General features: G+C 43.3%; 2 protein-coding genes across 3 annotated transcripts; both read right to left on the bottom strand.

Moving 5' to 3' along the window:
* Positions 1–32,632: 32,632 nt before the first annotated feature.
* LOC123180587 (uncharacterized) lies at positions 32,633–33,549 on the bottom strand. The gene has a single exon (XM_044592662.1). It carries the CDS (start codon positions 33,482–33,484, stop codon positions 32,924–32,926), a length of 561 nt encoding a protein of 186 aa, XP_044448597.1. The 5' UTR covers positions 33,485–33,549; the 3' UTR covers positions 32,633–32,923.
* Positions 33,550–38,856: 5,307 nt separating this feature from the next.
* Positions 38,857–41,492, bottom strand: LOC123166313 (DNA-directed RNA polymerase V subunit 7). Of its 2 annotated transcripts, XM_044584106.1 has the most exons (3): positions 41,377–41,492; positions 39,039–39,589; positions 38,857–38,952 (listed from the first exon to the last, which is right to left on the bottom strand). In XM_044584106.1, exon 2 carries the CDS (start codon positions 39,577–39,579, stop codon positions 39,052–39,054), a length of 528 nt encoding a protein of 175 aa, XP_044440041.1. In that variant the 5' UTR covers positions 39,580–39,589; positions 41,377–41,492; the 3' UTR covers positions 38,857–38,952; positions 39,039–39,051. The 2 variants fall into 2 exon arrangements, with proteins under 2 accessions (XP_044440041.1, XP_044440033.1); XM_044584098.1 differs by having other exon boundaries at positions 38,857–39,589.
* Positions 41,493–72,089: the final 30,597 nt, after the last annotated feature.

Below are 72,089 nucleotides of genomic sequence, written 5' to 3'. Positions count from 1 at the left end.
CCCTTGAAGAGGAAAGGGTGATGCAGTAAAGTAGCGTAAGTATTTCCCTCAGTTTTTGAGAACCAAGGTATCAATCCAGTAGGAGACCACGCGCGAGTCCCAGGCACCTACACAAACAAATAAGAACCTCGCAACCAACATGATAAAGGGGTTGTCAATCCCTTCACGGTCACTTACGAGAGTGAGATCTGATAGATATGATAAGATAATATTTTTGGTATTTTTATGATAAAGAGTAAAAGTAAAGGTTGCAAAAATAAACGGTGCCAGAAATAACTAAGTGTTGGAAGATTAATATGATGGAAAATAGACCCGGGGGGCATAGGTTTCACTAGTGGCTTCTCTCAAGAGCATAAGTATTATGGTGGGTAAACGAATTACTGTCGAGCAATTGATAGAATTGAGCATAGTTATGAGAATATCTAGGTAGGATCATGTATATAGGCATCACGTCCGCGACAAGTAGATCAAAACAATTCTGCATCTACTACTATTACTCCACACATCGACCGCTATCTAGCATGCATCTAGAGTATTAAGTTCATAAGAATAGAGTAATGCTTTAAGTAAGATGACATGATGTAGAGGGATAAACTCATGCAATATGATATAAACCCCATATTTTTATCCTCGATGGCAACAATACAATACGTGCCTTGCTGCCCCTGCTGTCACTGGGAAAGGACACCGCAAGATTGAACCCAAAGCTAAGCACTTCTCCCATTGCAAGAAAGATAAATCTAGTAGGCCAAACCAAACTGATAATTCGAAGAGACTTGCAAAGATAACCAATCATACATAAAAGAATTCAGAGGAGATTCAAATATTGTTCATAGATAAACTTGATCATAAACCCACAATTCATCGGATCTCGACAAACACACCGCAAAAGAAGATTACATCAAATAGATCTCGAAGAAGATCGAGGAGAACTTTGTATTGAGATCTAAAGAGAGAGAAGAAGCCATCTAGCTAATAACTATGGACCCGAAGTCTAAGGTAAACTACTCACACATCATCGGAGAGGCTATGGTGTTGATGTAGAAGCCCTCCGTGATCAATGCCCCCTCCGACGGAGCGCCGGAAAAGGCCCCAAGATGGGATCTCACGGGTACAGAAGGCTGCGGCGGTGGAAATAGGGTTTTGGCTCCGTATATGATGTTTCCAGGGTACATGGGTATATATAGGAGGAAGAAGTACGTCGGTGGAGCAACGAGGGGACCACGAGGGTGGAGGGCACGCCTGGGGGGGTAGGCGCGCCCCCTGCCTCGTGCCTTCCTCGTTGATTACTTTACGTAGACTCCAAGTCCTCTGGATCACGTTTGTTCCGAAAATCACGTTCCCGAAGGTTTCATTCCGTTTGGACTCCGTTTGATATCCTTTTCCTTCGAAACACTGAAATAGGCAAAAAACAGCAATTTGGGTTGGGCCTCCGGTTAATAGGTTAGTCCCAAAAATAATATAAAAGTGTATAACAAAGCCCAACAAACATCTAAAATAGAATATAATATAGCATGGAACAATCAAAAATTATAGATACGTTGGAGACGTATCACACCCTGATATTTTCCTCGCCCTTGCTTCTACCACGGTTTTTTTCGTCATGGACGGCCCAAAGAATGTCATGCAGCTGCGTCTCCGGCCCGCCCAGGACGAAAAGCCCATTTTCTGTCATGATTTTTTGTCATAGAAGTAGGACCCCACCACATCTATGATGATACTGGGTTTTGTCACAATTATCGTCATAGAAGTGTCATAAGTATGACAGGAAAAAAATTTCGTTCGGCCCAAAATGTCACGGATGTGTCTTTTTTTGTAGTGACTATTAGCAACGTTTATTGCAGCTAAATGCTCATCGGGAAAACTATCATCAATAGGAAGTGGGTCATCAAGCACGTTTTCAAGCCTAGACAAGTTATCAGCTACGGGGTTCTCAACTCCTTTTCTATCAATAATATGCAAATCAAATTCTTGTAGCAAGAGAACCCAACGAATAAGTCTAGGTTTAGCATCTTTCTTTTCCATAAGATATTTAATAGCAGCATGGTCTATGTGAACAGTACTTTGGAATCAACAATATAAGGTCCAAACTTATCACAAGAAAACACTACTGGTAAGAATTCCTTTTCAGTAGTGGCATAATTTCTTTGAGCACTATCTAGAGTTTTACTAGCATAATGGATACCATTCAATTTCTTATCAACTCTTTGTCCTAGAACAGCACCCACAACATAATCACTAGCATCACACATAATTTCAAAAGGCAAGTTCCAATCAGGTGGTTGGACAATAGGTGCAGTAGTTAAGGCTTTATTGAGTGTTTCAAAGGCTTCTAAACAATCATCATAAAAAAAGGAATATCCTTTTGCAAAAGATTAGTGAGAGGCCTAGAAATTTTAGAGAAGTCTTTAATAAACCTCCTATAGAAACCAGCATGGCCTAGGAAACTATGAATACCTTTGATGTCCTTGGGACATGCCATCTTCTCAATAGCATCAACCTTATCTTGGTCCACTTCAATACCCTTTTCAGAAGTTTTATGACCCAAGACAATGCCTTCATTAACCATAAAGTGGCACTTCTCCCAATTCAAGACAAGATTTGTTTGTTCACATCTCTGCAAAACTTGATCAAGATTTCTTAAACAATCATCAAAAGACTTCCCATAAACATAAAAGTCATCCATGAAAACCTCAACAATCTTTTCATAGAAGTCAGAGAATATAGCCATCATGCATCTTTGAAAGGTAGCAGGTGCATTACATAAACCAAAAGGCATACGTCTATAAGCATAAGTTCCAAAAGGACAAGTAAAAGTAGTCTTTTCTTGATCAGGTTGAGATACAGGTATTTGTGAAAAGCCAGAATATCCATCAAGGAAGCAAAAGTGTGCGTGATAATCTTTCAAGCATTTGATCAATAAAAGGCAAAGGGTAATGATCTTTTCTAGTAGCTTTATTCAATTTTCTGAAATCAATTACCATTATATAGCCTGTAACAATTCTTTGTGAAATAAGCTCATTCTTATCATTAGGAACAACAGTTATACCTCCCTTCTTAGGGACACAATGAACAGGACTTACCCATCGACTATCAGCTATAGGATAGATTATACCTGCTTCCAGAAGTTTTAATATTTCCGTTCTTACCACCTCTTTCATCTTCGGATTTAACCGACGTTGGTGATCAACAACTGGTTTAGCATCAGGTTCCGTATTAATTTTGTGCTGACATAGAGTGGGACTAATGCCCTTTAAATCATCAGGAGTATATCCAATAGCAGCTCGATGATTCCTTAGAACTTTCAATAATCTTTCTTCTTCATGCTCTGAAAGGTTAGCACTGATAATAACAAGATATATTTTATTTTCATCAAGATAAGCATATTTCAAAGTGTCTGGCAATTGTTTCAATTCAAACACAGGATCACCTTTAGGTGGAGGAGGGACTCCTAGAGTTTCAATAGGCAAATTGTGTTTAATCTCTAATAAAATTTTCTTACTTATATTTTTCCTTATGTGGTGCTATCGCCTACCATAGGATTAGTATATGATCTTATTGATTTATTTCCTTTCTTTTGTTTGCTTTCTTTCTCTTTTTCTATTCTTTATCTGCAACACGGAAGTAAAGAAAGTAAAAACTTGAACTAACTTTATTATGTAACTTGCACATGATAATAGTGATAGATCACTAAGCAAACTCTCAAAGAAGAAAAGATAGAACTAAACTTTATTCATCTAAGCAAAAGATTGAACTAAGATAAGTAAAAGAAAAAAGATAGTGGGATGATACGATACCGGGCACCTCCCCCAAGCTTGGCGGAAGCCAAGGGGAGTGCCCATACCCGATACTCAATTCCCCTTTGGTGGTGTCTGTAGGCTCCTCCCGCATCGTCTCGATCTTCGTCAGCCAAACATCTTCTTCCATGTGGTTGGAGGAGCAGGAAGCCATGATGCCTAGCTCGATAAACCTGACCAGAAATAGCAAGAAAAGAGAACAGAGGATCTCTTCGTGGTACGGTGGTTAACAGGTTAGGGAAGTATATATAGAATTTTTTGAACTTGGAGGACAATCATGAAAAACGGAGTACGAGAGGTGTCCCAGGTGGGCATAACCCACCTGGGCGCGCCAGGGGGGCCTGGCGCGCCCTGGTGTATTGTGCCCACCAGGGAACGCTTCCTGGAGGTTTCTTTATTCCCAAATTCTAAATTATTCCAAAACTGACAAAAAATATTTTTGCAAATTTTTCAGAGTCTATTTACTTACCGTACTACGTACCTCCTTATTTTGACAATTCTGGAGTGTTCCGAAAGTACTCTTTTATGTGTTCTTCTGGTGTCACAGTCTGGATAATATTGCTTTCAACATTAATAGGCGTACCTGAGATATAACGCTTATTCGTTGCCCGTTGACAACCTTCGGGTTAGTGCCTTCGAAAATATTTATTTTGATGGCTCCAGACCGGCAAACCTCCTCGATGACATAGGGGCCTTCCCATTTTGAGAGGAGTTTGCCTGCAAAGAATCTGAAATGAGAATTGTACAAAAGAATATTCTCCAACTTTAAACTCACGTTTTTGAATTCTTTTGTCATGCCATCTTCTAACCTTTTCTTTGAATAACTTTGCATTTTCATAAGCTTGGGTTCTCCATTCATCTAATGAGCTTATATCAAATAACCTCTTTTCACCAGCAAGTTTGAAATCATAGTTGAGTTCCTTAACTGCCAAATATGCTTTATGTTCTAACTCAAGAGGTAAATGACAAGCTTTTCCATAAACCATTTTATAAGGAGACATACCCATAGGATTTTATATGATGTCCTATAAGCCCAAAGTGCATCATCTAATTTCTTAGACCAATTCTTCCTGGACCTATTGACAGTCTTTTGCAAAATTAATTTTATTTCTCTATTGCTAAGCTCAACTTGACCACTAGACTGAGGATGATAAGGTGACGCAATTTCTATGGTTAACATCATACTTAGCAAGAATCTTACAAAAAGCACCATGAATAAAGTGTGAACCACCATCAGTCATTAAATATCTAGGGACTCCAAACCTTGGGAAAATAACTTCCTTAAGCATTTTAATAGAGGTGTTGTGATCAGCACTACTGGTTGGAATAGCTTCTACCCATTTAGTAACATAATCAATAGCAACCAAAATATGTGTATTCCCATTAGAGGAAGGAAAAGGTCTCATGTAATCAAATCCCCAAACATCAAATGGTTCAACAGCAAATGAATAATTCATAGGCATTTCTTGACGCTTACCGATATTACCTATTCTTTGGCATTCATCACAAGATGAGACATACTTACGAGCATCCTTAAAGAGAGTAGGCCAATAAAATCCAGATTGCAATGCCTTATGAGCAGTTCTATCTCCAGCATGATGCCCTCCATAAGCTTCGGAGTGACATTTCCGTACGATTTTTCCATGTTCATGCTCAGGTACACAACATCTAATAATACCATCTACTCCTTCTTTATAAAGATGTGGGTCATCCCAAAAGTAATGTCTTAAATCATAGAAGAATTTTTTCTTTTGTTGGTAAGTAAGGCCAGGTGGTAAATATTTAGCAACAATGTAATTAGCATAGTCAGCATACCAAGGAGTACTATTAGCAACATTTATTGCAGCTAGCTGCTCATCAGGAAAACTATCATCAATAGGTAGTGGGTCATCAAGCACATTTTCAAGCCTAGGCAAGTTATCAGCTATGGGGTTCTCAGCTCCTTTTCTATCAATGATATGTAAATCAAATTCTTGTAACAAGAGAACCCAACGAATAAGTCTAGGTTTAGCATCTTTCTTCTCCATAAGATATTTAATAGCACCATGGTGTGTGTGAACAGTCACTTTAGAATCAACAATATAAGGTCTAAACTTATCACAAGCAAACACCACTGCTAAGAATTCTTTTTCAGTGGTAGCATAATTTCTTTGAGCACTGTCTAGAGTTTTACTAGCATAATGAATAACATTCAATTTCTTATCAACTCTTTGTCCTACAACAGCACCAACAACATAATCACTAGCATCACACATAATCTCACAAGGCAAGTTCCAGTCAGGTGGTTGAAAAATAGGTGCAGTAATTAAAGCTTTCTTGAGTGTTTTAAAGGCTTCTAAATAATCATCATCAAAAACCAAAGGAATATCCTTTTGCAAAAGATTAGTGAGAGGCCTAGAAATTTTAGAGAAGTCTTTAATAAACCTCCTATAGAAACCAACATGGCCTAGGAAACTACGAATACCTTTGATGTCCTTGGGACATGGCATTTTCTCAATAGCATCAACCTTAGCTTGGTCCACTTCAATACCTTTTCAGAAATTTTATGACCCAAGACAATGCCTTCATTGACCATAAAGTGGCACCTCTCCCAATTCAAAACAAGATTTGTTTGTTCACATCTCTGCAAAACTCGATCAAGATTGCTTAAACAATCATCAAAAGACTTCCCATAAATAGAGAAGTCATCCATGAAAACCTCAACAATCTTTTCACAGAAGTCAGAGAATATAGCCATCATGCATCTTTGAAAGGTAGCAGGTGCATTACATAAACCAAAAGGCATACGTCTATAAGCATAGGTTCCAAAAGGACAAGTAAAAGTGGTCTTTTCTTGATCAGGTTGAGAAACAGGTATTTGTGAAAAGCCAGAGTATCCATCAAGGAAGAAAAAGTGTGTGTGCTTAGATAATCTTTCAAGCATTTGATAAATAAAAGGCAAAGGGTAATTATCTTTTCTAGTAGCTTTGTTTAATTTTCTGAAATCAATTACCATTCTATAGCCTGTAACAATTCTTTATGGAATAAGTTCATTCTTATCATTAGGAACAACAGAAATACCTCCTTTCTTAGGGACACAATGAACAGGACTTACCCATCTACTATCAGCTATAGGATAGATTATACCTCCTTCCAGAAGTTTTAATATTTCCGTTCTTACCACCTCTTTCATCTTCGGATTTTAACCGACGTTGGTGATCTACTACTGGTTTAGCACCAGGTTCCATATTAATTTTGTGCTGACATAGAGTGGGACTAATGCCCTTTAAATCATCAAGAGTATATGCAATAGCAGCCCGGTGCTTCCTTAATACTTTCAATAATCTTTCTTCTTCATGTTCTGAAAGGTTAGCACTGGTAATAACATGATATATCTTCTTTTCATCAAGATAAGCATATTTCAAAGTGTCTGGCAATTGTTTTAATTCAAACACAGGATCACCTTTAGGTGGAGGAGGACCCCCTAGAGTTTCAATAGGCAAATTGTGTTTAAGCAGAGGGCGTTGTTCAAAGAAAATCTTATCTATTTCATTTCTTTCATGCATATGTAAATCATTTTCATGGTCCAGCAAGTATTGTTCTAAAGGATCAGTAGGTGGTACAGCAATAAAAGCAAGACCAATTAATTCATATTTACTAGGCAATTCTTCTTCATGATGATTTCTACTAAACTTGGAAAAATTAAACTCATGAGACTCATCACCAAAGCTAACACCCATAGTTTGTTTCTGGCAATCTATCCTAGCATTAACTGTGTTCAAGAAAGGTCTGCCAAAGATAATGGGACAGAAGTCATCTTGTGGGGAACCAAGGAGAAGAAAATCAGTAGGGTATTTTACCTTCCGACACAAGACTTCAACATCTCTAACAATCCCAACTGGTGATATAGTGTCTCTATTTGCAAGTTTAATAGTAACATCTATGTCTTCTATCTCAACAGGTGCTATGTCTTCCCTAATTTCTTGATATAAGGAGTGAGGAATAGCAGTCACACTAGCACCCATGTCACATAAACCATGATAACAGTGATCTCCTATTTTGACTGAGATGATAGGCAGGCCAACTACTGGTCTATTTTTACCCCCTTTTCAGGTTTGGCAATTCTAGCAGCTTCTTCACAGAAGTAGATAACATGCCCATCCACATCTTCTTCTAAGAGATCTTTAACCATAGCAATATTAGGTTCAACTCTAATTTGTTCATCTGGTTTAGGTGTTCTAACATAGCTTTTGTTAACCACATTTGAAACTTTAGCATGTTCCTTTGTCCTAACAGGAAAAGGGGGTTTCTCAATATAAGCAGTAGGAACAACTGGATCAACATTATAAAGTATTGTTTCTTCTTTAATGGGTACTGGTTCTTTAATTTCATCTTTAATAGGTGGGTGATATTTAAGCCACTTCTCTTTAGGGAGTTCAACATGAGTAGCAAATGCTTCACAGAAGGAGGCTACTATCTCAGAGTCAAGTCCATATTTAGTGCAAAACTTTTGAAAAGCATTGGTATCCATAAAAGATTTAACACAATCATACTTAAGCTTTATACCTGACTCTTTACCTTCATCGAGTTCCCAATCTTCACATTTGCATTTAATTCTTTCTAAGAGCTCCCACCGGAATTCAATAGTTTTCTTCATAAAAGAACCAGCACAAGAAGTATCCAACATGGTTTGATCATTACGAGAAAGTCGAGCATAATAATTCTGAATAATAATTTCTCTTGAGAGCTCATGATTGGGACATGAATATAACATTGACTTAAGCCTCCCCCAAGCTAGAGCGATACTTTCTCCCTCACGAGGCCAAAAATTATATATATAATTCCGATCACGATGAACTAGATGCATAGGATATTTTTTTTTGGTGAAACTCCAATTTTAAACGATTCCATTTCCATGATCCAATATCATCACATAGCCTATACCATGCCAATGCTTTTCCCTTCAAAGATAAAGGGAAAACTTTTTTGATCACCTCATCTCCGGGTAAACCTGCAAGCTTGAACAGTCCACAAATTTGTTCTACATGTATCAAGTGCATATCAGGATGTTCGGTTCCATCTCCTGCATAAGGATTAGCTAGCAGTTGATCTATCATACCCGAAGGAATTTCATACTCAATATTTTCAGTAGGTGCAGTTGGTTGAGGGGAAATTAATTGTGGTTCCGGACGAGGTGAAGATACCCCGAACAAACCCCTCAAAGGATTGTTTTCCATAGTAACAAGTGACAGTAAATTTCAGCACACTATATAAATGTTTCCTTACCGAATTCCACTTACCAAAGGCGCTTCACTCCCCAGCAACGGCGCCAGAAAATAGCCTTGATGACCCACAAGTATAGGGGATCAATTGTAGCTCTTTTCGATAAGTAAGAGTGTCGAACCCAACGAGGAGCAGAAGGAAATGACAAGTAGTTTTCAGTAAGGTAATGTCTACAAGTGCTGAAACTGTAAGTAGCAAGTAGTTTGATAGCAAGATAATTTGTAACGAGCAAGTAACGATAGTAACAATAAGTATGCAGCGAGGTAGCCCAATCCTTTTGAGGCAAAGGACAGGCCAAAACGGTCTCTTATGATAAGCAAAGCATTCTTGAGGGTACACGGGAATTTCATCTAGTCACTTTCATCATGTTGGTTTGATTTGTGTTTGCTACTTTGATAATTTGATATGTGGGTGGACCGGTGCTTAGGTGCTGTTCTTACTTGAACAAACCTCCTACTTATGATTAACCCTCCTGCAAACATCCACAACTACGAGAAAAGTATTAAGGATAAATCCTAACCATAGCATTAAACTCTAGGATCCAATCGGTCCCTTACGGAATAGTGCATAAACTGGGGTTTAAGTTTCTGTCACTCTCGCAACCCACCATCTATTTACTACTCCACAATGCATTCCCTTAGTCCCAAAGATGGTGAAGTGTCATGTAGTCGACGTTCACATGACACCACTAAGGGAATCACAACATACATACTATCAAAATATCGAACACATATCAAGTTCACATGATTACTTGCAACATGATTTATCCCGTGACCTCAAGAACAAAAGTTACTACTCACAACTCATCAACATGCTCATGATCAAAGGGGTATTAATATGCATAATGGATCTGAACATATAATCTTCCACCAAATAAACCATATAGTAATCAACTATAAGATGTAATCAACACTACTAGTCACCCCTAGCAACAATCTATAGTTCCAGCAACAAGATTGAATACAAGAGATGAACTAGGGTTTGACATGAGATGGTGCTGGTGAAGATGTTGATGGAGATTGCCCTCCCCAAGATGGGAGAGTTGTTGGTGATGATGATGACGATGATTTCCCCCTCCGGGAGGGAAGTTCCCCCGACAAAATTGCTCCGCTGGAGGGCAAAAGTGCTCCTGCCCAAGTTCCGCCTCGAGACGGCGGCGCTCCGCCCCGAAAGTATTATTCTAATTATTTCTAGGTCAAAAGCACTTATATACCAGAAGATGGGCACCGGAGGTGGGCCGAGGAGGGCACAATACACCAGGGCGCTAGGGGGGCTGGCACGCCCAGGTGGGTTGTGCCCACATGGTGGCCCCCCTCTGGTAGTTATTGGCTCCAATATTCCTTAAATATTCCATAAAAAATCTCCGTGAAGTTTCAGCTCATTTGGAGTTGTGCAGAATAGGTAGCCTGACGTAGCTTTTTCAGGTCCAGATTTCCAGCTGCCAGAATTCTCCCTCTTGGTGTGTACCTTGCAAATTATGAGAGAAAAGGCATTAGAATTACTGCAAAAAGCATTATTATAGATGAAAACATTGTAAATAATAGTAGGAAAACATGATGCAAAATGGACATATCAAAAATGCAGATGCAAAGGAAGACAACACTTTCCCAAATTTCACCTTAGCGATACCAAGGTAACGAAATCTGGATGATCGACCGAGAGACATTTAGCACTCCGCTTCTAATGTTCTCCTTGATGTACCAGCTTAACCCAATACCATTCGGTATCCGGAACATCAAGTAAAGGTCTGACTTCGGGAGAACAAAGGATCCATAAGGAACAACTTCTAAAATAAGTCGCACAACATCCTCATGGAGAAGATGGTCAAATTGCTCAGTCAAGATGCTACAATAATAGATCTTCCGGCTAGGTGTGTCGGCCAAAATATCAACTTATCGGGACCTACATCATAGATCTTGGAAAAGTTCCAACCATCATATCTGCCTGAGATTCAGATCTGGTTGGTAACAGGATATTTCAGACTTCATGCCTAGAAAAGAAAGTTTGCAACACAACCCGACGAGATGATGTTGCGAGATTCTCGAGAAATGAACTACGGTAGTAAGCTCCAAAACATGAGCTGGTTCTTCTACACACATGTGAACACGCTGTCCAAGACAAGCATGACCACGTAGAAGTCTTACGATAAAACACTACTGGGTTCAGGTGGGGAACCATCATCGAGGATAACAAAGTCCTAACATAAGTCATGATTCTTAAGAAGGAACTTCTTCTCCTTGAACAAATCAATCAGTGGCTTGGTGTGCTAGGGATACATATAGAATGAAGGTTGCAAGTCTCCAAACCACAGAATACTTCGCACGTAAGCATGACTGACTTGGGATGATCCCAGAGGAAGCAAAAACAAGCTTTCTCAAAATTCACGGCGGCAACTTGCAGCAAATGCACGTGAACTTAGAGGAAGTCACTTCTTTCACCAAAAGATATGATGGTGCATACTCGAGGGGTCAACCACGAGTAAAACAACATTATGAATATCATTGGTTCTGAGTTGATTTGACAATGACCCACACTCAAATCAAAGTTTGGACAAGACAATAGATCCGGCATTTGGTCACGGAGATCAATCGCTGAAGATACCATCTTTCTTCAACACACGTATACAAAGAGATATCCCTTTGAAATGAACTAAGTCGGATAAAGCATTTATCTTCCAACTCTCCAAGTTGTTGTTTAGCTTAACCAACTAGCTCAGGGATATCCAACACAGATTCTTGGAGAAGGGGTGGTTTACAAGAAACCAACTTGATCACGAGCTCAACATAGCGGTCAGGGGACAACCTGATAATACTTCCGAGAAGATATTCGGAAAATCACGAACCACCGATATGTTATTAAGCTCGGGAGCAATCTTGCTTTCGAGGCAAGAAGATGTGATCAAAATAAGAAAGGAATTGACACAATCCTAACTATTTGATCAAAGAGTGCACCAGGAAATATGGACTAGGTAGCACGATCAATCTTAGGATGATGATTCAATAACCAACACACTAAGAATGAGAATATTGCCCATTAACTACCAAGCAACGGAGTTGCTAGGAGTATTGATTTCACACATCATGATTCACTTGTCGGCATTCCGGTTACAATAACACGGGAACCGAGGAATGAACAATGATGGCAAGAAGTATCACTGCGTCAAAAATTCATAAGAGGTGGTGCAATTCTCATGAAAATCCTGACATAAAGGGGGTAATACTCCAAGGTAGAATAGAATAAAAGCTGGTTTAGCATTTTGATCTGCGGAATACAACTGCTTTGACCCAATCCAAGAAATGGATGAGGTACTGGAGTTTGTTTCTCCTAGTCATTCTGAACTAGAACGGCTTGACGGACCACAGGAGTAAAAGGCATCGATGAACATGAATGCACACATGCTCTTGACTATCAACTGATAGATGAAGGCCGGAATACAACTAAAGAGGGGCCACTCAACGGAACATACGATTTTCTGAGTTGTGGATGCATAGATTAGCATGCCGAACGAGTTCAACATATTTCTTCCGGATAACCCATGCAGAAAGGTAGAACTGGCAGAGTCACAACATAGAATCGAGAACTCATCAAGAGCACTCTGGTTGTGATCTTTCGGTTCAACGAGGAACTTCTGCCATAAGTAGTTCATGGTATTTGGAAGAAGAAAATACCATGGACCTCGAGGACTATCACAAAGGTTACTAATATCCTAAAGGAACTAGCAAACACTATCAACATGAGTGAGTAGAGTGAATCTCGGGTTCAAAAACCCAGGAATAGAATGCCTACTAACTAAATGGCATCACGGGATGCTTTCGAGAATGGTGGCCAGAATCATCACACTGGGAACTCAAAACATGTCTAGAATACTAGGTGATCCTCTAAGACACCTAGGGTCATAATAATAGTTCCAACATATATGTCGAGGCAACATAGTACCTCAACTCACCGATTAGTGTGGTTAAACTGGCCCAAAGAAACATCGGGAACGGAAAGAAGGGGGTTGCAAATGCATCAGACTATTTCGAAACCTGGGACGACTCGGACAACATAACGACTGTAAATGCTCAAAAAGATTTGAGACAGCCTGCAAAATAGTGGCATGACCACTCAACATCACAATATCAAGGTTCTGAGGCCAGCTATGAACATACGGAAGTAGTAGAAACTGAATTGAGACTTGAATCCATCAATCCTATAAGTCTATGGATTGGTAACACGTGATCCTGATAGAAAGAAGAGAAAGCCTAGTTCCTTAACCCCATAGGAAAGATAGGATGACTCGGATCAGAAGGGCATAAGGTATAAGGAGTAAAAAGAGCCTTATGTTCCCTTCCATAATCAATTCCCTTACATAACTAAAGCATTTCTAGACACGACTTCGACCACTTTGGCTTGGTAATCCTACAGGCAGTCTGGCTCTGATACCAACGCTGTCAGGACCCCGATCCTAAGTCACACCGATCAAGCATGTAACACATCATATCACTTTGCGGCCTCACACACGGTATTCCCACGGGTGCCACCTTACCTGGCCCGGGACCGTTTGCGCCTTTTGGCTCACGTATACGATAGTGTCGCTAGCATCCATATGACAGAGAACCCGGGCCAACATGGATAGTCGTAAACCCAAGGTGGCACTAACTTACAGGGACATCCATACATGACCCAGGAACGAACGTGTCGGTCATCAACGTATGAATCCAAGTCGTAGCAAGCTACAAGGACTTAAAGAAACAACACGTGACATTTCCCCGAAGGGACAGACACAGGAACGAAGAAGGACACATGCCGGCTAGCCTAAGTGTTCTGGAGCAGTAGCAAGCTACCATGGCTCAGTGGAAGCACTATGAGACATTTCCCCATAAGAGAGACTACCAAGAATAAACAACTAGGTTGTCGGATCCCACACATACCAAGCATTTCAATAACATACACACAATATGCTCGATAGTGCAAATACAACATGGCATCACAACAAAACTCTATGACTCAAAGTATTTATTCAATAGGCTTCGAGGAGCCAGATATTACAAACATGGGTCTGATGACCCAGCATTCAAGTCATAGAAGCAACAAGCACAGGCGGAAGCATAAACATGTCTGAGTACAGACATCTGAAAAGAGAAAAGGCTAGTAAGCCTATCTATCTACAAGACCCTCCAAAGGGTACAAGATCGTAGCTGAGGTAACAAGCTAAACGTCGAAGTCCACGCGGAACTACTAGTGAGACTCAAGTCTCTCTGCAAAAACATAAATTAAGCAAACGTGAGTACAAATGTATCCAGCAAGACTTACATCAGAACTAGCTACATATGCATCAGTATCAACAAAGGGGGTGGTGGAGTTTAACTGCAGCAATCCAGCTTTGACTCAGCGGCTATCCTGAAATACGTCTGCAAGCAACTCTTTTGGGGTGGCGCACATGAGTCCACATATTCACAAAATCAATACACCACTATGGATCCGCTCCCGTCTCCCTACGAGAACGCCATCCATAGCACTCACGCTTATCTTGCACATTTTAGAGTATCCACTTTCACTTGTCTATGAACTGCATAAGCAACCAAGTAGTCCATTACCGCGGACGCGGCTATTCGAATAGTTTGATAACCCTACAGGGGTGTACTTCTTCACACACGCTCTCGCCACTTACCGCCATGTACACGTCATGTATCTCGACAACCTTCAAGCGAAAGCCTGGCGAGGGTGTCGGCCACGACCTGACTAACCACACAAGTCCCTAGTCCAGGTTTATCGCCTATTCAGGTTCCATCCACAGGGAGTCCGGCCGAGGTTTCCACTACGGCCCCGAACGATGTGTGCAGGGTTCCCGGGTCACCAAACGGGTGACTCGGTACACCGGGCCACGTGCCTACCGCATCACAGCCCACCCTCGGGTCAGCCCTGTGCACGGCCTCCAGCATACTTCAAATACCAGAAACTACTTGCAACTCCCGGACAGAGGACAGGGCGGTTAATAAGTCGAGAGAGTCAATTAAGGATCCCAATGTGTGGTAGTAGCTGATCTTAAATCACACATACAAATCTCAGTTCCTAAGGACGGTTCCAATGAAACAACCCACCATGTACTCCTACATGGCCTCTCATCGGTACCTTTACCAAATCATGTTCACACACTTAGCTCTCAACAGTAGGACATGTTCACACACCTCCAATTCATCCCCGATGAATCAGACCTGACTCAACTCTAAGCAGTAGCAGGCATGACAAACAAGCATGTATGAGTAGGCACATCAGGGCTCAAACAACTCCTACTCATGCTAGTGAGTTTCATCTATTTACTGTGGCAATGACAGGTCATGCAGAGGAAAGGGGTTCAACTACCGCAGCATGTAACAGATGAATCGTTGTTGTCCTAATGCAGTAAAAAAGAGCAGGAGCGAGAGAGTGGGATTGTATCAGAATGAACAAGGGGGGGTTTGCTTGCCTGGCACTCCTGAAGATAGTAATAGCTCTTCATCAGTGTCAACGATCACATCGCCGGAACAACGTCTACTGAGAGGGAACAAACACCTACAAACAAGAGGGAACACAATCAATGCAATGCAACAATATGATGCATGATCATGACATGGCAAGAATGTTATGATTTGCACTAATGCATCTAGCAACAATTTAAATGAAGTCCATATGAACCAAGGGTTCATATGCAAACTCCATATTAAGCATTTAAAATGCCATTGTCATGTTTTCACCTATACAGCAGATTTAGGTTCCTTTGCATTCATGAAACTGGTACAGATGGATGGATTGAATTTTTCTGATAATTTTTCATATATAAATTATTTCATTTGGAGTTACGGTTGATTTTATATGAATTTTTGAAGTTTAAACTAATTTCTGGAATTTCCTGGATTATTTTTAATCCAGAAAATTGTTAACTGCGTCAGCATTGTGTAAGCATTACGTTAGCAGGTCAAAGGCGCCATCCTAGGTCAACCCTGACCAGTGGGGCCCACTGACCAGTCTCACAGTGTAGGTGGGGTCCACAAACATGTGGGTCCGGTCAACGGCCACATCAGCACAGTCAACTCTGACGCGTGGGTCCCGCTAGGTTATAAAGTAATTAAACATAAATAGAGACGGGTTAATTATGGCATGGGGCCCACTACTCAGTGGCTCTAGGGGTGATAAGTGGGGTGATTAGCCCCTAACTAAGTGGCCACGTCGGCCCGCCGGAGTTTGGCCGGCGGCGACCATTTCGCGCAGCGGAGGTTCACCGGGGCTACGCTACAGGCGGCGGCTGGACGCACGAAGGCCACCAGAAGGTAGCCCGCGCTCGACTGCATCTAGCAGAGCGATCGGGAGGCCTCGGGGTCGCCATGAATGACGCCGGCGAGCACAGAGGCGGCGGCTAGAGTTTGGGCTCGGTCGTGAGCGAGGCTACGGTGCACAGAGGGGCTAGCTGAATTGCTCTACAGGCTCCTGGGAACTCCAGGAGTTCAACGGCATGCTCGAACGCGAGCTATGGCGTCAGCAACCGCGGTGGCACCATGGCCGGCGGCGGTGAGGTCTCGGGCTCGACGGAAGTGACGGCTAGAGAGAGCAATCGAACACGAGGAGAGAGGGGTTCAGCATAGTGGCTCACGGAGGTTGCAGGGGCCGTCGAAGCGGGCTCGGGGACGCGTTGAAGATGGCGAATCGGGTGATAGCATCCGGCGGCCGTGGATGGGGAAGAAAAGCCGCGGCGTCGTCTTGGGATCTTCCGGGCTTGAGTGGGTCGGCGTAGAGGTTCTTGGGGCCTAGGCGGATCTCAGGGTCATAGCCACGGGGCAAGGGGACGGTGGTGGGCGCGGTGTTTTGGGGCGGCGCACTCCGGCAGTGCTCGGGCTGCCCCGGAGAGAGATAGCAGAGGGGAGAGAGGCTGCGAGTGGGGGGAAAGGACCAGGGGGGCTCGGGCATCTCCAGGCGCTCGGTCGAGGACGGGGGAGGAAGCAGGAGGTGGCGTCCACTGCGCGCGGGCGACATGCCTCTGCCAGTAGGCAGAGGTAGACGAGGAGGAGGAGGAGGTGGGCTGGGCCAGCTGGGCTGCCAGGTAAGCCAGGCGGGTTCTAGCCCTTTTCTATTTTGGTTTCTGTTTTCTAATTTGCAGTTTGTATTTGATCCAGTTTTAAAACCAAATCAATTTATAAACCCTGAAAATATTCATGAGCACTTTTTGAACTATTTCAGTGGCCCACAAATAATTCCAACATTATTTGAGCACTTAAATTATTTATACTATTTAAATGCCCAAAGTCAAATACAATAAGATTTAATTCAAAAAATCCAGAATGGCCTAGAAATATGTGCATCATTTTTGGCAGAGGTTTTCACCCTTATCAAAAATGATGAACTTTTCTAAAGGGCATTTTGGGTTCATTGAAGTTATTTTTATTTGAAACCTAGTTGAATTCATTTGGTGCTAGGGTTTCAGCATCCCCAATTCAAATTCATTTGAATCTAACATGATGCATGGATGCTGATGCAACTAATTACAATCAATTTCTAGGGCTGTGACATTCTTCTTCTTTGAGTCATCAAAACTGTAATCCTTGTACTTCTTCTTTGATTCCTTTTCCCATAGAGGACAATCTTGAATGTAATGACCAGGTTTCTTGCATTTGTGGCAAGTTCTCTTCTTGTAGTCACGGGATGAGGAATCTGATCTCATGTCATTACTTCTTGAGGATTTACCAAAGTGACCACGCCTTGAGAGCTTCTGGAATTTCCTCACGAGCATTGCTAGCTCCTGGCTCAGTTCTTCAGGATCACCAAGGCTGCTACCAGAATCCTCACCTTCAGATTCAGAGACTGCCTTGGCCTTCAGTGCGCGTGATCTGCCATAGCCCGGTCCATAGAGATCTCTCTTCTCAGCAAGTTGGAACTCATGAGTGTTTAGCCTCTCGAGAATATCAGCGGGATCAAGTGACTTGTAGTCTCCACGCTCTTGAATCATCAGTGCAAGAGTGTCGAATGAGGAATCAAGCTATCTCAGCAATTTCTTCACCACCTCATGATCGGTGATGTCAGTGGCACCAAGTGCTTGAAGTTCATTTGAGATGTTAGTGAGGCGATCGAAGGTTTGCTGAACATTTTAATTGTCAAGTCGCTTGAAGCGGTTGAAGAGATTTCGAAGAACGTCAACTTGAGAGTCACGCTGTGTTGAGACTCCTTCGTTGACCTTGGACAACCTATCCCAGATAAGCTTAGCTGTCTCCAAAGCACTCACTCTGCCATACTGCCCTTTGCTCAGATGGCCACATATGATATTCTTCGCTTGAGAGTCGAGTTGCTTGAATCTCTTCACATCAGCAGCGTTCAAGGAAGGAGTGACGGATGGGACGCCATTTTCCACAACGTACCAGAGATCGTTGTCAATTGCCTCAAGATGCATTCGCATCTTATTCTTCCAGTAGGGGTAGTCCGTCCCATCGAAGGTAGGACACCCAGCAGAGACCTTGATCATACCTGCAATCGACATAACTAAATCTCCAGGCGGTTAAACCAAAATCACACAGAACAAGGGAGTACCTTGCTCTGATACCAATTGAAAGTGCGTTATATCGACTAGAGGGGGGGTGAATAGGCGATTCTTACAAATACGTCACTAAGGAATTTCGAGGTGAGGAAATTCCTAAGTCACAAACAACTAGCAGCGGAATAAGTACTCAGATGCAAGCATAACAGAGCAGTAGCACAGTCATCATGACGAAATGAAAAGAAGCACAGAGTACAAGTAGCGTAAACACAGGATAAGCATGCTGAAGACAAACTGACTGAAGAAATAGGATTGAGGAAATTGTGAAAGTCTTCAGCCAAAGTCTTCAAACAGTAACGATCAAGTACTTCAACACAAGAATGAGGAAATGAAAGGGTTGAGGAAATAGAACCAGTAGCTCGGTGAAGACAGTGATTTGGTAGACCAGTTCCAACTGCTGTGACAGTCGTACATCTGGTTGGAGCGGCTAGGTATTTAAACCTGAGGACACACAGTCTCGGACACACAGTCCTCACCATATTCTCCTTGAGCTAAGGTCACACAGACCTCGCCCGAACACTCGTGGTAAGTCTTCAGGTGACTTCCAAACCTTCACAAACTTGGTCACTCGGCGATCCACAATTTCCTCTTGGATGCTCTAGACCATAACGCCTAACCGTCTGGAGGATGCACAGTCCTCAAAGGTAACAAGCGTCGATTCCACACAGGAACAATTTCTTCAGTGATGCTCAATCAGTTTGGGTTTGTAGGTGTTTGGGTTTGGGTTTTCCTCACTTGATGATTTTCTCTCAAAGTCCTCGGAGGATGGGATGCTCTCAATGACAAGTGTCAGTTTCTCGTGGAGCAGCCAACCAGCTAGTGGTTGTAGGGGGCGGCTATTTATAGCCTAGGGAGCAGCTCGACATGATAAGACATAAATGCCCTTCAATGATATGACCGTTAGGTGGGTAGATATTTTGGGACAGCTGGCGCATAGCACAGCAACGGTCGAAAATTTGACTATCAAATTCCTCGGGGCTATCATGTTCCTCACTTGTAGGCAATCCGCACTGGCGAATTCCTAACTCCCTAGTTAGAACAAATTCCTCAGAGACCAGAAGATCTTCATCTCTGTCATTGAAGAAATTGACTGAACCGTATGAGATTTCCAATGGCTTCACTCGAAAGGATTGGTAGGTGTAGGATTTTGAGATGAGCATCACTTGGAAACTTTTCCTTAGTTTTACCTCGACCCCCTTTAACTGTACGGTGTTTCCTATGACTCAAGAAAGAGAAAATGAAACTATGAAAACAAAAGTCTTCACGCTTCATAATCCTCGCATGAATAACAAGTCTTCAGGATCACACCAAATTCTTCACTTTCAAAGTCTTCAAAAAGCCAAAGTCTTCAGTTGAAGACATTCATTTTTAGGGGTCGACTTTCTCTGTAAATATCAAACTCCCCATAGACTTATAGACCTGTGTACACTCACAAACTCATTATTCCCTTAACATATAAGTCTTCAATACACCAAAATCACTAAGGGGCACTAGATGCACTTACATCAGCGAAAGTAGGCCTCCAAGACGGCGCCTTCAAGAAGGAGAACGACACTGGAGCGTCGCCGTTGCCGGATCCAAAGGATCATGGTTTTCACCTAGACCATCCGAAGGAGGAGAGTAGCCATGATGACGCCTTCAGGAAGGAGACGACGCCCGCGGACGCCACCGTCGTCGGCCCAACCGAAGTAGAGCAGGGGTTCTCTCCTGGCACGCACCATCCACCTTCGAAACACCTCTGCTCGCCGAAGCATCGACCGCCACGCCACCCGAACGGCCATAGCGACCAGCCCACACCTGAGCCGCACACCCTGCCCACAAGCAACGCGACTACCATCACCGAGGCCGCCGCCCAGGCATCAAAGAAAAGGTGAACTTCATCCTCAGGTTGGTTACATCAACAACATTTTTTGCTAATATCAAAGAAGTACCCGCCAGCTCTCATGCTAGTACGGAGAGCCTTCCTAGAAAATCAACAAGCAAATGTTTGCACTCTGGGTGCCATGAATTTCTCCTTCAGGACCTGGTTACTAATATTCTTTACTTGCGTGAAGACATGTCTTGGCTGGTTGGCAGGGTTAGCCTGGATATCCTGCAAACAAAGCTTGTATGTACTTTTAGAGTTGCACCCATTAGGAGTGAGATCCCAGCACACAAAGTCATTTATGTCATCCTAGATGACATGAGTGTTAATGATGACATAAGTAGTAGGTTTAGAAAAGAGTCGATAGATAAGAGCCTGATTCCACTATCTTTGGTTAGGGATCCAAAGGTCATTTACCTTCGCCGGATAGATGAAGTTGGAGTCATGCATGATAAGATGGTTGTAGATAACTGCAGTCCAAGCACGACACCGGGGTGCGCTCCTCTAGAAAGAAATGTTTCCCTAAGTATTGATAAAAATAACTAGTTTAGTTTAGGCAACATTATAAGAATAGAGGTCCAAAAACTAGATTTTGGGACGTTAGTTCTTGTTGTCCAAATAGAGGACTCCCAAACATATTTAGCTTGGTTCATGTCATGTCCTAAAAATATTTTGGATTCATTAATCCTCCGAGCAGCAGCCAGAATTAGACCTTGGTTCATGTCTTGAATATTTATGATACCTAACTCACCTTCTTTACTTCTAGGCTCTTAAACAAAGACTCTTTGAGCTATCCCCCTCTCTTATTCCTGTCCACCAAAAAAATAGCTATGAACTTGGCAATAAATAGAGAACAAGATATTGGACATGTAATACATGGGATGAAGGAAAAGACATATTTAATGAGGTCAAGTATGGCAACATGGGAGAGCTTATTGACTTTATAACAAGAAAGTTTGGCTACAAAATCTATCACCACAAAGTTATAAGCTTCAATTATGTTCTTACCAGGTAAAATGAGAGGCTGGCCAAAGTGAGTAAAAGTGTTGCTCATGTCAAATAGGAAAAATAGCTTTAATATATGCTCTGGTTTAATTGTTTACCTTTGCACTAAAAAGAATTGCATATTTCGTTCAACTGGGAGGTTTGCCAGAAGATGCACAAAATTGGTTAATGATGCAGGCCATTACTTGAGCTTCTTGAACATTAGTTGTACTGTAGATCAACATATCATCAACTAGAGGGCAATTTGGTCCAAGATAAATTCATTGAAGATTTTACATAGCCATGGCACCACTGCGGGCAATAAAAGCTCATTTATAACAAATAAACAAATAAGGAGAAAGTGGGCAAGCTTGCCTAATACCTTTGTTACTTATGAAAAAACACTAAAAGATTGACCATTAATGATAACACAAAAAACACGTGTAGAGGTGCATGCATAAATAAGATTGATGAAAAGACCATGCAACCCTTTATGTGCAAGTGCCGAAATAATGAAATTCCACTCTAAACAATCAAAAGCTTTAGCGAGATTGATTTTTAACATAAAGGCGTGATGATTCCAAGATTTCTAAGCAATGATGATGTTATCGCTGATTCTTCTACCTTCAGCGAAAGCTTGTTGAGCAGAGTTAATATAGCGTGGAAGATGAGAGTGGATTTTATTTGCTCTTGGGCTCAATGGAGCCCGTTGTTTTAAAACATTCAAAAATCAACCTTTTAAGTTAAAAAAAATCTACAAATAAATACACGAGTACTTACAGATATATACTATGTGTGCGTGTAATTTCATCACGAAATACGTTTTTATGTTACTTGTACAAAAAAAGATCATGTGATTTTATATTGAATAGTATATGTGATAGAAATGTGTGATTTTATCATTTTTGAGTAGCTCGCATAAAAAAGTATTTCTCATGAAACTTCACAGACAAGTTGTATACATCCATATGTATATGTGTATTTTTTTTAGAAATTTTGGAACTTAAAAATTTTGATTTTTGATTTTTTTTTTAAAAGGGATCCATGGAGCTCAATCTCCATTATGCATCTCCGTAGGAAGATGAGATTTAAACCTACCGGCCAAAGTCTTAGCTGTGATCCCATATTGCACGATCATCCAGTTAGGACCAAATGTTGGGTATGGTTGGTTTGAGCCCCCCGAGCTAGCCCCACCAAAATTTAGGTGCGACCAAAGTAGATGGTGTCAAAATTTTAGCAAGTTGTTATTGTTTAGGTTATAACCATTGTATCCTAAATTCCTAATATCGAAAGGCAGACTAAAAAGTTTGAATTCCACGGGATATTTTGTTCAACAGTTGTAGTTAATATTTCGGCTACAACTTGATTTTGATATTATTATGCACTAATATACCTTCATGTTCCACCATGCCATCATAGTATGTTTCTAGTTTCTAGTTTCTATTTCTCGTAATACCAAGTTAAGGTATCATGTGTAGTACCTTAACAAATATTTATGTGAAATGCTCTGAACTTTTTCCACATGAAAAGTACTACACCAAACTGCTCATGTCAAAGTTAGACATTTTTAAATCATTTTCAATTAATCAGGCGTAATGAATTTCTTGATCATGTAAAAAAGTGATTTTTAGCTATTTATTGGAGATAATTCAAATTTGAACTACAAGTATCTAAGAAAATCATCTAAATGAAAAAACTCATATTTAAGTAAATCTATAACTTTTTAGCTCCTATTGAGAACATAAACAAATTTTCAAATGTTTTCTTAGTAAACTTCAACCCGTTACATGCCTGTTATTGTTTTTAAAATAAAATACAAATGTGGTCTAGAAAATTTGAAACTTGGCATGATCAGGTTATAACCACATTATATCATGTTTAATGGTTCAATCAATTTCACAAAACTTGGATTGTACATTGCTTTTTTGTCAGTCATGCATTTCCCATGTAGACTCATAGCATTCAAAGGCAAAATATGAAGTTTTGACTCTGCGGATCATTTTATTTATCATTTACACCTAAGATTCATTTGACATTATTGCACACTCATATACTGCCATGTTTTATCTTGTTATTGAATAATTTGAAGGATATATGCCCTAGAGGAAATAATAAAGTTGTTATTTTATATTTCCTTATTCATGATAAAGGTTTATTATTCATGCTAGAATTGTATTGATCAGAAACCTTAATACATGTGTGAATACATAAACAAACACCGTGTCCCTAGTGAGCCTCTACTAGACTAGCTCGTTGATCAAAGATGGTTAAGGTTTCCTAACCATTGACATGAGTTGTCATTTGATAACGGGATCACATCATTGGGAGAATGATGTGATGGACAAGACACATCTGTTAGCTTAGAATAATGATCGTTCAGACTTATTGCTATTGCTTTCTTCATGTCAAATACATATTCCTTCGACTATGAGATTATGCAACTCCCGGATAACGGAGGAATGCCTTGTGTGCTATCAAACGTCACAATGTAACTGGGTGATTATAAAGATGCTCTACATGTATCCCCGAAGGTGTTTGTTGAGTTGGCATAGATCGAGATTAGGATTTGTCACTCCGAGTATAGGAGAGGTATCTCTGGGCCCTCTCGGTAAAACACACCATAAGCTTGCAAGCAAAACGACTAAGGAGTTAGTCACGAGGTGATGTATTATGGAACGAGTAAAGAGACTTGCCGGTAACGAGATTGAACTAGGTATGAAGATACCGACGATCGAATCTCGGGCAAGTAACATACCGATGGACAAAGGGAATTACGTATGTTGTCATAACGGTTCGACCGATAAAGATCTTCGTAGAATATGTAGGAGCCAGTATGGGCATCCAGGTTCCGCTATTGGTTATTGACGGGAGAGTTGTCTCGGTCATGTCTACATAGTTCTCGAACCCGTAGGGTCCACACACTTAATGTTCAATGAAGATATAATATTATATGAGTTATGTGATTTGGTGACCGAATGTTGTTCGGAGTCCCGGATGAGATCACGGACATGAAGAGGAGTCTCGAAATGGTCGAGAGGTAAAGATTTATATATAGGACGATGGTATTCGGACACCGAAAGTGTTTCGGGGGGTACCGGGTACTTATCAGGTCACCGGAAGGGGTTCCGGACACCCCCGGCAAAAGATATGGGCCTTATGGACCAAGAGGGGAAACGCACCAGCCACAAGGGGCTGGTGCGCCCCCCATATGGGCCGGCCTAAAGAGGAGAAGGAAAGGGGAGAAGGGAAAGGTAATTGTGGATTAGGATTCCCACTTCCTTCCCTCCCCTCCCTCTTTCCTTCCCCCTCCGACAAACATGGCAGGGGGCGCGTCCAAGGGCAGGAGCCCAAGTAGGATTCAGACCTACTTGGGGCGCCCCTTGGCCTCTCCCCTCTCCCTCCCACCTATATATATGAGGAGGGGGTGCCTAGCACACCCCAGACAATTGCCTAGCCATGTGCGGCGCCCCCTCCACCGTTTACACCCCCGGTCATATTTTCGTAGTGCTTAGGCGAAGCCCTGCAGAGATCACTTCACCATCACCGTCACCACGCCGCCGTGTTGACGGAACTCATCTACTACCTCGAAGTCTTGCTGGATTAAGAAGGCGAGGGACATCACCGAGCTGAACGTGTGCAGAACACGGAGGTGTCATGCATTCGGTACTTGATCGGTTGAAGCGCGAAGAAGTTCAGCTACATCAACCATGTTGTGAAACGCTTCCGCTTACGGTCTACGAGGGTAGGTAGACACACTCTCCCCCTCGTTGCTATGCACCTCCATGAATAAATCATTGCGTGTGCGTAGATTTTTTTGTTTTCCATGCAACGATTTCCAATATAATTTGTATTTCCCCCTTTTTGGAAAACCAATTTAAGGTACAATATGTACATTCCAAAATTATTTATCTAAAATGCTCCAAACTTTTTCTACATGGAACATAATACATTATAGTGTTCATGTCAGATTTATGCATTTTTCTGAATTTATTTGCTATTATTTACACATTAAATGAATTTTTAGCTATTTACGGGATATAATTGAAATTTGAACTACAAGTACGTAAACTAAGACCTTGGAATGAAAAAATAAACCGTGGTTAAGTACATATAATATATAAAAATTTCCATATATTATTCTTTTTTTTTCAATTTCATATAAATTGGATATTATTTTTACAAGACTGTGCCAGTTTATTAAATATTTTCCTGGAAAAATAAATAGAGAAAAAGGTACTTTATTGGGTTAGTTCATTTCCCTTATTGGCCCATGGCCTTTTTTCGACAAAAGGTAATATATTAATATCAAGATGATATCAAGTACACTCGGCCTCTGCAACAACTCAATGCCACGAGTAACTCGAGGCATCAAGGATGCACACAGCCAAAAAGAAAAAAGAAAAAATAACAAAAGAAAAAAAGATCTAAGGCACGCCGTAACCAACAACGATACCAAGCACTACCGTGACAACACACAGGCTGCGAGTAGGTTCTCCAAAAGCAACGTCTTCAAGAAGATAAAGACACACAAGTGTCACCGTTGCCGGATTCAGTCAAATACTAAATCCTGAGTTTTCACCCTGAGAGAAGAACCGAGCAACATCATGCAATGCCTTCAACAAGGTAACGATATCGAAATACCGCCATTGCCAGGTATGACCGGCGAAGGACACACCATGGGTTTTCACCCTGAAACTCCAGTCCCCGTACTGAAGTAGCACCACCAAACGCAACCACGAAGTGTTGTTGCAACCGCTGGACCAGCCCCTTCATTCCTTCAATCCTTGACAATGCCGAACACAGACAAACGCCCACATGCGTCGTGTTCTAGACCACTCGGCAACGAATATGCATAATTCTCGTGCACAAGGACCATGGAACATCACATCTCAGAACGTCTTCAGCCTGAATGTTTGGCATTCCATCCATTGTCCATTGCTCACACACACAGTTTTGATGGGAAATGATGTGCTCCTATGAGCTAGTTGACTGGCGACGACGCAACTGCCAGGAACCACCGGAACCCACGATAAGGGCACCTCCGGCAGACCCATGTCATCCTCGCCATCAGCTGATGACAAACTTGGGAAAAGGATCCCTTCAGTTGTCCAGTTGCAGCCGTGGTTGTCCATGTCCCTAATCTGCAGATTGGAATCAGATCGGATCACAGTCAAACCGCAAGTGACTGCCGCCGCCATGGATGGCATCTCCGTCTTCAAATCATGATCCAGCGCCGCACAAGTCGCCGTGGCCAGCACCGCCTAGATCCAATGGCGGCCGCCGCGCTGCCCTAGCAGCCGCTCCAGCCAAGCCACCACCAGAAAGTTGAGGCCGCCGCCCCGATTCCAAGCTCCGCCAAGCGCCAACGCCGTCTAGGGCCGCCATGGCCTAATCATATGATTTAACCGTGTGTCCAAATCATGAGCAGTTTTTACCTTTGTTTCCATATTTCATCATAAAAAGCATCATCCAACTGGGTCTCGTCGACCCACTTTTGTTCTGTGACGATTTTTTTGGAACCATCATGGATTTAGGCCAAACAATGGCAGTTCTTGATAATTCCATGCAAAAGTTGTCATGGAACAATATGTTTCCGGTAATGCGTAGCCTACTCTTGTTTGCACCACGCATTACATCAAGAAACACCTAAATATTCTTATCAACGGCCATAGACCCCATATGGCAGTGATGGAACATTGGCATTGTCTCACTTCCTCCAAGTAGTACATCCAGAACATGACTAGTACCAGACATGGACAATTCACGGTCCATATACCACCATCCACTATGTATGGTTCTTCTCCAAAGTTCCCTTCCATTCATCCTCTCCTGTATCAATCAATATTTTCTTGTCAAGAGTTACTCGGTAGTCTAGCGGATAAATCAAAGGACTCAAAGAAAGCAAGTTCACTGGGTGTACATTGAACAGTTCAATGCTACTTCTTTTATAAGTCGCGAGGTGACATCAATAGTTTATATTGTTTCACTATGTGCATGGGTGCTAAGTATATGATTCAAACTCAGTTGAGGTACCCACAACATGCTTGGATGATTCAGAATCCAATATCCAAACCGGGAAAAAACTCATGTGTGGATATAGATGCATTTGCAGAATCACGCCATACAGAGTGCCATATCCTTTGTACGGGAGGAATGCAGAATCACGCCATACACGGCGCCATGTCCTTTCTACGGGAGGACAACACATGACATGGCCTGAAGCAAACACACGTCAAAGCACAAAGAAGACACAATCCAACAAAAGAGAAATAGTTGAGGGAACAGGCTAACAATGCTGAAGCAACCATATATCGCAACACAATGATAGAAATGTTCATACATGCATATAGTCGAGGGAGCTTGTGTCTAGTGTTGAGACCTAAAGACAATTTAAAAGGAGCGGCTGGGGATCACGTGACTGATTTTAGTATTTGGGCCAGTCACATTTTTTAGCTGAGGAGATTACATGTGTGTTGTGAAATAAAAATTAGCCTGAAGTATCTAGTGATCCTCATTGATTAACTACATGCACATAGTACATAGGTACCAGAAGAACTTTGACACAAGCAGAGGAGACCAGGCGTCGTCGTTGCGATAGCCAGTTAGTGCAAGCCTAGCAAGATTCTTAAGCTCTTGGAGAATTTATCTAGCTATACTACATGCATACAACCGCATGAAGTTTGACTTGTCAAACCCTTATCTTTCTACCCGCAAAAAAGCCTTTACTTTGCTGTATCATTATTTTCATTACATGCTATATTAGTGGCATTGGTATTACCATTTGAGAAGAAAGAAAATGAAAAAAAATCTAAAACAAACATTGACAAAATTTGCACAAAATATACATGAAACTTGCACTATTTTAAAATCTGCAGGAATAAATATATATAAGTGGATTTTTTGCAAAGAAAATCTAAGAACAATTGAATTAGTAGCATTGGTATTACTCTTAAAATAGAAAAAATAAAATAAAACTAAAATAGTATCAAAATAATGATGTTTGCTGAGAAATAATGAATCAGTGATATTGATATTTCCCTTTAAGAAGAAGAAAATTCTAAAAAAATAAGAAACTTGAACACAACTATGCATCAAAATTGCACTTTTTGTAATATGCACAGAATAATTATATAATACTAAAATTTTGCACATATTATATATTATTTGTATTTATATGTTTACACTCACCCAACATCCCAAAAGTACTCACAAAAAAAACCAACTATAATAAATAAATGAAAAATACAGAAGAAAAAACGCATAAAAACAAAAAAAACAAATGAGAAAGAAGAAGGCTGTGTTGCAGTGGAATGGGCTTCGGCCCGTTAAAGAATTGACTGTCCTAAATATAGGGTCAGTCAAAAAAAACAGCCCAAAACAACACAGAAAAAAGAGATACACACTCTTGAAGCAAAAAAAATCAACGGTCCAGAAATTGACTGACCCAAAATTATTTTTCAAGTGACTTACATCTATATATATCTCCCTAATAATAAAGCACGGGTTGAGTCTGTCGGGTTCACCGTCGCGGCGTTTTTACACAAAGGTCCATGTGGTTTTCTGTATTCAACCCGCAGTCCTACTAATAGGTCAAACTCGAACCGGTATGGGCGAGAAAGAAAAGAAAATAAGCAGTTGCTCGCACGATCCAACCTCCCAATCCCACCTCCACTCCAGCGCGCCGCCACCTCCTGCCACGCCCCGCACCATCGCCACGCGCCACCGGCCCGCCCCCCTTCGCCGCACGCCGCCGGCCCCCCCATCGCCGCGCTCCGCGGGGACCGCCTGCCGTTGCCGCGCGCTACCATCGTCTACCCCGCCAGCGCACCTATCCCTACCCCAAGTGCCCCACACACGGGGCCTTCCACCGCCGACGATACTCGACGTTGCGGTGACGTATCCCCCCGCCCCTTCTACCATGGCGCCGTCGGACCCTTCCGCTTGGCTCCCGCAGCGAGAGATCAGATCGAGAGAGAGGCCAAGGGGGAGTGTTGGTGCAGAGGTTGGACCGTCACAGGCAAACAAGCCCCCACTCCGATGGACAGAGCCGACACACGCGCTGGACAGAGCCGTCGTACACGCATCTGATCCGACTGATGCACTTGGCTGTGGGTTAGCTTCTGCTGGATGGTGACAAAGGACATGGAAAATAAGCTTGTGGGGTGCGGCCTGATGGACAGGGAACGAGAGGGTGACGGTGGCCTGAAGATGAAGGGATGGTTGTGGCCTGACCACAAGAGCATGGCCGCGGTGCAAATTCCTCTATATCTTTCCATGGGGCCATGGTTGTTCCAGAGTATGGCAACGGTGCAAAATCAGCTGTCTCCCTGGTCGAAGCAGATGCTCGGGGTCACGTCCAATGTCGCCGCCGAGTTTGCCGGAGGAGCAAAAACATCTGTCGAGCCGTCCAATGTCACCCGCGGCGGCTACAACAGAGGTATGTATCCCCATGAAAACAGCAAGTAGCAGCCTTATGTGCTATGTGTTCTTTGTATAGATGTGTGGTAGTAACCAAGCAGCAGCATGAACAAAATCGCAACAGGCTGCTGCTCTCCTCCCTGACCTCCCTCTATATGAAATAGCAGTATAGCGCAACATCATAATTAGCAACGTCAGAGCAATCTCTGAAAAATAGTTGGGATAATTAAAAAGATTCTAATGCATTTATTTTGGCATATCAGAACATTTAGTGTGTATATATGAGTTCAGCACCAGCTATCATGGTTACGCATCTTGGTTTGGTACCGATCAAGTAGCATCATGCTGATCCCCTATTTGAGTTATTGTTTCTGTCCCGTGTCTCTCTGTCTCCTATTCTGCTCTTGCTTCACAGCATGTTGATTCTAAGATTCCAATAGTATTTGGAAAGTAGCAAATTAATAAGGTAAAAAGGATTATGTGAGGCTAATAATTAAAAGGAAGGATCTGATTGTAGGCTGAATATTTGAAGACGGTTGACTGTATGATCCGAAAAGGAATGATTTGATTATGGGTTGAATATTTGAAGATGGTTGAGGAGGATCGTGTGATCCGGACAAACTTGACCACCATTGACAATGGTGACGAAAAGAAGAATTAGCAACAACAATGTGTCTCTAGAAATGTACAATTTTTTGTTTCTCCCGTTGCAACAATGGCCGTTTGTATCGACGCTAACAACATTTTTTCCTATGGACCTCTGCAGGCCCATAATAAAAGCAAATCACATGTTACCGAGTCAATTAAAGTCTTCCATAAAATGTATTAATATATCAATCAACCGTGTCATCTCATTATTTATGCTTTTTATTAATATTAATGTTATTTAGAGAGATAAGGCAGTACGTCTTCTTATTACAATTGAAACCATGTTTTAGGACCTCTAGAGCTTGACACCTACTATTTTTGTTTTCTAGAATTGTTTGTGTAAAATGCCGGTATTTCCACTTTTTTTTATTTTGTTAATATTGTGTGACAGCGGCACGAATCGCTGACAATTGGTGCTCACCAGCCACGCAGCACATGCCAACACCACATCTACAACCATCATGGAATATATTTCAAGTCGGGAGAAGATAACCAGTTCTATTTTAACTTAGAATATGGCAATGAATCATAGCTCTATATAGAAAATTCAAGTTCATTTGGAATCCTATATAACTTCCTATTGTGTGGGTCTAAAATTTTGGTGCGCATTAAATTTCGCATGAACTATCATTGTGTTTTGCTCATCTAATTCTAACTAAATTTAAATACACATCAATTGTGTCTCCCGTAGCAACGCACGGGCATTTTTGCTAGTATCTATATCTATATCTATATTCTATATCTAATATTAAAGGACGGATTGTTTCTCCACTATTTTTGGTCCATCAGATTTTTTTTCGTACGTTTTATGTTTCTCGTCCGTCCATCCGTCGCCGTTTTGCGTTAAAAAAAATATATATTGCTTTTGCTGGGACTCAAAGCCCTGCCCTCTTATGTTCGGCCGCAACCAGTCCGCCTACCCACAACGTGTTAACAGGATGGAGGAATATTATCTTATATGCTATTCTCCCGCGCGCCCTATTGGGCCGGCCCATTAGCAGCGAGGACTATCCTTTTTTTTCTTCATTAAATAATTTGGGATTTCAGAAAAGTTCTAAATTAAAAAAATTGAATTTTAAAAATCTCAAGTAGTAAATTTTTTATGAATTTTAACAAAAGTTCTGCAAATTCAAAACATGTTCATGAATTTTTAAAACAATTCACAAAAATAAAAAATGATCGTGAATTTCAGAAAAAAAGTTCATCGATTCAAAATATTCATGCATAAAAAATAATGTTCGTAAAAAAAATGTTCATTAATTTCAAAAAAAATCACCAATTCCGAAAATGTGTACCTATTTAAAAAAATGTTCACAAGTTATAAAAAATGTTCATCCATTCAAACAATAATCATCGTGCTCTGTAAGAAAATTATCCAATTACTCACAACAATATTAATCGAGATGCCGTCAACCTCCTATATTTTGTTGATGCTTTAATTGTTGTTGTTGGCTGCACGCAACATGATCCGTGCCCTCCATGGTCATGAACCAGATGTTGCAAACTCCGTCATCGCCTCGATGAGGTCATCGAAATTTTGCTCCGATGTAAAGTTCCTGTCACTTTGTTGCCCTAATCCCATTTTTATGTATACTAATTATTATATATTAATATTAAAGGAAGGAAGGATTCTTCCGTCCAATTATAGTTTCGGCCGTCATCTATATACCAATGTACCACACACCTTTTATGTTTCTCCGACACGTGGGCTGAGCTAGGCTGCTCCACTCTTTTTTCTTTCTTCGATTCAATTGTGGAGCAACGAAAAATAATACGTTTCTATTTCTCCCCTAAGTCGGCCAAGATGGGCTTATTCCGAAACAATTTTTTTGTTTTTCTCATTTGATTGTGGCATGGAGGTGAGAATGACATTACGAAGCCGCAAACTGAACTATGACCATTTTGCAAAGATTGTATGATTGAAAGCATAATTATTTTTCATCTTGGGAATAATTGTGGTGGATCATAAATTAAATAATGTTTTATACTTTAGTCTATGCTAGGAAAGTTAAATTTTCTCCCGTTGCAACGCACGGGCATTTTTGCTAGTATAGCTAAAGTGCAGTTTAAAGGAAACGAGTAATCTAAAGATCAACACAAATAAAGGAGCAAACATCATCTTGTAAGAAGCTTTAGTATTGCTTGAACAATTTAAACCAAAGATTTAGCTTATCGCAGATGGTATAGCTCCAACCTTACACACACTGAAAAAGTAGAGATGGAGTACTAGGCATACCAGTGCGTATCGATCTACTGAAAGATATACGCACTACACACGGACGCTTAATCATCAAGACAAACTGACTGCTCCATTATTGGCGATATATAAGCAACGCAAACGGCCAACACACGAACGGCGCGCGCGAGACGAAACTAAGCAGTGGGTGCGTGGCCTGCCCTCCCGTGCAGCTACAGGGCGAAAGCGGCGGCAGCCGCTGCCGCTCCGGCAGTGCGGAGGATCTGGAAGTAGAGCTTCGGCTTGGCCGCAAACGCCGCACGGGAGATGAGGAAACCGGCGGCCCCGGGTGCTGCCATGGTGGCGGCGGTGGCGGTGGCCGCGGCCGCGGGCCAGAGGAAGTAGGCGCCGACGGCGCTCCCGACGAGGCCGAGCCCCGCGACGACCGCGCTGGAGGCGTTCACCTCGGCCAGCTTCTGGCGGACGAGCTCACGTAGCCTGGCAGCAAGCGACCCGGTGGCGGCGACGTCCTCCTCCTCGTCCTCGAGGAGTTGATAGGCGTCGTCGTCGCCCTCCTGGTTCTCCTGGAAGCAACTGTCGTCGTCGTAGTAGTACCGGTAATCGTCTTCGTAGAACACGAGCGGTGGAGGCGGCGTGGGAAGAGGGCTCGGGCCGAGGGCTGCCGAGGAAGGGTCCAGCAGGCCACTCGTGTCCATCTCGGCTGTCTTGATTTCCCCTTGGTGGTGGCCATCTTGGTTTCCGGCTGCAGCTAGTAGGGAGGCGGACTCGCACATGGTTTCAGAAGAAGAAAGACTAGCTCACTCAGTCACTGGCAGTGTGCGTGTGAGTGAGCAGCAGCTAGCTAAGGTCTGTTTATGTAGAGAGGGACGGCAGGAGTCCGTACGAATAGTTGGTTGTGTGTGCCGACGACTTCCTGTGGAGTCTCTACGGGCGGATCAGTGACTCTAGTTGGTGGGTCCAACGCTCAACGAGTGGATGCGGGAATCACGGCGATGGATGGCCCGGTCACCCCGCCCCTGCGTTTGATCGGCGATCGTGGTGGAGCCCGGCTGCCCCCGTCCGAATCTTCCCTCCCTACTCCAATCCAAAGCTAAAGCTAATGAAGCACTAGTAGCCTGAAAAGAAACCACATCCATGTGTACTAGGGCGCTCATACTTCACGGTTAAGCAACACCAATTTACGAAAAGTGAAATAAATTCTATAGCGCGCTTTATGCTCCGTAGAGGGGTGAAAGTGGCACTACCGCTGAAATGTGAGTGCATTCCTCGATCTGACCTCTCACAAGGGGGAGCTACTCAAGCTAGATCATGACATGAAGTTGTATTTGTTGTGTTTATTGGCACAAATAGCCTCACAGCAAGTTCGTAGTTCTCTGCTTTCTATTTTTGAGGGTTCGTAGTTCCCTGCATGGCCGAACCAGTGCACCCAACTTACGTTGCACATTTTTAAAATGTCTAAAAAAATTAGCTCATTCACACAACATCAATGTAGGCTGTCATAAAATTTGAAGTCAAAATTCGAAACATAGCTTGAAAAACAAAAGACAAATTAATCACTGAATAGTAGTACATAACATAAGTGTGACTTTAGTTTTTGGCTCATTATGGCATTGACCTCAATTCTGGATCTCAAGAAATGTTTTAAATGTTGTTACACTGATGTTAGGAACCACCAGATCATCAAAACGGACAAGCGAGGGTTTGCAGCAGCGCCGCCGCCGCCAGGAATTTTTTGGTCCCCTCGCATCTTCACAGTACTACGATTTTCGTCATCGTCTAGTGATCATCGTATTTTGTGAGAATAAATTTACTCTCGTTCTTTTGGCGATGTCATGAGGTTAGAGAATTTTCTGTCCTCGCAGATCCGATTATTCGAATCTGATGAGTTTAGGTTGGTGTGTCAAACTTTTTTTGTTGGTTTGATTCTTCGTGAAGTTGAAGTGTTTCATCGACATCATGGTGAAGATTTTGTGATCCGACGTCCTGCACTTCTAGGGGATCATCCCCGGCCCAAGTACGTTCACCGATCAAGGCTTCCCATCTTTTTGGATGGGGACTCAAGGTGCTTTCAAAAACCATTATTGGTAATGTTCGTGCGGGTGAAAGAGTGGCAATATCGGTGCTCCAGTCCAATTGCAGCCTTTTTACCGAAGTCTTTGGAGTATTTCTTTTAACAGAGATTGATGCAGCGAAGAAGGTGTTTCCAATAGATATCATTGTAATTCGTAGTCATAGGAGTTACTTTGTATTTTCTTGGATTTTAGATCCGAATAAGTGTACCTGTAATTGTTATAAGTATGAATAAAATTGCAGGTGTTTCTAAAAAAAAACATACACTGATGTTGTGTCAATGTGCGAGATTTTTCTTTTCAATTTCTTAAAATGTTCTATGGCATCCGGTGCACTGGTAGCACCACAAGTGTGGGTGCACCGGATACATTTCCCATCGGGACCTCCTATGGACCTGCGAGCAAACGCGCTCCAATCCGTGTCATTTTGGGCCGGCCCAGTGTGAGGTGCGCGGCACATTCATTTTTTTTCATTTTTTGCTTTTCTTTTCTACAAAATTCATAGAATGTTCACCAAAAGTTGATAAAAGTATAAGAATTTGATTAGACAATGTTGCGAAATCTACAAATACTTCGTGAATTCAAAATAAATCATGAAACCAAAAAATGTTCACGAATTTGGAAAACATTCATGAATTTAGAAGTGTTCAAAGATTTAGAAAATATTCTTAAGTTCGAAAATGTGCAGGAGTTCAAAAAATATTTCTGAATTCAAAAAATGTTTGAAGATTAAGAAAATATTCATAAGTTCGAAAAAAATATGCACCAGTTCAAAAAATATTCATGAATTCAAAAACATTAGCGGATTTGAAAAATATTCACAAATAAAGTTCATAAATTTTTAAGTCATGAATTTAAAATATGTTCGTAAATACAAAATGTGACAATATAAAAAATCATGAATTGAAAAAACGTCTGAGATTTCAAAAAATGTTTGAGAATTCAACAACTATTATCAAATTTGAAAATTGTTGATGAATACAAAAGGTGTTATGGGATTCAACAAATGTTCATGAACTCAAAAAATATTTGTGATTATGTAATGTTTTCATGAATCTAAAAATTGTCCGTGAATTCCAAAATTGTACATCAATTTGAAAAAAATTGTGATTTAAAAAACGTTCATCAATTCAAAAAGTGTTGATGATTTTGAAAAATGTTCACAAATTCCAAATTGTACCCGTGAATTAAATGTTCTTTCATCATTTTGAAACATGTTCAGAAATACAAACAATGTTCACGTCCTCGGAAATTGTTCACAAATTCAAAACATGTTCAAAATTTCATGAAAATTGTTTGTGAATCCTAAAATGATCCCAAATTTTGGAAATGTTTCCATTTTCGTAAAGAATATGAGCTGGAAAAATGTTAAAATATTCATAATTTCGAAAATTGAAAAAAGAAAAAGAAAAGGAAAAGCCCCAGAAAAAGTGGAGGAAAAACCCCGGCCAAAGAAGGGTCTAGAACCATCCCAAAACAAATATAAAACAAACTCTAAAGATAGCGTAAAATGAGATGAGCCGGGTGGTACCTGGCTGGACGGCTTGTCGTGTGCATAGCCGTCCAGCCAATGTTTGCACGACTCTGAAAATAGCCCAGCCGCAGATTTACTGTCGTCCTCAAATCGGCTAAGGAAACATCGTCCGTATAGTAGTTTCATATTTCTTCCCTAAAAAAAAGAGTAGTTTCGTATTCTTTTACAAGGTTTAAGGTCCTCCCAGACATCTCGATTGTGATTTACTTGGGAACCTGGCGCTCGAAGTCGCCTGTTTATAGAGTTTTTTTTTCCGGAAAAACTTTCTCTTTTTTCAGGAAAAACTTTCAATCTATTCATCTTCAATCATGGTAGTACAACGAACAATAGAAATAATAAAAATTACATCCAGATCCGTAGACCACCTAGCGACGACTACAAGCGAGCCGAAGGCGCGCCGCTGTCATCGTCCCTCCCTCGCCGGAGCCAGGCACACCTTGTTGTAGTAGACAGTCGGGAAGTCGTCGTGTTAAAGCCCCGTAGAACCAACGCACCAGAACAGCAACCGCCGCGGACGAAGAGTGTAGATCAAAAGGATCAAACCTGAAAACACACGAGCGAAGACGAACGACGAACAGATCCAAGCAAATTCACCAAAGACAGATCCGTAGACCACCTAGCGACGACTACAAGCACTGAAGCGAGCCGAAGGCGCGCCGCTGCCATCGCCCCTCCCTCGGCGGAGCCAGGCACACCTTGTTGTAGTAGACAGTCGGGAAGTCGTCGTGTTAAAGCCCCGTAGAACCAACGCACCAGAACAGCAACCGCCGCGGACGAAGAGTGTAGATCAAAAGGATCAAACCTGAAAACACACGAGCGAAGACGAACGACGAACAGATCCAAGCAAATTCACCAAAGACAGATCCGTAGACCACCTAGCGACGACTACAAGCACTGAAGCGAGCCGAAGGCGCGCCGCTGTCATCGCCCCTCCCTCGCCGGAGCCAGGCACACCATGTTGTAGTAGACAGTCGGGAAGTCGTCGTGCTAAACCCCCGTAGAACCAACGCACCAGAACAGCAACCGCCGCGGACGAAGAGTGTAGATCAAAAGGATCCAACCTGAAAATACACGAGCGAAGACGAACGACGAACATATCCAAGCAAATTCACCAAAGACAGATCCGTAGACCACCTAGCGACGACTACAAGCACTGAAGCGAGCCGAAGGCGCGCCGCTGTCATCGCCCCTCCCTCGCCGGAGCCAGGCACACCTTGTTGTAGTAGACAGTCGGGAAGTCGTCGTGTTAAAGCCCCGTAGAACCAACGCACCAGAACAGCAACCGCCGCAGACGAAGAGTGTAGATCAAAAGGATCCAACCTGAAAACACACGAGCGAAGACGAACGACGAACAGATCCAAGCAAATTCACCAAAGACAGATCCGTAGACCACCTAGCGGCGACTACAAGCACTGAAGCGAGCCGAAGGCGCGCCGCTGTCATCGCCCCTCCCTCGCCGGAGCCAGGCACACCTTGTTGTAGTAGACAGTCGGGAAGTCGTCGTGCTAAAGCCCCGTAGAACCAATGCACCAGAACAGCAACCGCCGCGGACGAAGAGTGTGGATCAAAAGGATCCAACCTGAAAACACACGAGCGAAGATGAACGACGAACAGATCCAAGCAAATTCACCAAAGACAGATCCGCCGGAGACACAACTCCACACGCCCACCGACGATGCAAGACGCATCACCGGAACGGGGGCTAGGCGGGGAGACCTTTATTCCATTTTCAGGGAGCCGTCACCGTCTCGCCTTCCTAAGCAGGACACAAACCCTAACAAAAGCTCGAAAAAAGATCTAAAAACGGAGCCCTCCCACCGGCAAGGGCCGAGATCCACTCCGCCTCCATGGCCATAGAACCACCGGAGACGGGATGGACCGGCGCCGGCGCCGGTGGGAGGCAGAAAGCTAGGGTTAGGGTTCTTGGAGGCGGCGGCTAGGTGTGCGTCCGGATGTTGCAGCTTTTACTTGACTAGGTTGAAAGGTGGAGCTACTTCGGAAAAACTTTCAATCTATTCATCTTTAATCAAGGCAGTACAACGAATACCAGAAATAAAAATTACATCCAGATTCGTAGACCACCTAGCGACGACTACAAGCACCGAAGCGAGCTGAAGGCGCGCCGCCGTCATCACCCCTCCATCACCGGAGCCGGACACAACTTGTTGTAGTAGACAGTCGGAAAGTGTCGTGCTAAGGCCCCATAGGACCAGCAACCCAGAACAGCAACCGCCGCCGATGAAAAATAACGTAGATCGGAAGGATCCAAACCGAAGACACACGAACGTAGACGAACAACGACGAGATCAGAGCAAATCCACCAAAGATAGATCTGCCGAAGATACAACTCCACACGTCCACCAACGATGCTAGATGCACCGCCGGAACGGGGCTAGGCGGGGAGACCTTTATTAGAGTTTCTAAAGTCCAAGTAAATGGATTATGCATTTTTGCCTGGGATAGAAACTCCGATGCACATTGCAGATCCTAGTAAATTCAAACCACGCACACCCACGCCTGCGCACAGATGTGTTGAAATATAGAGCGAAGTGTCGTTGGCATCACAGCTAGAGCTCGCATCAACTCCACAAGTTAAAGCAACTATGTGCCATCAGTCATCACGACAACGAAGTTCAGACTGCAAGTAACACGTAACACATCTCAGACCCATCCAATCATCCACCAGGATAACACAATATAAAGCAGGGACCATGCATGTTTAACCTGTCGAAGCTGATCACAGCGGCCCAAGGAAATCACCAGCCATCGTCGCGAGGAGCCGGAACTGGCGATCTGCTTCCATCCAGCAGAACCCCATGACCTTGAAGCGCACGATGGTGTACTTCTCCAGCTTCGAGTAGTCCTTCATGAACATGGGGTTCTCGCCGGCCATGTACTTGTAGTCGCTCATTGACTTCGCCGACATGAAGATGTTTTCCATTGGCCCAGATTTGAGGAACACGCCATGCTTGAGGATCTTCTCCACGGAGCCGACCATGATCTCACCCTTCATAGGCCTCTGAGTGATGCAGGTGAATGTGACCGGGAAAAGAACACCTCCGGTCAGCTCACGAATTTTCCCATCAGATATCTCCTTCAGCCCATTGACAGCAATGTAGTAGCCATGCTCCTTGGAGGCCTTCCTGTTGGTTACGTCCTCCAGAAGACGCACAATGATAGACTTGCGGAGCAGCAGACCCTTGGGGCTCAGCTGACCAGCTGAGATCAGTACATTCCAGCACATCTCTGCCAGAAGGAAAACCATGGTTGACTACCTGCCAAAAGTCAAATTTAAACATGAACATCAGCCTTCAAGTGGTGCAACAATCCTTCAATGAATATTATGCTTCGTTCTTAAGGATTACAGGGCAGAAAAACAAAAACGAGATTTCCTTCTGTTATATAGGGCAACCCATTGCAAATTTACTGTCCATAAACAAACAACAAATCAAACTATCAGCAACAAATAAAATACTACTCCCTCCCTAAAAGTAGTGATCTAAATGCTCTTATATTTCTTTACAGAGTGAGTACTCCCTACGATCCAAAATAAGTTTCACAGTTTTGAACTGGAGTTAGTTCAAAACTGCAACACTTATTAGGATCGGAGGTGGTAGTAAAGAGGGGGAAATGTAAAGGACAAAGTGTTTCTACTTGACATTTCCTACAGATGAACACAGAGCCATGGTGCTTCTACTTTTTATAGAAAACAAAATAATATACTACGCATGCTACAGTGAAAGCTCACATTCATGGTTTTATTTGCTGTGAATTATACACTCTAAGGAATTTAAACCTATTTGCTGTATAACATACACAATTGTTCTAAAGAGGGAGCTCTTTGCCAAATTATACAAATTTACCAAAAGAATAGTGCTGAAGCATTCTTGTATGACAATTTCGCACCAACCTCAATACAAACTATAGTTAAGGAAAATAAGAAATCCAAAACAATAAGGTGATTCCCATTTAACCAACGCAGCTACAGCTCAGCAATCAAACACCTCTATACGCAATTGACATGCACACGCAGGCACCAGTGTTTTGGACCGTGTGTGGTCTGTAGCGTTATTGCATACACAAGATCGTCCCGGCTAGTTCATTTGCCTGTGCTTAAGTCAACACTAGAGAGGACATCTCTTGCTGTGGTCTACCATTCCAACTCCCAAGATTCCAACTACTAGATTTCTACTATTATTGATGATAATTTTGGAAGTGGGGTAGCCTACCGTAATGACCAAAAGGCGGGAATGGGTTTACTATTGCTATAAACTTACTGAACATGACCTAATAAATCACAGCTTCCTGCCAGTTAAAAGGAAAATCACAGCTTCTTGCCTGCTCAAATTAGTCAGCTCAAGCTTTTGTTATGAGGGCATGACAGCACTCTTAACATGATCGATTTTACTAAATGAAAAAAAAACACCAGTACATACAAGCGCAAAGTCCATTACCGTGCTGTAAACACCAGTTAATTCTTTGTTCAGATTAATGTGCAATTCCGGGATAAGATAACTAACAAAGCAAAATTTTAATGGAAAAAAGGACCCAGATCATATGTCCTTGAAATGCAACATTTCAACCTGGTTCTATAGTCAGGCCCCACAAAAAGAGGGACACTTTCTCACAATGAATTTCAAGGAGGACTTTTGAAGACTCTATAAAAGAATTACTTGCCCTAGTCTCAATACGGGTAGCACATCTTTACCCCGATTCTCAGGAAATACATCAACTAAACTCCTCTCTAGACTCTAGGGGCAGACTTAAAGCACCGGGTGAGGGTTTAGTTAAACCCCACAAAATTTGGGGGGAAACGAGATCGTGTCAAAACCATCATATAAAACACACACAAAAATGGAAGGATTTGGGGGTAAAAGGCAGTAAACCCTAGCAGGATGCGCAGCGGGCGGATCCATCCCGCGCGCCGCCGCCACCCGAGAATTCGATCGCCACGCGCCAAGAGCAAACAATCCGCGACTAACTGGGTTGCTGCCGGAGGGAGAACGAGTTCGATTTGCGAGGTAAAGATTAAGAATCCGCGGCGGGCGAAGGGTTTTCCTACCGTTGGGGTGAAGGATCCGTACCACGCCGCCTCCAGCCGAGTCGAGGGGAGTCCAGTGGAGGAGAAGACCAAGGAGAGGAGGAGAACACGAGTTCGGTGCGCTGGTTCGTTTTTCCCATTTCCTATTCGGCGCTTCAGGCGGCAGTTGCTATTCTGCTAACTGGCGCCCACGCCCGATCCCCCCGTCCCTACTAAAAGGCCCGGCCCACATTTTTTTTGAGGGGTTAAACCAAATTTATTACTCAAAGTCTACATGGTGTGGGATACAAAACGGATCATGGGGTGCGCCAAACCAGACGTGACGCCCCTGAAAGGCCCGGCCCACATGATCATAGCCGGATTTTTGGGGAAACTTCCCAGTCGTTTTTTTTTTCTATTTTGTTTCTGGTTTATCTGGACCAGGTCTTTTGTTCCGTTTCTATTTTTTTAAGTTTTCTTTTCCGTTTACTAAATGTGTGAACACTTTTTAAATTTTAATTAGTTATTTTTTAAATTTCGCAAATTTTGTTTTCAAATTTTTTTTGAACTCTTTTGTTCGAATTTTATAATTTGCTTTCTCAAATTTCTGAACTTTTTTAAAAATTCCAGGAAATATTTTACAATTTTTCACAAATTTTCCAATATTTATGAACTTTTCAAAATTCGTGATTTTTTTTTCAAATTTGGTGATTTTTTCAAAACGGCAAACTATTTTCAAATTTTGTTAACTTTTTTTAAAATGACATTTTTTAAATTACTGATTTTTTTTGAAATATGTTTTTTCCGTTTTAGATCGTGAACGATCAACCGGTCTTCGAACTTTTTCCAAAACTACTTGGTTCTTCGAATTCATGAAACTTTTATTGCACGAATTATTCAGTACAGTAAGAATAGCGTACAAAAACAACAAAGCTCGCGAGCAAGCCTGACGGCTGAGAGGGAATTGGACTGTGGCCCACGAAATAGCTTAGCGAGCGCCGACGCCTGAAAAGCCTAGTATGATGCGTAACGGGCGGGGATGCATCCCGTGAGCCGGCGTGACTTGAGAATTCAATCGCCATGCGCCAAGGTAAACAATCTGTGACTAACTAGGTTGTTGCCGAGGGAGAACGAGTTGATTTGCGAGGGAAAGATCAAGAATCCGAGGCGAGCGAAGGGCTTCCTTACCGTTGGGATGAAACACTCACACCACGTCGCTTCTAGCTGAGTCGAGGGGAGTCCAGTGGAGGAGAAGACGAAGGGGAGGAGAAGAAGACGAGTGGTTCGGTTCAGTGGGCTGGTTGGTGTGAGCACTAAATTGAGCTTGCAATGATTTTCACATTTCCATTGCATCGCATCAGTGGTTCATTTCAGCTTGGTGAGGTAATAAGGGCTCTAAGAAAACCTGACCAAACGGGTCGTGCTTCATGGGCGAGCCCAAAAGAAGGCGTGCTCAACATAGGATTAAACAAGATGTGTTGGCCCTACCGCGAGCCCTCCTCTTCGGCGTCCTCAGCGTCACTTAGGCTAGTTGGCACTCGAAGGCGAGCAGTAGTGGGCCAGCCCAACATCGTTCACGTCCAGCAAGAAAAATAATCTACAACGTTATTATTCAACGAGATGTGGGGTGCAAACCCGCATGCCTAAGTCATTGGAGTTAGCGCAATAACCACTGCACCGCGATGATGCGTTATATCCAAAAACAACACTATTTGACCCTTGTTTCAATCCTAGTACAAATTATTTGAAACAAGAAAACATAAATTTCAAAAAGAATTCATGAATTTTTAGAAAGTTCATCAATTTTGAAAAATAGTTCCTGGTTTTTTTAAAAATGTTCACAAAAACAAGAAAACTTCATCAATTTTGAGAAAAACATCACAAATTTGAAAAAAGTTCATCAGATTTTAAAAAGCAATTGAAGGAATTGAAAAAAGTTCATCAATTTTGATAAAAAAAAGGTTCGTCGATTTTTTAAGAAAAGTTTTCGAATTTTCAAAATAGTACACTAATTAAAAAAAACTTCATCAATTTCATCAGATTTCGGAAAACGGTTCATGAATTTGAAAAAAAACATCAATTTTGATAAATAAAAATTCACACATTTTTAGAAAAAAATAAAAAAAGAAAGAATAAAAAATAAAAAGAAAAGAAGAAGGAAGAGAAGCGGAAAAATGATGTAACAAATCACATCATGTTAGTTGCCTAGTTGGCTACCGTAGCTTAAATTAAACGTGGAGGTTGCGGTATGGAATCACACTTGCATGCTGTTTTTTGCGGTTTAAACAGATAAAATAAATGGTAAATGGTCGGCCTAGCGAGGAGGGGTGCGTGCACCCGTTTGCGAAAAGCCCTATAACGGGCGCTGAAGGCGCTGAATAGGGTTTGCGTCCCACCGCATGCCTGGGTCGTGCCTGGCCGCGTGGCGCATCGAGGAATTCAACATTGGGTGTTCAAATTTTTTTGTGAAAAGATTGTTCATAATAGCACAATATCTTAAAATGTGAGCAAACTTCAAAATAGATAAGAAAACTACAACACGGGCATACACTCTATCATGGCTTGAAAGCGAGATATGACAACATCACACTTCACTTGAAAAAGAATTCCTTCTCAATAAATGTAACCAGGCAATCATTAAGAGTTGATCTCCTTTTTTTTTGTAGCTTGTTTTTCCCATAAATCATTGAAGGGAATACTCTATCAACACTAGTTGTTGCTACTGGTAGTGTTAGAACCAATTTGAGAAGCTTGTAAACAAGCTTATAAGCGACACTCTTGTTTGTCTCAACAAGCTTAGCATAATGGAAAGATTGACTATATTTTTTACCATTAAACCTCTCATCTATATGCATATTAGTAATGAAGTGTGTACGTCGATAAGGAATACACACTAAATGTTCCTCCATGAAATTCATAGGATAAAAATGCGCAAGCTTAACCAAGTGTCATCCACAGCTTGCAATTCAATATAATTCAATGAATTCTCTACTGCCTACAAATCAAAGTTAATTCATTTGTTATTTTTTCTTCTAATGAAATCAAGCAGGCCCTCACTCCTCAGTATAATCTACAACTATTTCTATCTGAATCCGAATAGTGGCTACACATTCAGTTGGGGATTTTGAAATGAATCGAATCAACAAATCGATGATTGCAATTGCAGAGTTGGATGGCGGTTCACCTTAGGCTTAAAGATTGAGGTTGTTGGAGCCAAAGATCAAGTTGGGTTGGTTTGTTTCTGGAGGGAGAACAAGTTTGATTTGCGAGCGAAAGATCAAGAATTCGAGGCAGGCAGAGGGTTCCTTAGCATTGGAATGAAGGAGACATACTACGCTGCTCCTGTTGGGGAACGTAGCAGAAATTCAAAATTTTCTACGCATCACCAAGATCAATCTATGGAGTAATCTAGCAACGAGGGGAAGGGGAGTGCATCTACATACCCTTGTAGATCGCAATGCGGAAGCGTTGCAAGAACGCGGATGAAGGAGTCGTACTCGTAGCGATTCAGATCGCGGTTGATTCCGATCTAAGCACCGAAGAACGGTGCCTCCGCGTTCAACACACGTGCAGCCCGGTGACGTCTCCCACGCCTTGATCCAGCAAGGAGAGAGGGAGAGGTTGGGGAAGACTCCATCCAGCAGCAGCACGACGGCGTGGTGGTGATGGAGGAGCGTGGCAATCCCGCAGGGCTTCGCCAAGCACCGCGGGAGAGGAGGAGGAAGGAGAGGGGTAGGGCTGCGCCGAAAGAGAGACGTTCTCCTGTCTTGGGCAGCCCCAAACCTCAACTATATATAGGGGAGGGAGAGGGCTGCGCCCCCCATCTAGGGTTTCCCCCCAAGGGGTGCGGCCAGCCCTAGATGGGGCTTGGGGGGCGGCCAAAGGGGGGAGGAGTGCCTCCCAAGTCAAGTGGAGGCCCTCCCCCTTAGGGTTTCCCCTCTCCCATGCGCATGGGCCTTGGGGGGGCTGGTGCCCCTGGCCCATTAAGGCTAGGGCGCCCCCTTACAGCCCATGCTGCTGTATTGGACGTGGTGGAACATTTTCCGGACCTCCGGACCCCTCCGGAACCTTCTGGAAGCTTCCCGGTACAATACCGAAAAACCCGAACTTTTCCCGGAACCCGAACAACAACTTTCCATATATAAATCTTTACCTCCGGACCATTCCGGAACTCCTCGTGACGTCCGGGATCTCATCCGGGACTCCGAACAGCATTCGGTAACCACGTACATACTTTCCCTATAACCCTAGCGTCATCGAACCTTAAGTGTGTAGACCCTACGGGTTCGGGAACCATGCAGACATGACCGAGACGTTCTCCGGTCAATAACCAACAGCGGGATCTGGATACCCATGTTGGCTCCCACATGTTCCACGATGATCTCATCGGATGAACCACGATGTCGGGGATTCAATCAATCCCGTATGCAATTCCCTTTGTCTATCGATATGTTACTTGCCCGAGATTCGATCGTCGGTATCCCTATACCTTGTTCAATCTCGTTACCGGCAAGTCTCTTTACTCGTTCCGTAACTCACATCATCCCGTGATCAACTCCTTGGTCACATTGTGCACATTATGATGATGTCCTACCGAGTGGGCCCAGAGATACCTCTCCGTTTACACGGAGTGACAAATCCCAGTCTCGATTCATGCCAACCCAACAGACACTTTCGGAGATACCTGTAGTGCACCTTTATAGTCACCCAGTTACATTGTGACGTTTGGTACACCCAAAGCATTCCTACGGTATCCGGGAGTTGCACAATCTCATGGTCTAAGGAAATGATACTTGACATTAGAAAAGCTCTGAGCAAATGAACTACAAGATCTTGTGCTAGGCTTAGGATTGGGTCTTGTCCATCACATCATTCTCCTAATGATGTGATCCCGTTATCAACGACATCCAATGTCCATGGTCAGGAAACCTTAACCATCTATTGATCAACGAGCTAGTCAACTAGAGGCTTACTAGGGACATGGTGTTGTCTATGTATCCACACATGCATCTGAGTTTCCTATCAATACAATTCTAGCATGGATAATAAACGATTATCATGAACAAGGAAATATAATAATAACCTATTTATTATTGCCTCTAGGGCATATTTCCAACAGTCTCCCACTTGCACTAGAGTCAATAATCTAGTCCACATCACCATGTGATTAACACTCATAGGTCACATCACCATGTGACCAACATCCAAAGAGTTTACTAGAGTCAACAATCTAGTTCACATCACTATGTGATTAACACTCAATGAGTTCTGGTTTGATCATGTTATGCTTGTGAGAGAGGTTATTAGTCAACGGGTCTGAACCTTTCAGATCCGTGTGTGCTTTACGAATATTTATGTCATCTTGTGGATGCTACCACGCGCTACTTGGAGCCATTTCAAGTATCTGCTCTACTATACGAATCCGGTTTACTACTCAGAGTCATCCGGATTAGTGTCAAAGTTCGCATCGACGTAACCCTTTACGACGAACTCCTTTTCACCTCCATAATCGAGAAAATCCTTAGTCCACTAGATACTAAGGATAAGTTCGACCGTTGTCATGTGATCCATTCCCGGATCACTATTGTACCCCTTGACCAACTCATGGCAAGGCACACTTCATGTGCGGTACACAGCATAGCATACTGTAGAGCCTACGTCTAAAGCATAGGGGACGACCTTCGTCCTTTCTCTCTCTTCTGCTGTGGTCAGGTCTTGAGTCTTACTCAATACTCACACCTTGTAACACAGCCAAGAACTCCTTCTTTGCTGATCTATTTTGAACTCTTTCAAAATCATGTCAAGGTGTGCGTTCTTTGAAAGTATCATCGGGTGTCTTGATCTATCTCTATAGATCTTGATGCCCAACATGTAAGCAGCTTTTATCCAGGTCTTCCTTTGAAAAACTCCTTTCAAACAACCCTTTATGCTTTCCAGAAATATTACATCATTTCGGATCAACAATATGTCATTCACATATACTTATCAGAAATGTTGTAGCGCTCCCACTCACTTTATTGTAAATACAAGTTTCTAACAAACTTTGTATAAACCCAAAAAAACTTTGATCACTCCATCAAAGCGTATATTCTGACTCCGAGATGCTTGCTCTAGTCCATGGAAGGATCGCTGGAGCTAGCATACCTTTTAGCATCCTTAGGATCGACAAAACCTTTCTGATTGTATCACATACAACCTTTCCTTACGAAAACTGGTAAGGAAACTTGTTTTGACATCCATCTGCCAGATTTCATAAATGCAGCTAATGCTAACATGATTCCGACGGACTTAAGCATCGCTACGGATGAGAAAATCTCATCGTAGTCAACTCCTTGAACTTGTGGAAATACTCTTTGCCACAAGTCGAGCTTCATAGACGATAACATTACCGTCCACGTCCGTCTTCTTCTTAAAGATGCCTCGGATTTCATGGCTTCTAACCATTTGTCGGAATATGGGCCCACCATCGCTTCTCCACAGCTCATAGGTTCATCGTTGTCCAACAACATGACTCCCAAGACAGGATTACGCATTACTCTGAAGTAGTACGCATCCTCGTCGTCCTACGAGGTTTGGTAGTGACTTGATCCGAAGTTTCATGATCACTATCATAAGCTTCCACTTCAATTGGTGTAGGTGCCACAGGAACAACTTCCTGTGCCCTGCTACACACTAGTTGAAGTGACGGTTTAATAACCCTATCAAGTCTCCACCATCCTCCCACTCAATTCTTTCGAGAGAAACTTTTCCTCGAGAAAGGACTCGTTTCTAGAAGTAATTACTTTTGCTTCCAGATCTGAAATAGGAGGTATACCCAACTGTTTTGGGTTTTCTATGAAGATACATTTATCCGCTTTGGGTTCGAGCTTATCAGCTTGAAACTCTTTCACATAAGCTTCGCAGCCCCAAACTTTTAAGAAACGACAACTTAGGTTTCTCTAAACGGTGTCGTCTCAACGGAATTGCGTGGTGCCCCTTTTAAAGTGAATGCGGTTATCTCTAATGCCTAACCCATAAACAATAGTGGTAATTCGATAAGAGACATCATGGTATGCACCACATCCAATAGGGTGCAGTTATGATGTTCGGACACACCATCATACTGTGGTGTTCCAGGCGGTATTAATTGTGGAACACTTTCCACAATGTCTTAATTGTGTGCCAAACTCATAACTCAGATACTCATCTCTATGATCGTATCACAGACATTTTATCCTCTTGTCACGACGATCTTCAACTTCACTCTTGAAATTACTTGAACCTTTCAATAATTCAGACTTGTGTTTCATCAAGTAAATACACTCAGCATCTACTCAAATCATCTGTGAAGTAAGAACATAACGATATCCACTGCATGCCTCAGCACTCATTGGACTGCATACATCAAAATGTATTACTTCCAATAAGTTGCTCTCTTGTTCCATCTTACTGAAAACGAGGCCTTTCAGTCATCTTGCCCATGTGGTATGATTTGCATGTCTCAAGTGATTCAAAATCAAGTGAGTCCAAACGATCCATCTGCATGGAGTTTCTTCATGCATATATACCAATAGACATGGTTCGCATGTCTCAATCTTTTCAAAAACAACTGAGTCCAAAGATCCATCTACATGGAGCTTCTTCATGCGTTCTATACCAATATGACTCAAATGGCAGTGCCACAAGTATGTGGAACTATCATTACTATTTTATTTCTTTTGGCACGAACATGTGTATCACTACGATCGAGATTCATTTTAGGTGCAAGACCATTGAAGGTATTATTCAAATAAACAGAGTAACCATTATTCTCCTTAAATGAATAACCGTATTGCGATAAACATAATCCAATCATGCTCAACGCAAACACCAAATCTCGATGGTAGAGGGAGCATGCGATGCTTGATCACATCAACCTTGAAACACTTTCAACACACATCGTCATCTCACCTTTAGCTAGTCTCCGTTTATTCCGCAGCTTTTATTTCGAGTTACTAACACTTAGCAACCGAACCGGCATCTAATACCCTGGTGCTGCTAGGAGTACTAGTAAAGTACACATTCATATAATGTATATCCAATATACTTCTGTCGACCTTGCCTGCCTTCTCATCTACCAAGTATCTAGGGTAGTTCCGCTTCAGTAACCGTTCCCTTCATTACAGAAGCACTTAGTCTCGGGTTTGGGTTCAACCTTGGGTTTCCTCACTAGAGCAGCAACTGATTTGCCGTTTCATGAAGTATCCCTTCTTGCCCTTGCCCTTCTAGAAACTAGTGGTTTTACTAACCATCAACAATTGATGCTCCTTCTTGATTTCTACTTTCGCGGTGTCAAACATCGCGAGTTGCTCAAGGATCATCATCTATCCCTGATATTTTATAGTTCATCACGAAGCTCTAATAGCTTGGTGGCAGTGACTTATGGAGAACCATCACTATCTTATCTTGAAGATTAACTCCCACTCGATTCAAGTGATTGTAGTACTCAGACAATCTGAGCACATGCTCAACGATTGAGCTTTTCTCCCTTAGTTTGCAGGCTTAAGAAACTTATCAGAGGTCTCATACCTCTTGACGTGGGCACTAGTCCAAAATCCCAATTTCAGTCTTCGGAACATCTCATATGTTCTGCGACGTTCCAAAACGTCTTTGGTGCCATAATTCTAAACCGTTAGCATCACACACTGAACTATCACGTAGTCATCAAAACGTGTATGTCAGATGTTTCGCAACATCCTAATACGACACTGAGGTTCAGCACACCGAGCGGTGCATTAAGGACATAAGCCTTCTGTGCAGCAATGAGGACAACCCTCAGTTTACGGACCCAGTCCGCATAATTGCTACTACCAACTTTCAACTAAATTTTCTCTAGGAACATATCTTAAACAGTAGAACTAAAGCGCAAGCTATGACATAATTTGCAAAGACCTTTTTGACTATGTTCATGATAATGAAGTTCATCTGATTATGAACTCCCACTCAGATAGACATCCCTCTAGTCATCTAAGTGATACATGATCCAAGTCAAACTAGGCCGTGTCCGATCATCACGTGAGACGGACTAGTCATCATCGGTGAACATCTCCATGTTGATCGCATCTACTATACGACTCATGTTCGACCTTTCGGTCTCTTGTGTTCCGAGGCCATGTCTGTACATGCTAGGATCGTCAAGTCAACCTAAGTGTTTCGCATGTGTTCCGAGGCCATGTCTGTACATGCTAGGCTCGTCAACACCCGTTGTATTCGAACGTTAGAATCTATCACACCCGATCATCACGTGGTGCTTCGAAACAACGAACCTTCGCAACGGTGCACAGTTAGGGGGAACACGTCTCTTGAAATTTTAGTGAGGGATCATCTTACTTACTACCGTCGTTCTAAGCAAATAAGATGCATAACATGATAAACATCACATGCAATCAAATAGTGACATGATATGGCCAATATCATTTTGCTCCTTTGATCTCCATCTTCGGGGCACCATGATCATCTTCGTCACCGGCATGACACCATGATCTCCATCATTGTGTCTTCATGAAGTTGTCACGCCAACGATTACTTCTACTTCTATGTCTAACGCGCTTAGCAATAAAGTAAAGTAATTTACATGGCGTTATTCAATGACACGCAGGTCATACAATAAATTAAGACAACTCCTATGGCTCCTGCCGGTTGTCATACTCATCGACATGCAAGTCGTGATTCCTATTACAAGAACATGATCAATCTCATACATCACATATATCATTCATCACATCCTTTTGGCCATATCACATCACATAGCATACCCTGCAAAAACAAGTTAGACGTCCTCTAATTGTTGTTGCATGTTTTACGTGGCTGCTATGGGATTCTAGCAAGAACGTTTCTTACCTACGCAAAAGCCACAACGTGATATGCCAATTTCTATTTACCCTTCATAAGGACCCTTTTCATCGAATCTGTTCCGACTAAAGTGGGAGAGACAGACACCCGCTAGCCACCTTATGCAACTAGTGCATGTCAGTCGGTGGAACCTGTCTCACGTAAGTGTACGTGTAAGGTCGGTCCGGGCCGCTTCATCCCACAATGGCGCCGAAACAAGATAAGACTAGTAGCGGCAAGAAGAATTGACAACATCGACGCCCACAACTACTTTGTGTTCTACTCGTGCATAGAAACTACGCATAGACCTAGCTCATGATGCCACTGTTGGGGAACGTAGCAGAAATTCAAAATTTTCTATGCATCACCAAGATCAATCTATGGAGTAATCTAGCAACGAGGGGAAGGGGAGTGCATCTACATACCCTTGTAGATCGCAATGCGGAAGCGTTGCAAGAACGCGGATGAAGGAGTCGTACTCGTAGCGATTCAGATCGCGGTTGATTCCGATCTAAGCACCGAAGAACGGCGCCTCCGTGTTCAACACACGTGCAGCCCGGTGACGTCTCCCACGCCTTGATCCAGCAAGGAAAGAGGGAGAGGTTGGGGAAGACTCCATCCAGCAGCAGCACGACGGCGTGGTGGTGATGGAGGAGCGTGGCAATCCCGCAGGGCTTCGCCAAGCACCGCGGGAGAGGAGGAGGAAGGAGAGGGGTAGGGCTGCGTCGAAAGAGAGACGTTCTCCTGTCTTGGGCATCCCCAAACCTCAACTATATATAGGGGAGGGGGAGGGCTGCGCCCCCCATCTAGGGTTTCCCCCCAAGGGGTGCGGCCAGCCCTAGATGGGGCTTGGGGGCGGCCAAAGGGGGAGGAGTGCCTCCCAAGTCAAGTGGAGGCCCTCCCCCTTAGGGTTTCCCCTCTCCCATGCGCATGGGCCTTGGGGGGGCTGGTGCCCCTGGCCCATTAAGGCTAGGGCGCCCCCTTACAACCCATGCTGCTATATTGGACGTGGTGGAACAAATTTCCGGACCTCCGGACCCCTCCGGAATCCTCCGGAACCTTCTGGAAGCTTCCCGGTACAATACCGAAAAACCCGAACTTTTCCCGGAACCCGAACAACAACTTTCCATATATAAATCTTTACCTCCGGACCATTCCGGAACTCCTCGTGACGTCCGGGATCTCATCCGGGACTCCGAACAACATTCAGTAACCACGTACATACTTTCCCTATAACCCTAGCGTCATCGAACCTTAAGTGTGTAGACCCTACGGGTTCGGGAACCATGCAGACATGACCGAGACGTTCTCCGGTCAATAACCAACAGCGGGATCTGGATACCCATGTTGGCTCCCACATGTTCCACGATGATCTCATCGGATGAACCACGATGTCGGGGATTCAATCAATCCCGTATGCAATTCCCTTTGTCTATCGATATGTTACTTGCCCGAGATTCGATCGTCGGTATCCCTATACCTTGTTCAATCTCGTTACCGGCAAGTCTCTTTACTCGTTCCGTAACTCACATCATCCCGTGATCAACTCCTTGGTCACATTGTGCACATTATGATGATGTCCTACCGAGTGGGCCCAGAGATACCTCTCCGTTTACACGGAGTGACAAATCCCAGTCTCGATTCGTGCCAACCCAACAGACACTTTCGGAGATACCTGTAGTGCACCTTTATAGTCACCCAGTTACGTTGTGACGTTTGGTACACCAAAGCATTCCTACGGTATCCGGGAGTTGCACAATCTCATGGTCTAAGGAAATGATACTTGACATTAGAAAAGCTCTGAGCAAACGAACTACATGATCTTGTGCTAGGCTTAGGATTGGGTCTTGTCCATCACATCATTCTCCTAATGATGTGATCCCGTTATCAACGACATCCAATGTCCATGGTCAGGAAACCGTAACCATCTATTGATCAACGAGCTAGTCAACTAGAGGCTTACTAGGGACATGGTGTTGTCTATGTATCCACACATGCATCTGAGTTTCCTATCAATACAATTCTAGCATGGATAATAAACGATTATCATGAACAAGGAAATATAATAATAACCTATTTATTATTGCCTCTAGGGCATATTTCCAACAGCTCCAGCCGAGTCGAGGGAAGTCCAGCGGAGGGGAAAATGAAGGGAAGGAGGAGGAAACGAGTGGTTCGGTTCACTGGATTGGTTTGTGTGAGCGGTGAGTTGAGACTAGCGGAGCGGAGAAGGAAGTCGATGTGGGGTCGTGTTTGGTAGTCTGCAGTGATTTTCATACCTACATTGCATCACATTGGTGGTTCATTTCAACTTGGGTGAGGTAATACGGGCTCTGAGCAAACTTGGCTGAATGGGTCGTGCTTCGTGGGCCGGTCTAGAAGGAAACATGCCTGACACATCATGTACCCGACACATGACTAAACAAGATGTGTTAGGCCCGCGGCACGCCTGGGGTTGTGCCTGGCCACGATACGAGGTGCATGTGCCAGCACGACACGTCAAGTTAAGTAACTGGGCCAGCCCAAGCACGACACATGCATTCAAATTCCAAAGGGGAGTGGGGGGGATGGGGGCATGTGCCGACCATGGGGAGAGGACATGAGAGTGGGGCCAATGCACTTTTAGCTTTGGGGGGCCTTTTTTAGCCTGTTTAGGGGCATTTGTAACATTTTTAGGCGTAATTTTGAATTTTTAGCTGTTGGAAGCGTAAATTGGTCCAAAATTTGCCAATTTTCTTTGCTACAAATAAAGATGCCCACCCCTCCTTTCCCACACTTAAGCATGACTGATAACAAGCAGTTTGATAGCTTCCAAGCAAGTGATTTCGATCTTGACATACCCGACTTTGTCGATCCCAATCCCGACAATACCATATTTTCTCCTCTCGACGACAATACACCACCTTCACAATCTAGCACCCATTCCACTAGTGCCAACACTTCCTCCACCACCACCGGTGCAAAAAGTGCTCCTTGCAAAACCTCCGAGGTGTCGGAGCACTTCGATGAAGAAATAGTTGAGGTGGATGGTATCCGCCAGACTAGAGCTAAGTGCAAAAGATGCACGAATGTGTTGTCCGCGGGAGGTAAAGGAGGAACCGGACACCTGAAGAGGCATATCGATGCACACACCAAGAAGGATAGAGAACATGCGGTAAAACAGAGCACACTCAAGTTCAACCCTAACGGTTTGGTACGTAATTTCAGTTATGATGTTAATGTTCAGAGAGAAGCTCTTTGTCGTTTAATTGCTGCTAATGATTTAATATTAGATTTTCATGAGTGTTGTTTTTACCAAATATATTCAAACTGCTCGTACTCCTAATTGCAAACCAGTTTTTAGACAAACTAGAACAAGGATATGGGACAGTTATGCAAAAATGGTCAAGAAAATAAAAGCAGACTTCACTACACGCACTTTTTCAGTCTTTTTACCATCTGATAACTGGAGTTGTCAGCATGACTACATTAGTGTGGTCACCTATGTTGAAGAAAGGTGTGAACTAAAAAAAAATCATAGAATTTGAATTAATTGCACATACTGATGAGAACATTGCTGAAGCTATAGCTAAAGTTTACTGATACCATTATATCTACTCCCTCTGTCCCATAATCTAAGACGTTTTTTGACACTAGACTAGTGCCAAAAAACGTCCTACATTATGGGACGGAGGGAGTACTTATTTATTTTATAGCTGACCTCGTAATTTTTGTTTTGTGACCGGGTGTCATTCATTTTGTATTTTATCCGATTCATGCTACATTTTGATTTTAAAAAGCCACTCTTAATAAAAGAAAAGCACTTGCCTCCCATGAATTTGTCCCTGATTTTTTTTGACCAGGAAATTGTCCCTGATTATTAGCGAGAAGTAATACGGAACGGAAGGAGTACCTCACAAGGAGCATCAAGAAAATGTTGGCAAGAAACTCGTAATAATTGGCGATCTGTTGGTAATGTGTTGAGGCCCGTAAAATATACGCGTGTGCATCGTGTATCTTACTTTAGTTTTAATCCATATCTGTACAAGCTGGCCCCAATCTTCGGTTTGAAGAAAACAAATCAGGCATGTAACGAAAGGTGGTAAACAAATCGTTAGAGTTGACTGGATCTAAACACATGTGACAATTAATGGACCACACAATCTGAGGGGCAAATGCCGCGAAGATCACCACCTGTGCTTGTAATCGCAGGTGTTTCCAGTGGAGGGAGATGCCAGCACGAATTAATAAAACAGTCTGCAACTGAAACTTTCTTTACGATGAACGACGGAATATTATTGCACCGCCGGCGGTAAACGGTGACTCTCACACCCACGCCAATAGCATATCGCTTTTGACCCCACTATCACTCACTCATTGCCTCCTTTGGTTGGTTTGTAGTAGAAACTCTATAGGCGTTCTATAGGATAGGATTTTTTTCTTAAAATAAATCCTTCGGTGCCCTTTGTTTTATTTGTAGGAATGGATCCCTATTTCTACGTAGGATTAGAACCAATTTTTCATATTTTAAAGAAAAAAATATTAGTCTAGACTCAATGAAAAATTTCTATCACATCAAATGACATCTTTTTTTATGGACCTGGCTAGTGGGCGCACGGGCGCTCGTTGACGCCCTCCAGCGCATCGTCGTATATGGCATGTACTTGTACGTGCCGCTGAAAAAGGAAATTATTAGCATTCACATGCTGGGACATGCGTCTGACACACGACATGAAAATCAATAATTAATGCGTTCACACTAGGCAACGGCCGTAGGTACATGCTAATCCATTTTTGCATTAAATGTCGTTTCACAAAATTGAAAAAGTTATAACTTTTGAATGGATCCTCGGAATTGCAATCCGTTTTCACGGTTAGGTTTCTTACGACGAGATCTTCAAAACTAGATCGCATATAGATATGTTTCCATGAATATATTTTTAGAGCAACTTTAAAACTAGATGAGGCAACTTCAGTGTTAAATAGAAGCAAGTTATCTTGCACAATGTGTACTAGTGAATTTACCTAGCAAATACTTCGTAGATAATTTAGTAACTTTGGTAGACAACTTTTCATCATATATAAGCAACTGAGCATCGTCGATGGAAGATTTGGCAGAGGAAAAAAACAAGCAACTACCCTAGCAAAACCAAGCAATTGTGGTAGCAAAAACCAAGCAATTGTGGTAGCAAAACCAAGCAACTCCCCTAGCATCTATTTTAGGCAGAGGAAAAATGTATGAGCAACTTGAATAGCCTTTTATGGACAAATATTCGATCTACTCCTCCCTCTCATCCACCTTCTTGTATGTTGTAGCAGAAGACCAAAGCAACTCAATTACAAAGAAACGCAAAAAGTGAGAAATTGTTCTAGCAGAAACAAGCAGAGGTCCCTAGCATTACTACTTAGATTGTCTATTTTACGCAGAAAAAACATATGAGCAAGTTGAATAACCTTTGTGGACAACTATCCTACCCCCCTCCCCCATGTAACTTCTTATCTGTTCTAGCAAAAATCCAAACAACTCAACAGACAAGGACACAAAATGCAAAACTGTTCTAGCAATAAAAAAACAAGCAACTTCCCTAGCAAAAAGAAGCAATTGTCCTAGCAAAACCAAGCAACTCCCCTAGCATCTACTTTAGGCACGCGAAAAATGTATGAGCAACTTGAATAGCCAAATATTCGATCTACTCCCCCCCTCTCGTCCACCTTCCCGTATGTTGTAGCAGAAGACCAAAGCAACTCAATTACAAAGAAAGGCAAAAAGTGAAAAATTGTTCTAGCAGAAACAAGCAGATGTCCCTAGCATTACTGCTTAGATTGTCTATTCTACGCAGAAAAAACAAATGAGCAAGTTGAGTTGTTTTGTTCATCTAGCATCAGAGTTGCCCATGTTTAACACTAAAATTGCTTCATCTAGCAACAAAGTTGCTTTTGAAATAAAATCATCAAAACATATCCATATGGGATCTAGTTTTGAAGAGCTCGTCACGAGAAACCCAGCGGTGAAAACGGTTCTGCGTTCTGACACTCGGTTCAAAAGTTGTAGCTTTTTGAAAAAATGAAACAGAATAAATAGATGACGTCGGCACATGCATTCACATGGGTATTCTTTACACTACCCACTGGATAACGCGTTTGTTCCGGACAGCGACCTACTTTTTTGTCGTCTAGCGCGTGCGCTCGCAGCGTCCAAATAGCACAGCTGCGCGTTTAAGTATTTGGGTTTTTTTATTTATGAAAATTGAGATACCACTTCTTATGATTTTTCATCTCTATTCCTATCCAATGAAACAAAGGAGGTCATAGTCTGCAATAGATGCCGGCGGCCGGCACCATGGAGAAGGGGCCTCACTAGACACCCAAGGGACGTTTTTTTTACATTTGCAATGCTCTGCCAAACGCAATTGATAGAACTACCACCTCTGATCTGATGGGCAAAAATATCTTGGCGGTTCAACATGTGGTTCAGTGAGTGAGATGTTTTTTGATTTATCTCCATGCGTATGGAAACTATTAAAATAGTTTTCAAATTTTTTATGACATTGCTTTCTTTTGGTGTTTGCCATGACATCACATGAATCTCACATGTGCAATCAAGTCGTCAGGCTAGGAAAATTGTCGAAACAATCGAGTGAAGCACCAATGTATGGTGAAAGAGAATATAATTTATAATAAGGTAATACCAACTAAGGTAAAAGGTAGAACTTACACCAATTTGCAAGGCAAACCACTCGGGGGAAAAAGGAGGTGTGAGAACTAAGGTAAAATGTAGAATTTCCACGGCAAACCACTTGATAATGCATAGTTTTGGTCTTTATATGACTTTGCTATTTGTCCGCATGTTTATTTGTGTGTGTGGGATATTGGTTGTGTGCATCCTATCTAGATAGACGTTGGGTGTGTGTGCTCATGCTGTTTGTCTTCACTTGATGCTTCATTTTAAGTCAATTCAAATCCTGGTGCTCGCATTTATCCTGGATTTATTTCAGGATTTCCGGCGATACGCTTTCAGTGGGAGGAGACATTCCCGTCGACTACGAGGCGCCTACGGTGACTTTGTAAAATCTCAAGATGATGTGCCGGCTCAGTCTCTCGGAGGTGCTCATAGGGGTAGGGTGTGCGTGTGTGCGTTCATAGAGGTGAGTGTATACGCGTTTATATGAGCACTTGCGTCTGTACTGTGTTAAAAAAATGCACCCTTTCTTCAAAAATAAACATTCTATTAGAGCATTAGAAGAGGAGTGGTACACACACGCTCTTCCTCCACCTCTCGCCTTGCCACACCTCGTGAACGAGGCAAGTTCAGAGCTATGTCATGTGTGCGCTTTATTATTTTTTGCTAGTGATAATTAATTGTCAATAATTTACGAGTCATTAACGGACATGATATGAATCTAAACCATCAGATCGTGAGTTGCCCAACTCGGTTGTGGGACTAATCCCACGTCTCCCTACGAAACCGCTTATATATTGGAGGTGGAAACCCTAGCCCTTATCTGATCAGATTGCATCTGCCTACCTCCCCGCGTGCAACCCACCGTCTTTCCTCTCCCTGTTGTTGCTTCTGGTGATCGCATCCCTTCGACCGCATGCACAATTGTATGGGAGAGCAAGACTCTGCAACCCCTTCTTTTGTGATCTTGCATTGGGAGAAGTGGCGGAGTCGATTCCGCAGATCTTGGGTAGGGGGTCTGAGCTAATAGCCTTGACACGATGGTAACAGAGACATGCGGTTTCCCCCAGGTTCAGGCCCTCTCAAGAGATAAAACTCTACGTCCTGCTTGTGTCCTACAAAGTACAGGTTGATCTACCACGAGATCGATGATCGTCTAGATGTCTTGATGTAAGATGTTGTATCGACTAGTCCAGCCTCAGTTTATATAAGTTACCGTAGGCCTAGGATTACAAGAGTCCTAGTCAGATATGTAGGTGAAGAGGAGCCCTCCACGGATAAGGAGTCCTCGTATTGTACGCCAAGAAGGGACATAAGGTTTTTTGGGGAGTGTCTCAATGCGACTATTCACTATTATTTGTCTTTGTCCTCTAGTTCAACTACGTCCTCGCCCTCCTTGACATCGCCATGGGTGACATGGCCAACTACACAAAGAAGGCCGGTGAAACCCCTGTCGCCGCGACGGCTTTGACCTTTCCGACTGAAGGGTATGATCTGCTCATCCATTACTTATTGGTTCATGTGTTAGGTGTACTTGTAGTTATCATAGATGTTCATGTTCTATGCTTAGTATGTGTTCACATGTTTAGTTATCAGTATGAGATTAATACTGCTAGTGCTTCATCATGGTTTATTTATGAATTACATTAATTGAAAAAGTGCTAATTTACCCAACAACCATGGGTTTAGGCACGGCGTGGTCATGGTATAGTCGCGGCGGGTTGACCGGCCGCTAATCGACATCAGTAGGCGGTGGTGGTGCTACGGCGAGGCGAAGAACGACCGGGATCGTTGAAACCCGGCGATGGCGTCTCAAGCTTTGGCGACAGTCGTACGGGTCGCAGCAGGCCTACCATGCGGTGGGGCTCGGGACGGTCGAGGGGGTGCCGACGGCCGGAATCGTTGTGGCGAAGGTGGGGTGAGGCGGCACAACCACGGTGAAACTTCAATGGGCAGTGGTTGGCGTTCCCGCGGCTATGATTTGGTTTTAGGCTTTGGACTCTTGTATTGGTATATTAACTAATTGTGTAGCAAAATATAGGTTACAGCCAAAAAAATTGGCAATTCATGTCGGTTTAGATTAGCTGTTCGATTGGTATATTAACCATTTGTGTTAGAGATCCGTCATCAAGGTGTCGAATGGAACACTCCTTTATGTCGGGGTGAAAACTCTTGTTCTGATCTTTATTGGTTCGGCTCAGCAATGACGTACTTGTGTCATTACCTTGTTGAAGACGTACTTGTTGTTGGGCTGGACTTCATTGATTGTTCTTAGCAATCACGTTGAAAATCCTTGTCATGGTGGTCTCCAACATGACATGGTGACGTTGACACAAGGATTTACCCGTCTTGAAGGCTTTATTGGAAAAATTCGACTTTGTCATGGTGTTAGTTTTATATCTTATAATTGTTCAGCTGATTGTTGCCTTTACTCTCTACTCCGTTCATTATTGTATTTCCTTGTTCATGATAATTGTCTATTGTTCATGCTATAATTGTATTAACTCGGAACCATAATACATGTGTGAATACATAGACCACAACATGTCCCTAGTAAGCCTCTAGTTGACTAGCTCGTTGATCAATAGATGGTTATGGTTTCCTGACCATGGACCTTGGATGTCATGGATAATGGGATCACATCATTAGGAGAATGATGTGATGGACAAGACCCAATCCTAAGCATAGCACAAGATCGTGTAGTTCGTTTGCTAGAGCTTTTCTAATGTCAAGTATCATTTCCTTAGACCATGAGATTGTGCAACTCCCAGATACCGTAGGAATGCTTTGGGTGTATCAAACGTCACAACGTAACTGGGTAGCTATAAAGGTGCACTACAGGTATCTCCGAAAGTGTCTGTTGGGTTGGCACGAATCGAGACTGGGATTTGTCACTCCGTATGACGGAGAGGTATCTCTGGGCCCACTCGGTAATGCATCATCATAATGAGCTCAATGTGACTAATGAGTTAGCCACGGGATCATGCATTACAGAACGAGTAAAGTGACTTGCCGGTAACGAGATTGAACGAGGTATTGGGATACCGACGATCGAATCTCGGGCAAGTAACATACCGATAGACAAAGGGAATTGTATACGGGATTGATTGAATCCCCGACATCGTGGTTCATCCGATGAGACCATCGTGGAACATGTGGGAGCCAATATGGGTATCCAGATCCCGCTATTGGTTATTGGCCGAAGAGGTGTCTCGGTCATGTCTGCATGGTTCCCGAACCCGTAGGGTCTACACACTTAAGGTTCGGTGACGCTAGAGTTGTTATGGGAAATAGTATGTGGTTACCGAAGGTTGTTCGGAGTCCCGGATGACATCCCGGACATCATGAGGGGTTCCGGAATGGTCCGGCGATGAAGATCGATATATTGGACGAAGGGTATTGGAGTCCGGAAGTGTTCCGGGGGTACCAGGCTATGGCCAGCATGACCGAAAGGTGTTTCGGGAGCCCCGACAAGTGTTGGAGGGCCTCATGGGCCAAAGGGGAAGGGGCAAACCAGTCCACTAAGGGGTGGTGCGCCCCCCAGACCCTTTCCCACGTTACTTAGGGAGGTGGGGCGCCTCCACCTAGCTTGGGAGGCAAGCCTCCACCTGCTTGGCTTGGGGGGCAAGTCTCCCTAGGATTTTCCCTAGGGAGATCCAATCTGCTTGGCCGCCGCCCCCTAGGGCGCCTCCCCCTCTCCCCTTGCCCCTATATATAGTGGAGGGGTGGGAGGGCAGCCGCACCTCTTCCCTGGCGCAGCCCTCTCCTCCTCCAACTCCTCCTCCTCCTCCGTAGTGCTTGGCGAAGCCCTGCCGGAGAACCACGAGCCCCATTGCCACCATGCCGTCGTGCTGCTGGAGTTCTCCCTCAACTTCTCCTCTCCCCTTGCTGGATCAAGAAGGAGGAGACGTCCCCGGGCTGTACGTATGTTGAACGCGGAGGCGCCGTCCGTTCGGCGCTAGATCGGATCTTCCGCAATTTGAATCGCTGCGAGTACGACTCCATCAACCGCGTTCTTGTAACGCTTCCGCTTAGCGATCTTCAAGGATATGAAGATGCACTCCCTCTCTCTCGTTGCTAGCATCTCCTAGATTGGTCTTGGTGACACGTAGGAAAATTTTGAATTATTGCTACGTTCCCCAACAGTGGCATCATGAGCTAGGTCTAAGCGTAGATTCTATGCACGAGTAGAACACAAAGTAGTTGTGGGCGATGATTTGTTCAATTTGCTTACTGTTACTAGTCTTATCTTGATTCGGTGGGATTGTGGGATGAAGCGGCCCGGACCGACCTTACACGTACTCTTACGTGAGACAGGTTCCACTGATTGACATGCACTTGATGCATAAGGTGGCTAGCGGGTGTCTGTCTCTCCCACTTTAGTCGGATCGGATTCGATGAAGAGGGTCCTTATGAAGGGTAAATAGCAATTGGCATATCACCGTTGTGGATTTTGTGTAGGTAAGAAACGTTCTTGCTAGAAACCCATAGCAGCCACGTAAAACATGCAACAACAATTAGAGGACGTCTAACTTGTTTTTGTAGGGTATGCTATGTGATGTGATATGGCCAAAAGGATGTGATGAATTATATATGTGATGTATGAGATTGATCATGTTCTTGTAATAGGAATCACGACTTGCATGTCGATGAGTATGACAACCGGCAGGAGCCATAGGAGTTGTCTTAATTTATTGTATGACCTGCGTGTCAATGAAAAACGCCATGTAATTACTTTACTTAATTGCTCACCGTTAGCCATAGTAGTAGAAGTAATAGTTGGCGAGACAACTTCATGAAGACACGATGATGGAGATCATGGTGTCATGCCGGTGACGAAGGTGATCATGCCGCGCCTCAAAGATGGAGATCAAAAGGCGCAAGATGATATTGGCCATACCATATCACTTTATGATTTGCATGTGATGTTTGTCATGTTTACATCTTATTTGCTTAGAACGATGGTAGCATAAATAGATGATCCCTCACTAAAATTTCAAGAGACGTGTTCCCCCTAACTGTGCACCGTTGCGAAGGTTCGTTGTTTCGTAGCACCACGTGATGATCGGGTGTGATAGATTCTAACGTTCGCATACAACGGGTGTAAGCCAGATTTACACATGCGAAACACTTAGGTTGACTTGACAAGCCTAGCATGTACAGACATGGCCTCGGAACACAAGAGACCGAAAGGTCGAACATGAGTCGTATAGTAGATACGATCAACATGGAGATGTTCACCGTTGATGACTAGTCCGTCTCACGTGATGATCGGACACGGTCTAGTCGATTCGGATCATGTATCACTTAGATGACTAGAGGGATGTCTATCTAAGTGGGAGTTCATTAAATAATCAAATGAACTTAATTATCATGAACATAGTCAAAAGGTCTTTGCAAATTATGTCATAGCTTACGCTTTGGTTCTACTGTTTAAGATATGTTCCTAGAGAAAATTTAGTTGAAAGTTGATATTAGAAATTATGCGGACTGGGTCCGTAAACTGAGGATTATCCTCATTGCTACGCAGAAGGCTTATGTCCTTAATGCACAGCTCGGTGAGCTGAACCTCGAGCGTCGTCTGTGGATGTTGCGAACATCTGACATACACGTTTTGATGACTACGTGATAGTTCAGTGCGTAATGCTAACGGTTTAGAATTGAGGCGCCAAAGACGTTTTTGAAACGTCGTAGAACATATGAGATGTTCCAAAGACTGAAATTGGGATTTCAGACTAGTGCCCACGTCAAGAGGTATGACACCTCTGACAAGTTTCTTAAGCCTGCAAACTAAGGGAGAAAATCTCAACCGTTGAGCATGTGCTCAGATTGTCTGAGTACTACAATCGCTTGAATCGAGTGGGAGTTAATCTTCCAGATGAGATAGTGATGGTTCTCCATAGTCACTGCCACCAAGCTATTAGAGCTTCGTGGTGAACTATAACATACCAGGGATAGACATGATGATCCTTGAGCAACTCGCGATGTTTGACACCGCGGAAGTAGAAATCAAGTAGGAGCATCAATTGTTGATGGTTAGTAAAACCACTAGTTTCAAGAAGGGCAAGGGAAAGAAGGGATACTTCATGGAACGGCAAATCTGTTGCTGCTCTAGTGAAGAAACCCAAGGTTGAACCCAAACCCGAGACTAAGTGCTTCTGTAATGAGGGGAACGGTCACTGAAGCAGAACTACCCTAGATACTTGGTAGATGAGAAGGCAGGCAAGGCTAACAGAAGTATATTGGATATACATTATATTAATGTGTACTTTACTAGTACTCCTAGTAGCACCAGGGTATTAGATACCGGTTCGGTTGCTAAGTGTTGGTAACTCGAAATAAAAGGCTACGGAATAAACGGAGACTAGCTAAAGGTGAGATGACGATATGTGTTGGAAGTGTTTCCAAGGTTGATGTGATCAAGCATCGCATGCTCCCTCTACCATCGAGATTGGTGTTAAACCTAAATAATTGTTATTTGGTGTTTGCGTTGAGCATAGACATGATTGGATTATGTTTATCGCAATACGATTATTCATTTAAGGAGAATAATGGTTACTCTGTCTATTTGAATAATACCTTCAATGGTCTTGCACCTAAAATGAATGGTTTATTGAATCTCGATCGTAGTGATACACATGTTCATGCCAAAAGATATAAGATAGTAATGATAGTACCACATACTTGTGGCACTGCCATTTGAGTCATATTGGTATAAAACGCATGAAGAAGCTCCATGTTGATGGATCTTTGGACTCACTCGTTTTTGAAAAGATTGAGACATGCGAACCATGTCTATTGGTAGATATGCATGAAGAAACTCCATACAGATGGATCATTTGGACTCACTTGATTTTGAATCACTTGAGACATGCAAATCATAACACATGGGCAAGATGACTGAAAGGCCTCGTTTTCAGTAAGATGGAACAAGAAAGCAACTTGTTGGAAGTAATACATTTTGATGTGTGCAGTCCAATGAGTGTTGAGGCACGCAGTGTTGGAAATATGCCCTAGAGGCAATAATAAAATGTTTATTATTATATTTCCTTGTTCATGATAATTGTCTATTGTTCATGCTATAATTGTGTTATCCGGAAATCGTAATACATGTGTGAATACATAGACCACAACATGTCCCTAGTGAGCCTCTAGTTGACTAGCTCGTTGATCAACAGATAGTCATGGTTTCCTGACTATGGACATTGGATGTCATTGATAACGGGATCACCTCATTAGGAGAATGATGTGATGGACAAGACCCAATCCTAAGCATAGCACAAAGATCGTGTAGTTCGTTTGCTAGAGCTTTTCCAATGTCAAGTATCATTTCCTTAGACCATGAGATCGTGTAACTCCCGGATGCCGTAGGAGTGCTTTGGGTGTACCAAACGTCACAACGTAACTGGGTGACTATAAAGGTACACTACAGGTATCTCTGAAAGTGTCTGTTGGGTTGACACGGATCGAGACTGGGATTTGTCACTCCGTATGACGGAGAGGTATCTCTGGGCCCACTCGGTAATGCATCATCATAATGAGCTCAAAGTGACCAAGTGGTTGGTCACGGGATCATGCATTACGGTACGAGTAAAGTGACTTGCCGGTAACGAGATTGAACAAGGTATTGGGATACCGACGATCGAATCTCGGGCAAGTAACGTACCGATTGACAAAGGGAATTGTATACGGGATTGATTGAATCCTCGACATCGTGGTTCATCCGATGAGATCATCGTGGAACATGTGGGAGCCAACATGGGTATCCAGATCCCGCTGTTGGTTATTGACCGGAGAGTCGTCTCGGTCATGTCTGCATGTCTCCCGAACCCGTAGGGTCTACACACTTAAGGTTCGGTGACGCTAGGGTTGTAGAGATATTAGTATGCGGTAACCCGAAAGTTGTTCGGAGTCCCGGATGAGATCCCGGACGTCACGAGGAGTTCCGGAATGGTCCGGAGGTGAAGAATTATATATAGGAAGTCCAGTTTCGGCCACCGGGAAAGTTTCGGGGGTTACCGGTATTGTACCGGGACCACCGGAAGGGTCCCGGGGGTCCACCGGGTGGGGCCACCTATCCCGGAGGGCCCCATGGGCTGAAGTGGGAGGGGAACCAGCCCCTGGTGGGCTGGTGCGCCCCCCCTTGGGCCTCCCCCTGCGCCTAGGGTTGGAAACCCTAGGGGTGGGGGCGCCCCCCACTTGGCTTGGGGGGGAAGCCACCCCTTGGCCGCCGCCCCCCTTGGAGATCAGATCTCCCAGGGCCGGCGCCCCCCAGGAGGCCTATATATAGGAGGGGGGAGGGAGGGCAGCCGCACCACAGCCCCTGGCGCCTCCCTCTCCCTCCCGTAACACCTCTCCCTCTCGCTGAGCTTGGCGAAGCCCTGCCGAGATCCCCGCTACTTCCACCACCACGCCGTCGTGCTGCTGGATCTCCATCAACCTCTCCTTCCCCCTTGCTGGATCAAGAAGGAGGAGACGTCGTTGCTCCGTACGTGTGTTGAACGCGGAGGTGCCGTCCATTCGGCGCTCGGTCATCGGTGATTTGGATCACGACGAGTACGACTCCATCAACCCCGTTCACTTGAACGCTTCCGCTCGCGATCTACAAGGGTATGTAGATGCACTCCTCTCCCTCGTTGCTAGATGACTCCATAGATTGATCTTGGTGATGCGTAGAAAATTTTAAATTTCTGCTACGATCCCCAACAGTGGCATCATGAGCCAGGCCTATGCGTAGTTTCTATGCACGAGTAGAACACAAACTTGTTGTGGGTGTAGATGTTGTCAATTTTCTTACCACTACTAGTCTTATCTTGGTTCGGCGGCATTGTGGGATGAAGCGGCCCGGACCGACCTTACACGTACGCTTACGTGAGACAGGTTCCACCGACTGACATGCACTAGTTGCATAAGGTGGCTAGCGGGTGTCTGTCTCTCCCACTTTAGTCGGAACGGATTCGATGAAAAGGGTCCTTATGAAGGGTAAATAGAAATTGGCATATCACGTTGTGGTTTTGGCGTAGGTAAGAAACGTTCTTGCTAAGAAACCTATAGCAGCCACGTAAAAACTTGCAACAACAATTAGAGGACGTCTAACTTGTTTTTGCAGCATATGCCTTGTGATGTGATATGGCCAAAAGGATGTGATGAATGAATATATGTGATGTATGAGATTGATCATGTTCTTGTAATAGGAATCACGACTTGCATGTCGATGAGTATGACAACCGGCAGGAGCCATAGGAGTTGTCTTTATTTTTTGTATGACCTGCGTGTCATTGAATAACGCCATGTAAATTACTTTACTTTATTGCTAAACACGTTAGCCATAGAAGTAGAAGTAATCGTTGGCGTGACAACTTCATGAAGACACGATGATGGAGATCATGGTGTCATGCCGGTGACGAAGATGATCATGGCGCCCCGAAGATGGAGATCAAAAGGAGCAAAATGATATTGGCCATATCATGTCACTATTTGATTGCATGTGATGTTTATCATGTTTTACATCTTATTTGCTTAGAACGACGGTAGCTTAAATAAGATGATCCCTCGCAATAATTTCAAGAAAGTGTTCCCCCTAACTGTGCACCGTTGCGAAGGTTCGTTGTTTCGAAGCACCACGTGATGATCGGGTGTGATAGATTCTAACGTTCGAATACAACGGGTGTAAGCCAGATTTACACACGCAATACACTTAGGTTGACTTGACGAGCCTAGCATGTACAGACATGGCCTCGGAACACGGAAGACCGAAAGGTCGAGCATGAGTCGTATAGAAGATACGATCAACATGAAGATGTTCACCGATGTTGACTAGTCCGTCTCACGTGATGATCGGACACGGCCTAGTTGACTCGGATCATGTTTCACTTAGATGACTAGAGGGATGTCTATCTGAGTGGGAGTTCATTGAATAATTTGATTAGATGAACTTAATTATCATGAACTTAGTCTAAAATCTTTACAATATGTCTTGTAGATCAAATGGCCCACGTTGCCCTCAACTTCAACGCGTTCCTAGAGAAAACCAAGCTGAAAGATGATGGCAGCAACTATACGGACTGGGTCCGGAACCTGAGGATCATCCTCATAGCTGCCAAGAAAGATTATGTCCTAGAAGCACCGCTAGGTGAAGCACCCATCCCAGAGAACCAAGACGTTATGAACGCTTGGCAGTCACGTGCTGATGATTACTCCCTCGTTCAGTGCGGCATGCTTTACAGCTTAGAACCGGGGCTCCAAAAGCGTTTTGAGCAACACGGAGCATATGAGATGTTCGAAGAGCTGAAAATGGTTTTCCAAGCTCATGCCCGGGTCGAGAGATATGAAGTCTCCGACAAGTTCTTCAGTTGTAAGATGGAGGAAAACAGTTCTGTCAGTGAGCACATACTCAAAATGTCTGGGTTGCACAACCGCTTGACTCAGCTGGGAGTTAATCTCCCGGATGACGCGGTCATTGACAGAATCCTTCAGTCGCTTCCACCGAGCTACAAGAGCTTTGTGATGAACTTCAATATGCAGGGGATGGAAAAGACCATTCCTGAGGTATATTCAATGCTGAAATCAGCGGAGGTGGAGATCAAAAAGGAACATCAAGTGTTGATGGTGAATAAAACCACTAAGTTCAAGAAAGGCAAGGGTAAGAAGAACTTCAAGAAGGACGGCAAGGGAGTTGCCGCGCCCGGTAAGCCAGTTGCCGGGAAGAAGCCAAAGAATGGACCCAAGCCTGAGACTGAGTGCTTTTATTGCAAGGGAAGTGGTCACTGGAAGCGGAACTGCCCCAAATACTTAGCGGACAAGAAGGCCGGCAACACCAAAGGTATATGTGATATACATGTAATTGATGTGTACCTTACCAGTACTCGTAGTAGCTCCTGGGTATTTGATACCGGTGCGGTTGCTCATATTTGTAACTCAAAACAGGAGCTGCGGAATAAGCGGAGACTGGCGAAGGACGAGGTGACGATGCGCGTCGGGAATGGTTCCAAGGTCGATGTGATCGCCGTCGGCACGCTACCTCTACATTTACCTACGGGATTAGTTTTAAACCTCAATAATTGTTATTTAGTGCCAGCTTTGAGCATGAACATTGTATCAGGATCTCGTTTAATTCGAGATGGCTACTCATTTAAATCCGAGAATAATGGTTGTTCTATTTATATGAGAGATATGTTTTATGGTCATGCCCCGCTGGTTAATGGTTTATTCTTAATGAATCTCGAACGTGATGTTACACATATTCATAGTGTGAATACCAAAAGATGTAAGGTTGATAACGATAGTCCCACATACTTGTGGCACTGCCGTCTTGGTCACATTGGTGTCAAACGCATGAAGAAGCTCCATGCAGATGGACTTTTGGAGTCTCTTGATTACGAATCATTTGACACGTGCGAACCATGCCTCATGGGTAAGATGACCAAGACTCCGTTCTCCGGAACAATGGAGCGAGCAACCAACTTATTGGAAATCATACATACTGATGTGTGCGGTCCAATGAGTGTTGAGGCTCGCGGTGGCTATCGTTATGTTCTCACTCTCACTGATGACTTGAGTAGATATGGGTATGTCTACCTAATGAAACACAAGTCTGAAACCTTTGAAAAGTTCAAGGAATTTCAGAGTGAGGTTGAGAATCAACGTGACAGGAAAATAAAGTTCTTACGATCAGATCGTGGAGGAGAATATTTGAGTCACGAATTTGGCACACACTTAAGGACATGTGGAATAGTTTCACAACTCACGCCGCCTGGAACACCTCAGCGAAATGGTGTGTCCGAACGTCGTAATCGCACTCTATTGGATATGGTGCGATCTATGATGTCTCTTACCGATCTACCGCTCTCATTTTGGGGCTATGCTTTAGAGACTGCCGCATTCACTTTAAATAGGGCTCCGTCGAAATCCGTTGAGACGACACCGTATGAATTATGGTTTGGGAAGAAACCTAAGCTGTCGTTTCTAAAAGTTTGGGGATGCGATGCTTATGTCAAGAAACTTCAACCTGAAAAGCTCGAACCCAAGTCGGAAAAATGCGTCTTCATAGGATACCCTAAGGAAACCATTGGGTATACCTTCTACCTCAGATCCGAAGGCAAGATCTTTGTTGCCAAGAACGGGTCCTTTCTGGAGAAAGAGTTTCTCTCGAAAGAAATGAGTGGGAGGAAAGTGGAACTTGATGAGGTGATAGTCACCCCTTCCGAACCGGAAAGTAGCGCAGCGCGGGAAGATGTTCCTGTGGTGCCTGCACCGACTGGGGAGGAAGTTAATGATGATGATCATGAAGCTTCAGATCAAGTTACTGCTGAACTTCGTAGGTCCACAAGGACACGTTCCGCACCAGAGTGGTACGGCAACCCTGTCATGGAAATCATGTTGTTAGACAACGGTGAACCTTCGAACTATGAAGAAGCGATGGCGGGCCCGGATTCCAACAAATGGCTTGAAGCCATGCAATCCGAGATAGGATCCATGTATGAAAACGAAGTATGGACTTTGACTGACTTGCCCGATGATCGGCGAGCCATAGAAAATAAATGGATCTTTAAGAAGAAGACAGACGCGGATGGTAATGTGACCATCTATAAGGCTCGACTTGTCGCTAAGGGTTATCGACAAGTTCAAGGGGTTGACTACGATGAGACTTTCTCACCCGTAGCGAAGCTGAAGTCCGTCCGAATCATGTTAGCAATTGCCGCATTCTATGATTATGAGATATGGCAAATGGACGTCAAAACGGCATTCCTTAACGGCTTTCTTAAGGAAGAATTGTATATGATGCAGCCGGAAGGTTTTGTCGATCCTAAGAATGCTAACAAGGTATGCAAGCTCCAGCGCTCCATCTATGGGCTGGTGCAAGCATCTCGGAGTTGGAACATTCGATTTGATGAGATGATCAAAGCGTTTGGGTTTACACAGACTTATGGAGAAGCCTGTGTTTACAAGAAAGTGAGTGGGAGCTCTGTAGCATTTCTCTTATTATATGTGGATGACATACTATTGATGGGAAATGATATAGAATTCTTGGAAAGTATAAAGGCCTATTTGAATAAGTGTTTTTCAATGAAGGACCTTGGAGAAGCTGCTTATATATTAGGCATCAAGATCTATAGAGATAGATCAAGACGCCTCATTGGTCTTTCACAGAGTACGTACCTTGACAAGATATTGAAGAAGTTCAATATGGATCAGTCCAAGAAGGGGTTCTTGCCTGTATTGCAAGGTGTGCAATTGAGCACGGCTCAATGCCCGACCACGGCAGAAGATAGAGAAAAGATGAGTGTCATCCCCTATGCCTCGGCCATAGGGTCTATTATGTATGCCATGCTGTGTACCAGACCTGATGTAAACCTTGCCGTAAGTTTGGTAGGAAGGTACCAAAGTAATCCCGGCATGGAACACTGGACAGCGGTCAAGAATATCCTGAAGTACCTGAAGAGGACTAAGGATATGTTTCTCGTTTATGGAGGTGACGAAGAGCTCGTCGTAAAGGGTTACGTCGATGCTAGCTTCGACACAGATCTGGATGACTCTAAGTCACAAACCGGATACGTGTATATTTTGAATGGAGGGGCAGTAAGCTGGTGCAGTTGCAAGCAAAGCGTCGTGGCGGGATCTACATGTGAAGCGGAGTACATGGCGGCCTCAGAGGCAGCGCAAGAAGCAATCTGGATGAAGGAGTTCATTACCGACCTAGGGGTGATTCCCAATGCGTCGGGCCCGATGACTCTCTTCTGTGACAACACTGGAGCTATTGCCCTTGCCAAGGAGCCCAGGTTTCACAGGAAGACCAGGCATATCAAGCGTCGCTTCAACTCCATTCGTGAAAGTGTTCAAAATGGAGACATAGATATTTGTAAAGTACATACGGACCTGAATGTAGCAGATCCGTTGACTAAACCTCTCCCTAGAGCAAAACATGATCAACACCAGAACTCTATGGGTGTTCGATTCATCACAATGTAACTAGATTATTGACTCTAGTGCAAGTGGGAGACTGTTGGAAATATGCCCTAGAGGCAATAATAAAATGGTTATTATTATATTTCCTTGTTCATGATAATTGTCTATTGCTCATGCTATAATTGTGTTATCCGGAAATCGTAATACATGTGTGAATACATAGACCACAACATGTCCCTAGTGAGCCTCTAGTTGACTAGCTCGTTGATCAACAGATAGTCATGGTTTCCTGACTATGGACATTGGATGTCATTGATAATGGGATCACATCATTAGGAGAATG

This window comes from Triticum aestivum, chromosome 1D, assembly GCF_018294505.1.
Source record: "Triticum aestivum cultivar Chinese Spring chromosome 1D, IWGSC CS RefSeq v2.1, whole genome shotgun sequence".
Lineage (NCBI taxonomy): Eukaryota > Viridiplantae > Streptophyta > Magnoliopsida > Poales > Poaceae > Triticum > Triticum aestivum.
Note: the sequence above shows the minus strand (reverse complement) of the source record. Positions and strands in the feature narration are given on the sequence as shown.

Bases quoted from the DNA above. Each gene is read 5' to 3' on its own strand.
- LOC123166313 (XM_044584098.1), bottom strand. From the start codon at position 39,579: ATGGTTTTCCTTCTGGCAGAGATGTGCTGGAATGTACTGATCTCAGCT.
- LOC123180587 (XM_044592662.1), bottom strand. From the start codon at position 33,484: ATGTGCGAGTCCGCCTCCCTACTAGCTGCAGCCGGAAACCAAGATGGC.